This window comes from Gopherus evgoodei, chromosome 1 (assembly GCF_007399415.2).
Source record: "Gopherus evgoodei ecotype Sinaloan lineage chromosome 1, rGopEvg1_v1.p, whole genome shotgun sequence".
Lineage (NCBI taxonomy): Eukaryota > Metazoa > Chordata > Testudines > Testudinidae > Gopherus > Gopherus evgoodei.
In genome coordinates, this window is record NC_044322.1 from 257,071,408 (window position 1) to 257,130,302 (window position 58,895).

The 58,895-nt window shown below is 42.9% G+C and overlaps 2 protein-coding genes across 3 annotated transcripts in view; one reads left to right on the plus strand and one right to left on the minus strand.

Moving 5' to 3' along the window:
• The window catches only part of STMP1 (short transmembrane mitochondrial protein 1), a 15,751-nt gene extending 11,289 nt beyond the window's left edge, over positions 1 to 4,462 (plus strand). The window contains exon 3 of the mRNA XM_030543757.1: positions 379 to 4,462. Within this exon, the coding sequence (XP_030399617.1) occupies positions 379 to 459 (81 nt within the window). The 3' untranslated portion in view covers positions 460 to 4,462. The remainder of the gene's footprint in view (positions 1 to 378) is intronic.
• Positions 4,463 to 16,663: 12,201 nt separating this feature from the next.
• SLC13A4 (solute carrier family 13 member 4) lies at positions 16,664 to 54,560 on the minus strand. 2 transcript variants are annotated; one of them, XM_030543769.1, is made up of 16 exons: positions 53,689 to 54,560; positions 46,134 to 46,262; positions 40,565 to 40,701; positions 39,778 to 39,959; positions 36,991 to 37,045; positions 36,097 to 36,136; positions 35,319 to 35,396; positions 33,436 to 33,626; positions 31,935 to 32,054; positions 27,062 to 27,163; positions 25,898 to 25,999; positions 22,190 to 22,287; positions 20,934 to 21,064; positions 19,457 to 19,618; positions 18,033 to 18,170; positions 16,664 to 16,988 (listed from the first exon to the last, which is right to left on the minus strand). In XM_030543769.1, exons 1-16 carry the CDS (start codon positions 53,785 to 53,787, stop codon positions 16,851 to 16,853), a joined length of 1,902 nt encoding a protein of 633 aa, XP_030399629.1. In that variant the 5' UTR covers positions 53,788 to 54,560; the 3' UTR covers positions 16,664 to 16,850. The 2 variants fall into 2 exon arrangements, with proteins under 2 accessions (XP_030399629.1, XP_030399636.1); XM_030543776.1 differs by lacking the exon at positions 27,062 to 27,163.
• Positions 54,561 to 58,895: the final 4,335 nt, after the last annotated feature.

The window sequence follows — 58,895 nt, forward strand, 5'->3', positions numbered from 1 at the left end:
CGGGCTGATCCTCTAAATGTCCTGTTTACTCCTTTGTGTCCATCTTCCTTTCCCATTTTCCAGCAACAACAAAGATTACCCCAAATTAGGTCTAACTCTCCTTCCATCCAAAAACATCTGGATGAGACTCCATGTGGGGCACATCAGCACCATCACTGAGTTGACTAGAAAGGGTTGCTCAACATGTCTGCAAACCACTTCTTCCTTGCCTCGCCTCGCCTCACGCTACTGAGCATGCTTCTTCTGTCCAGGGTAGTCCTGTGGAGTGGGTCCTAGAAACAAGCTCTTTGTTGTTAGCATTAAACTTTGTATAGTTTTTCTCGCATTCCCTAATCAGTCAACTATACAGCTGATGATATCTAACTTTTTTTTTTAAAGATTCCTGACCTTGCAAAGAAACTTGAAGATTTTAAAAGAGATGTGGAAGCTAAGAAGAAACCTCCCAGTGACAAATCGTAAGCCACTGATGTTGACCGGATCATCTCCACACAAATTTCAAGGATGTAATTCCCCTTCAAGCGACAAGTTCCAAGTAGAATTCAGGCTTTGGGGGATTTCCTCCACTTCCAGTCTCCCAGAACCTGGCTGTCCTTAAGCTGAAGTGCAATCATGAATGTGCAGTGAGACCTAACATCAGGAGTTTCAGGAAACCTGACTCAGAGCTGTTGTGATTAGAAAAGAAAGTTTGGATTTTCTTGCAATTACCTAATATTTATAATCCATTTTTATATGGCTCAACTGAAGATCACTGCAAATCCTACAATTATCCCTACCTGATGCTTTATTATAATTCTTAAAATGCCTCAAAAGAAATTAAAACAAATGTATCCGGAAGTCACTTCTGAAGACTTCTTTTATTCTGATTTATATTACGTCATTGTCCTTTCTGTAATCCTCCTGTGTGGGACTGAATCATGGATAATTTCAGTCCCTGTGCTGGAGATGGAATGAGAGCTTTGAGTGTCCAGTGAATCTACATGAATAGTTGTCTGTTTCCACTGTTTGTGTATTATCTTGTTTTTGGCAGTGTTTTTCTTTGCACAAAGTGAGCAAAAACATGATTGACTCAAAAGGATGTAAAGGGATACCAGTTTCAACCTACATTTTACCTTCACTGGTTTTTCTTTCTCTGCTCTGTTCCATTGCCTCACCCCATTTCATTTTCACTCCTTCCCCTCCCCTTGGTCATTTTGGAACATGTACCTTAAGCTGGGGATGATGAATCAGCAGTTGACTCAAATTCACTTAGTCATCTTCTAAAGATGATTAAATGTTCAGCTCTTCTGCACCCTCTCCTTACTGCCCCAAGCAGCGCTTTTCCCCAGATGAAGCATTAGCATACTGAATGTAGTATTTGACACACCCTACCAGGCCCTCAACCCCTGCTTTTCTTTTTGCAGTTGGACAATAATTTTAGTATGTGTACAAGTTCATCTTACCACCTCACTGAGCATGCTCTGGCACTACTTAGCCTAGCATGTTCCCCTTTACCTTTCTTGGCTACAATATATTAAATGGAAGTACAAACCCTTAAGTATGAGGCATTGATCCATGATGTTACAAGTACTACACTCTTTGGCCTGAACTGTAAACACCCTATCAGACAAAAATAGATGTATGTTTATTAGTTTAGTTTACTGTTCTCCACTAAAAAAGCACCCATCCTTTGCATTTCACACATGTTTTTAGAAGTACATGTATAAAGAAACAGACCCATCAAGTACCCCTGATCAGTAATCCTGCAACAACTTTTATATAACTACACAACACCTGTATAATGTGAGGGGGTGGAATTATCTCCATTTTACAGATGGCAAACTGAGGCAGAGAGAGATTAAAGTATATATTAGACATTCCTACCAGCCATTTAAAATAACACTATTTGTTGGTGATTACCAGTAAGCATCATTGTAGTAGTGGGTCTTGAGAAGGAGAAATAGCATCAAAGATTATGGGAATTCCCTAGGAAAACACAGCTATGCCAAACCACTATTGAGCACAGACTATTCTTTGAGAGAGACTCGCACTGGGTAATCCAAAATCTGTTCAAGTCAGTCTTGCACTCTGTACTCATGCACTTTCCCCTTGAGTACAGAACTGGACTCGTGCTGCCTAATTGGTTTAAAAGCCCCTTTTCCAAATGTGATGAATTTGGTAATAAACAATCTGAGGGAAATTATTTTTCTTCTTTTCTCCAGAACTTTAGAGCCAAAATTTTGGTATACAGTACTTAAAACCACTCAGATTTCTTCAGTTACCACCTACAATTATTTGAACACTTATTGTGAATTTAGTTTTTTTCCCAAGGAGTATATTATGCTCTTCCTGCATATCACATAGAGGTGAGGAGGGAATGAGTGTTTAAAGTTTCTCTATAATATTTGACCATAGAAGCTGCTTTAGCATGAAAGGTGCAATTTATATCTCAAATGTTCATCTGACAATTCACAGCAGATGTCAGGAAATTTTCTATCAGCCTATAAAGCTTTTTCAAATAGAGAGAACCAGGCATATCTGTAGCACTATATAAACAATACAAAAGTATTAATAATAATGGTTTAAGTGTTCCACAAAGTTTGCAACACCTTGCATATTAGCCCAAAATTATTTTTCTTCCACCTGGAAAACTGGAGAGCTCAATTACATTTTAGAGGGCAATAATTCTTGAAAATTTTGCAAGCCCTCTACAATAAACTGTGTTAAACATAAGTTAGCCATGGGCTACACTAGATTATACTGATGTGTAACCCATAGTTACACGTCCAACTAGCAGAAATTCGATCTGGCATAAAGAGTGTATGATGCATAGTGCATGCAATGCCTGCTACAGTAGGATTTGGAATTGTTTTGGCAGCAGAGGTGTTACAGCAAGTCACACACCACTTAGATTAATTGAGAGCATCCTTGAGGCATCATCTGGCAGCAGGTTTCCCATTGCACTCAGGAACCATGGCAATGCGCACAGGAATGATACTGAGGTAAATAGCTAAATTGCCAACCAGCATCTAAAACCGCCCTTCCCTTGCAAAAGCACCTAGGATGAACTGGGGTGCAACTACTAGCTCCACTTTCTAGGGCTGAATCCTTCATGGGGGCACAGCAATGGGAGAGAACGGCACAGCCTGTTTCAAAGTCTGGGGAAGGAAGATATGGAATGCTACCACAGAAAGGCTGCATTCCAGATGTTTAACAAAAATAAAGCCCTTGATCAACAAATACTAAATCGCAGAATGCTTCAAACCAAGAAGCTATCAATGTACCTCAAGTTTAGCATTTCCTCTGACCCACTTCTAACCCAATCACATGCTGCCAGAGTCACCTGGTTGGTTGTCTGTTGACTGTTATAGCTATCCCAGAATACCTTGCTATGGAAAACTGATGCAGGCTTCCACACCCAGTACACAGGTGCTTCTGTTTTACTTCATGGGCCTCATTCAGGTCAGGCAGTGCCAAACTGAGACTCCTGCAGAATCCTTATTTATACAAATGAAGGCAAGAACTCACTATTCTAGTTGTTTCAATATTCTTCTGCTTAGAGTCTCTCATTCCCGCTCCCCTTTCACTTCTCTTCACTAACCCTTTTCTGCCCTGCCCCCAACAGACCTTAATGATGGAGGTCTTCATTCTAGTTAAAGAAGGCTGAACATAGTTCTCTGGGGGCCATCTTAGCACAACTTTGAGCACTGATGAATCTTGATGGGAGGCAATCCCTGCTGGCCTAATAGCAAAGGACCTTTTCCCTGTGTATTAAATGACATCATGTAAAATCCTGGCCCAAAGGAAGTCAGTGATAACACTCTAATTGCTTTCTATGGGGCCTTAGACTTCCCTCTCCTACCACATTGTCAGTCACGTCTCCCAACAGGTTCCTGCTGACCTCTCCACATCTGCCTTTTTTAGGGGGCACTGTGATATATTCTGTGCTGGCCTAGGGGCAGCGTCTTGTATTGATTGTACCAGCTTTGGATCACTATGGCCGAGATTCATAAAGGTACTTAGGCCCCTACCTCCCTTTGTGCTACTGGGCCTATACTGTTCAATGGGCCATGGTACGCACACAGAACAAAGACACAAATCAGTGCCATATGTTCAAGTGATGTGGGATTAATTTCGTTAATATAAATTACATTTTGTAGAAATATGTTTAGGCCTTGCCATTTCTGCATAGAGTAAATATTACTGCTGTGTGATGGCGTTACTTTTGTGTCTTAGAAACTGGTGCTTCATGCAATGAGGTAGGCAGTTAAACAGTGTAGGGACACTTTACCCTGTACTGCTCTTTTTACGTCTTTCTCTGGGGGACTGAAAAAAATAGCTGTTTTGTTAAGTTTGTCAGTGATGTCTGCTAACCTTTATGGATTCCCAAGAGGTGGGTTCTATTTATTGAGTACGTAGCAATATAAGATAACAGATGTTATTCACTACTTCTTTTGAAATATGCATTAAAATTTAAATGATCACCACAAACTGTCTTGTTTGCTTCTTTGAAGAATAGAGAAAGTTGCAGAACTTATCCTCAGAACAGATATTCCATGAAAACAGAGCTAAGGTTTGTCCAACCCGCCCACCACCACCACCACTGATTGCAGAGTATTTGGGGGCCAGAAAAAGAAGTGATGGTGTATCACTGGTTGAAGCCATAAAAGACGGTTACTCACCTTTGTAACTGTTGTTCTTCGAGATGTGTTGCTCATATCCATTTCAATTAGGTGTGCGCGCACCACGTGCACGCTCGTTGGAAGATTTTTACCCTAGCAACACTTGGTGGGTCAGCTGGGCGCCCCCTGGAGTGGTGCCGCTATGGCACTGGATATATACCCCTGCCGACCCAACGGCCCTTCAGTTCCTTCTTGCCGGCTACTCTGACAGAGGGGAAGGAGGGCGAGTTTGGAATGGATATGAGCAACACATCTCAAAGAACAACAGTTACAAAGGTGAGTAACCGTCTTTTCTTCTTCGAGTGCTTGCTCATATCGATTCCAATTAGGTGATTCCCAAGCCTTACCTAGGTGGTGAGGTCGGAGTGAGATGTTGCAGAATGCAAAACTGTGGAGCCAAAGGCTGCATCATCTCTCGACTGTTGAACCAGAGCGTAATGAGAGGCAAAGGTGTGGACCGAGGACCAGGTAGCTGTGCGACACATCTCCTGGATGGGTACATGAGCCAGGAAGGCGGCAGATGAAGACTGAGCTCTGGTAGAATGAGCGGTGAGGTGGCTCAAGGGAACATGCGCCAAGTCATAACAAGTACAGATGCACGCCGTCACCCAAGATGAGATCCTCTGGGAGGAGACAGGTAGGCCCTTCATTCGGTCTGCGACCATGACGAAAAGTTGGGGCGTTTTACGAAAGGGTTTTGTCCGCTCGACATAAAATGCGAGCGCTCTATGGACGTCTAGGGAGTGCAATTGTTGCTCCCATCGTGATGAGTGTGGCTTTGGGAAGAAGACTGGAAGGAAGATATCCTGTTTGAAATGAAAGGCTGAAACCACTTTAGGAAAGAACGCCGGGTGTGGTCACAACTGCACCTTGTCCTTGTGAAACACAGTATACGGTGGATCCACCATCAGAGCCCGAAGCTCGGAGACTCATCTGGCCGATGTAATGGCTACGAGGAAAGCTGTCTTCCAAGACAGGTACAGTAGCGAGCAGGTTGCTAACAGCTCGAATGGGGCAGACGTGAGTCTGGTTAGAACCAGGTTGAGGTCCCAGATTCTTGGGGGGTATAGGCGGCTCCAAGCCCTTGAACCTAGAAACCATAGGGTGCGAGAACACGGAGCGGCCACTCTCCCCTGGGTGGAAGGTAGAGATGGCCGCCAAGTGCACCCTCGATGATACTGCCAGGCCCTGCTGTCTGAGATACCAGAGGTCGTCCAAGATGGTGGGGATCGAGACCTTGGTGGGAGTGACGTTCTATGTTTCGCACCAGCAGGAGAAATGCTCCCACTTGGCCAGATACGTTGACCGAGTGGAAGGTTTCCTGCTACCCAGGAGTACTTGTTGTACTGAGGCAGAGCAACGTAACTCTGACTGGCTTAACCACGCAGCAGCCATGCCATGAGGTGAAGGGACTGCAGGTCTAGGTGGCGAAGTCTGCCGTGGTCCTGAGTTATGAGGTCTGGGTGAAGAGGCAGGGTAACTGGGTTGTCTATCGAAAGGTCGAGCAACATGGTGTACCAGTGCTGCCTGGGCCACGCTGGAGCGATCATGATCAAGCGAGCTCCGTCCCTGCGGAGCTTTAGCAGGACTCTGTGAACCAGCGGGAATGGTGGGAAGGCGTAAAGCAGTTGGCTCATCCACAGCATCAGGAAAGCGTCTGAGATCGAGCCCTGGGAGAGACCTTGGAAGGAGCAGAACATCTGGCATTTTCTGTTCTCGCGGGAGGCGAAGAGGTCTATGTGGGGAAATCCCCACTTCCGGAAAACAGAATAAATAATGTCCGGACGAATCGACCACTCGTGAGACAGGAAGGATCTGCTGAGTCAATCCGCCAGAGTGTTCTGAACCCCTGGGAGAAAGGACGATACCAGGTCTATCGAGTGGGCTATACAAAAGACCCAGAGTTGGATGGCCTCCTGACAAAGGGGGAGGACTGTGCCCCTCCCTGCTTGTTTATGTAATACATGGCCGTTGTGTTGTCTGTGAACACTGAGACACAATGGCCTTGTAAGTGCTGTTGAAATGCCTGGCACGCAAGGCAGACTGCTCTCAGCTCTCGGACGCTGATGTGCAAGGCCAGCTCCTGAGATGACCAAAGGCCTTGAGTGCGAAGATGTCTGAGGTGAGCACCCCAGTTGAGAGATGACGCGTCCGTCATCAGAGACATAGAAGGCTGGGGTGGATGGAACAGCATTCCTGCACACACCAGGGAAGGCGTCAGCCACCAGTCGAGGGAGCCTAGGATGCTCGGGAGAATGATGACTATCATGTCTATGGCGTCTCTACCCGGATGGTATACCGAGTTGAGCCAAGATTGGAGGGGACGGAGGCGTAGCCTGGCGTGTTTGGTCACGAACGTGCAGGCAGCCATGTGACCCAAGAGACCAAGACAAGTGCGAGCCAAAGTCGTTGGGAAGTTCTGTAGGCGTTGGATAATTGTTACCATCGCCTGAAACCGAGTCGGTGGTAAGCAGGCTCTGGTGAGATTGGAGTCCAGGATGGCCCCAATATAGTCTATCCTCTGTGTGGGAACCAGAGTGGATTTCTCTGTATTGATCATCAGGCCTAAACGTGTGAATAGGTCCTTGACAATGCCTACATGATGGTTGACTTGTGTCTCGGAGGTCCCTCGGATGAGCCAATCGTCCAGATACGGAAAGACGTGTATCCAGTGGCGGCGGAGGGAGGCGGTGACTACAGCCATGCAGTTTGTGAATACTATCGGTGCTGTCGAGAGGCCAAACGGTAGGACCGTAAACTGGAAATGCTGACAGTTGGCTACAAACCAGAGGTACCGCCTGTGTGGAGGATAAATGGTGATGTGAAAATACACATCCTTCATGTCGAGGGCGGCATACCAGTCTCCGGGATCCAAGGATGGGATGATGGTCCCCAGGGATACCATGCAGAACTTCAACTTTATCATGAATTTGTTGAGTTCTCGCAGGTCTAGGATAGGTCTGAGACCTCCCTTCGCCTTGAGGATTAGGAAATAGCAGGAGTAGAACCCTTCCCCCTTTCGTCTTCTGGTACTTCCTCTATGGCTCCAATGGTAAGGAGCGTCTGCACCTCTTGTAAGAGGAATTGCTCGTGAGAGGGGTCCCTGAAGAGGGATGAGAGTGGGGGCTTAAAGGGGGGGCGAAATAAATTGGAGGTGGTACCCAAGTTCCACCGTGCGTAGGACCCAACGATCTGAAGTTAGCTGGGACCACGCAGGGAGGAAAAAGGAGAGGCAGTTGGAAAAAGGAGGGAAAGGATCCTGGAAAGGAACTGGTACGCTGTCCTCGAGTGCACCTTCAAAAGTTTGGCTTTGGCCCCGTAGGCGGTTTGGAGGGACCCTGATTCTGGCCCCCTTGGGGTCCAGACCGCCATCTACGATTGCCTCAGCCGCGCCCTCTGCCGAAGTCCTGTCTTGGTCTAGGCAGGGGATAAGGGCGGTGAGGCTGGGGATGGAAGGACCTGCGCTGAGTCACCGGGGTGTGCATCCCGAGGGAGCGCATGATGACCCTGTTGTCCTTAAGGCTCTGCAGCTTGGGGTCAGTCTTTTCAGAGAATAGGCCTTGACCATCAAAGGGCAGGGTCCTGTATGGTGGTTTGTAACTCAGGTGGAAGGCCTGACACCTGAAGCCAGGGTCCTGGCTGTGGAGTCAGCTGAGTCCAGGGAGGCCTGGAGAGAAGTTCTCACCACCTTCTTCCCTTCCTCCAAAAGGGCAGCAAACTCTGGGCGGGAGTCTTGGGGAATGAACTCCTTGAATTTCTCAACCGCCGTCCAGGTGTTATAATTGTACTGGCTGAGCAGGGCTTGCTGGTTTGCCACCCTGAGTTGGAGGCATACCTTGCGGAGAGTATACCTTGCGGCCCGATAAGTCCATGCACCTCACCTCCTTTGATTTTGGAGCAGGAGCTTGCTGGCCATGGCGTTCCATTTCATTGACTGATTGCACGACAAGGGAGCAGGGAGGAGAGTGCATGTACAGGTACTCATATCCCTTAGAAGGTACCGTGTACTTCTGCTCAACTCCCCTGGCTGTGGGCGTAATAGATGCTGGAGATGGCCAGATGGTATCGGCATTTGCTTGTATCATACGGGTAAACAGCAAGGCCACTCTTGTGGGGGTGTCAGCTGACAGGATATCCACCACTGGGTCCTCTATCTCCGGGACCTCCTCCACCTGAAGATTCATATTCAGGGCTACCCGCCTCAGGAGGTCCTGATGTGCCCACAGATCAATTGGAAGAGGGCCTGAGGAGGTGTCCCCGCCACCGCTTCATCTGGACAGGAGGAAGAGGAAAGGCCAGGGACAAGAGGGTCCTGCGTGAGCTCCATTTCTTGAGTAACGTCAGTCTCAGGTGGAACTTGAGACACTGCCAGCTGAATGAGAGCCTCCTCTGTACCAGCGGGAGGGGGGCAGCTGACTGTTGCCTCCGGCACCCAGTGTTCCGATGGTGTGGAGCGGGATGGCATTGGAGGGGCACCTTGGGCTTGGTGGTATGCCCAAGGTGTCCAGAATGACCACTGATGGAGTCCCTGTTCCTGGGTCTGGGTCTCCTGGAAGACATGACCGGGCACATCTGAGTCATGGTCCTATGCATAGGAAGCACTGTCCGCGTGAGATGACGCAGATGTGTGACGAGATGGCCAAGGAAGCACTGAAAAACCCTGGGAAGGGTCTCCATCTCTAAACAATCTCTCCCTGTGTGGCACTGGAAAGCGGTACCGTTTGCCATACTGGTACTGGGAACGAGACCGGGACCTGCGACCGGAGTGGTGCCGGGAGGTCGACCGGCATCTGGAGGCTCAACGTCTGGAGCGGCTGTGAGAGGGGCGGTGCCAGGAACGGTACCAGGAGCTGGATCGGTGCCGAGAGTATTGGGCCGGCGAACGGGACGCTGAGCGGTGCTGCGAGTGCGACTGGTACTGAGATGGAGAACGATGCCAGGACTGCGAGCGGCGTTGGGACCGGGTTTGGCGACGGGACCGAGAGTGCCGGTGGGACCGTGATCGTGACTGGTGCCTCTCGACGGTGCCGACAGAAGGTGGCCTCAGCAGGGCAGGCTTGCCTATTGATTGAATGACCCTCACTGGCGGTGCCGGGGGTTGAGGCAGCGCGGACTCCGTCAGCGCGATCAGCTCCCTTGCCGTAGAAAAGGTCTCCGGCGTGGTGGGAATTGTGAGCTCAACCATGGCGTGCACCGGGGAGCTTTCAGGCACCGGACTCGACGGCCCTTGCGGGACCGGAATCGACGGTGCCGAAGCTGTTGGTGCCGCAGCAGGTGTCAGTGCCGGGCGGTCCGACTTAGGCGGGTGCTCCAACTGTGGTGCAGGTGGCACAGGAGCCGCAGGAGTCTTATGCTTCTTAACCCGCGGAGAGAGGAAACAGTGCCGAGCAGATGACAGTGCCGGCGACGGTTGGTGCCAAGGGGCCTTAGCAGTACTGGCTCGATTCGGTGCCGAAGAGACACTTCTGCTTGATGCGGACTGTCCAGCACTCGGTGCCGAGGGAGGAGGAGTAAGAGCTGCCTCCATCAGGAGCTGCTTCAGACGAAAGTCCCGTTCCTTCTTCGTCCTGGGCTTAAAGGCCTTACAGATCTGGCACTTATCCGAGAGGTGGGATTCCCCGAGGCACTTAAGGCAAGAGTCGTGAGGATCTCCCGTTGGCATCGGCCTGTGGCAGGTCGAGCACGGTTTGAAGCCCGGTGAACTGGGCATGGGGCCCGGTACCGGGTGCGGGGAAGGGGCTAATCCCCAAACCCATCTCAACTATATACACTAACTATAACAAAGAATGAATAAAACTAACTATAACTATAGAGTTTATAACTATATACACGAGAATTAATAAAAGAACTACGAGTAGCTAGGGAGGTGGAGATCAGCTAAGACGCGCTCCACTGTTCCAACGACCAACACGGGCGGTAAGAAGGAACTGAAGGGCCATTGGGTCGGCAGGGGTATATATCCAGCGCCATAGCGGCCACTCCAGGGGGCGCCCAGCCGACCCACCGAGTGTTGCTAGGGTAAAAATCTTCCGATGAGCGTGTACGCGGCGCACACACACCTAATTGGAATTGATATGAGCAAGCACTCGAAGAAGAACCACAGTACAAGCCTTCCCCCCCACACACATCTTGATTCATATTCTAACTTGTTACAGCCTTATCTTCTTTTACTGTGTTTTAAGATTTCAGATGTCAGCATAACAGTCTTGAAGTCTGAAGTCAACTTCAGCTATTAATGCACAGAGCTGCATGGCCAATCATATCCTCACAAGCATGTTTCAAAGCAACTGTACAGACTACCCCTAGAGCTGAGGGGAGTTTTCCAACCATTGGTCTTTTGTAACATTACCCCTAAAGCTACCAACTAACACTGTAGGAAATGTTCAGCAGTTTGCTAGGAATAGGATTGAGGCCCAGATCTTCAAAGGTATTTAGGCTCCTTACTTAGACTGATTTCATTTAGAAGCTAGGAGACTATATATCTTTGAGGATCTAGGGTCTGAGTGCCAAATTCTGCCAGGTTTACTCCCACTGAATCATGCCTTACTCTGAAAAACACGACATAAAGATCTATGGAGCTTCTTGCGGCGTAAGGTCCAGTGTGCAGAAGGACGGAAAAACTGACCCTTTGAAATCCACTCTTAAATTTTATGATTTATAGTTTACGAGCCAGAAAGAAACAAACAGCTGTTGCACAGGTGTTAGCACAATTACAATTGCACAAAGGGATTTCTGCACTGAGAAAGAAAATACCACTCTGTCCATTATAGAGTGAAAATTTGCTCTCAGTGTAATCCAGAGTAACTCAGTTGACCTCAGTGGTATTATTCAGGATTTACATTAATGTAATAAACTATATATTTGTCATTAAAGGGGATTATACTTAACCTTTTACTTGCATATAGGATTATAAGATGGTTTCATAGACAGTATAGTACAGCTATCAGTTAATATGGCAGAGTGATTTTGGAAAGAAAACCCGGCATTTTCTTGTTACATGTCAGACTGATGCAAAACTTTTAGAAGGCTTGACTATTTATATGAAGTGTTCAGAGCATATGGAAATTACTTTTTTTCCTTTCTGAAAAAAAGGCTTAATTTTTGGTTATTGGAAAAGAGAAATCTGAAGTTAAATGACAGTACATTATAAAGATAAATAACTGTTTTAAAAGATTCCCCCCCCTTTGTACATTTAGCAGTTTTAGTTTTACTTTTAGGGTATGTCCATACTGCAATTAGACACTCGTGCTAGTCCATGCCAGCTGACTCAGGCTTGTGGGGCTTGGGCTAAGGGGCTGGTTTAACTGTGGTTTAGATGTTCAAGCTCAGGCTGGATCCTGAGCTCTGGGACCCTCTCATCTCATAGGACCCTAAAGCCCAGGCTCCAGCCAAGCCTGATCAACTATGCCACAATTAAACAGCCCCTTAGCCTGAACCGTGTGAGCCCGAGTCAGCTAGCTCAGGCCAGCCACAGGTTTTTAATTGCAGTGTAGACATGAGCAACATGTCAAAAGAGATGCCACTCGGAGACCATTGTTGGAGAAATATGCCCCATTTGGCATACCAAAGCATAGACTATGGTCCAATTTCTGCCTTCAGATATTTTTTCATGTTTCCCACTGAAACTAATAGCAGCCCTCCACATATATCTAAGGGCAGAATTTAGCCATTTGTATTGCTTATAGTGAAAAAAGTGCTTTCTTCAGCATGCCACATTTCTGTAAGCAGCCCGATGCGCCAAATTAGCAAAATGTGGCATCTTGGCTGCCAACAGCTAAGATCAACGTGCTGTATCCACTGATATGCTGGGAAAGCTTTTTGTGGAGACTCCTTGACTGAGTTCACCCTTCTCTAGATGTCTCTACATTAACCCTGTCAGGAATGAATTTTGAAAATACTTATGAAGAATTAAATTTTTGCTTTTGGAATGCATCAGATTACATCAAATACTTTCCAAACATATGTTATCCTGCTGGAGAGTGTTGGTAGCTGCTTACCAAGGTGTCTGGTCTCTAGGCAGTCACAGATCTCACTGAAGTTGATGGGCATGCTAGCAACATTTCATTCAGGCTAAATGAGGGGGCAATTAAATGCCACTAGGTTTAGTGATGGCTGAAATAATAGAAGCCAGCGGCCAAGGCATGGACCAGCATGGCAAAGCCTAAACAGAAGTCAAACCATGTGGCTCCAGCCTTGGAGGCTGATTACAAACGTTGGGACAGATGTGGTTGCAGCTGACTGTCTGAGTGTGGCAGAAAGGAACAAGAAAGTGAGCAGACAGTGAGAGAAGCAGTGTGAGCATGGCTCTGTGAGAAAGCCGAGAGAGAGCTGCTTTGGGGCATAGTACTGGCTGGAAAGGCAGATTTGGATTTCTGAGCAAGGAAACTGTCTTCTGTTGTGTGTTTCCACTGCATTCAGGGAAACAGCTCTGCACCATTTTTATAAATAAACAATATTTCACCAAAGACCAGACATAATCATCAATCTTGCCTCCTAACAGTAACCACCAGCCAAGAGGCAATAACATCCTGAGGATCTGGACCCCTTTAAAAAGTCTGAGCTCCCATCCACCCACATTTAAATGCATGCAGGTTGGCCATTGTGCTGCTGTAGCCCCCTGCATGGATCAGCAGATGAATCTGAATTCAAGATCTCCAGCGCAACCCTTCACCACTTGAGCCAAAGGACTAAGACCATCATCGGGGGAAGAAGCTGGCAGCTACCCTCTTTGTAACAGTTAAAGAGAGGGGATGTATAGCACATATGAAACAGTGGGTTACACTATACTATTGCTATATAGGGCTCATTATATTTTTCAGGAACAAATTTCCACCAAGTGGTGTTGCCTCTTTCTTTTGTCATGATTATAAAGGAGTGTTTTTTGTTAAATAGAAAGGCAAATGGAGAGAGTCCTCCTCCTTCAACACCCTTATTTGTAAATACATATGCCCCTTCTTATTAGGTCCCTACCAAATTCACAGTCGTGAAAAATGCACCACGGACCTTGCAATCTGGTCTTTTGTGTACTTTTACCCTATACTATACAGCTTTCACAGGGGAGACCAGAGTTTCTCAAACTGGGGGTCCTGACTCAAAAGGAGTTTGCGGGGGGTTGCAAGGTTATTGTAGGGGGCCATGGCATTACCACCCTTCTACGCTGCCTTCAGAGCTGGGTGGCCAGAAAGTCGCGTCTGCTGGCCAGGCGCCCAGCTCTGATGGCAGCACCACCAGCAGCAGCGCCAAAGTGAGTGTGGCAATGGGTGGCAGGAGAGTGGTGGCTTCTGCTGGCTGAGGGCCCAGCTCTGAGGGCAGTAGCACAAATGTAAGGATAGCAAAACCGTACCAGGCCATCCTTACTTCTGTGCTGCTGCCGGCAGTGGCTCTGCCTTCAGAGCTAGGCTCCTGGCTAGAAGCTGCTCCTCTCTGTCCAGCCAGCTCATAAGGCAGCACCACTGCCAGCAGCAGCGCAGAAGTAAGGGTGGCAATACTGTGATCCCCCCCATAATAACCTTGTAATTCCCCCATTATATCCTTTTGGGCCAGGACCACTAGAATTACAACACTGTGAAATTTCAGATTTAAATATCTAAAATCATAAAACGCATGAGTTTTAAAATCCTGTGACCGTGAAATTGACCAAAATGGACCATGAATTTGGTAGGGCCTTCCTTATTATATCAATTACATTACAGGAAACCGCTTGTTAAAATGTAAGCACTACACCAATGTTAACATCTACTTGGAACTGTGCCACCGTGAGCAGCAGTGACTTGGGTCGCTGAGAGAAATGTAGCCCTGAGTCTCATTTATAGTCTTACAGAGCATTAGAACATGACACAGTGAATAATTTTTTTTATTGACATCTTATTGATGCACTGTAGAAAATTCACACTAACTGTGAGAGATGCTCGTTTCAAAGTGGGGTAGCCTATTGAACGCGCTCTAGAAAAACTGATTAAAGTACATAGATAGTGATTATGTGAGAGCCAATTTTCCTAATACACAGATCAAAGATTGACAGGAAATCAGTAATTAAAAATACATTGCATAAGGGAAGCCTACCATGGATCATTGGAATCCAGTCAGTAATGCAGATCATCCACCTTTAGAAAGGTGAGAGAAACTGGCCCCTTGGAGTATAGTTACAATGCAATGTAAGCCCAGGGATATAGAACTCTAGTTATTTCGAGCATCTACACTCATGTGTAACCCCAGATTAGGAATTATTGAACCCTGGGTCTCAACCTGGGGCTCCAGGGTCTACACTGCATTATGTGGCCCCTGAGTCCAACCATCCATATCCCAGACTTCCTAGCACTCTCTCAAAATGTGGCTGCTCTAGGGTTGGAAAACATGACCCTCCACCAAACTTGCCTGTCCGGAGGACAAAGAAAGTCAACCCATAAAATTGTGTAATACCTTTGGCTGACTCCCAGTGCACAAGTCCCATAGGGCTGTGACTACTCTGCAAAGAAATAGGGCTTAAACCCTGTGTCCTTACTTGACTCAGACTTGGAACCTACATCCATGTGGGGTCCTGGGCCTCTAGGTCAGTGCAATTTGTGTGTAGATGGAAGGAGGGGTTAGGCTTGAGACTGAGTCCAAACCCTGGGCTTATATTACAGTGCAGACATATTCTTGGTATGCCTCTTAGTTACTGTATCTTGAAGCTAACTTAGTTTGGAGCTCCCGGTCTCTGGGCTGCTAGAAAGCAGGTGAGTGGAGTCTTGGAGTGAATGTGGTGATGTTGAGATTATGCCAATGACTCTCCTCTTCAGCCCTCTCCCTTCTTACTCACGGAGCAGTATTGATTGTGATCTTGGATGAGACTGTCCTTTCTCCATTTAGAGAACATGTGGCCTGGCCACATAAGGGTTTGCCGGGAACTGCTTCCACTATAGAGCTGCTAGAGAAAGCTCTCACCACAGCAGTAAAATAAAAAGGAATGCAAGGCCTGACAAATACTTTTCAACTGAGATCTGGAGGAGATTCTGAAGTTCCCTTTTCCAAAAGAGAGACAAGTACTGCAGTAATGAATTTTCATGCTAGAACTGTATCAGAGGGGTAGCCGTGTTAGTCTGGATCTGTAAAAGCCGCAAAGAATCCTGTGGCACCTTATAGACTAACAGACGTTTTGGAGCATGAGCTTTCGTGGGCGAATACTCACTTCGTCAAATGCATGAAGTGGAAATTTCCAGGGGCAGGTATATATATGCAAGCAAGCTAGAGATAATGAGGTTAGTTCAATCAGGGAGGATGAGGCCCTGTTCTAGCAGTTGAGGTGTGAAAACCAAGAGTGGAGAAACTGGTTTTGTAGTTGGCAAGCCATTCATAGTCTTTGTTTAATCCTGAGCTGATGGCGTCAAATTTGCAGATGAACTGAAGCTCAGCAGTTTCTCTTTGAAGTCTGGTCCTGAAGTTTTTTTTGCTGCAGGATGGCCACCTTAAGGTCTGCTATAGCATGGCCAGGGAGGTTGAAGTGTTCTCTTACAGGTTTTTGTATATTGCCATTCCTAATATCTGATTTGTGTCCATTTATCCACCAAGCAGTCTCAAAACTACAATGCCCACACAAAGAAATAAGGAAACAGATCAACAGAGCCAGACATGTACCCAGAAGCCTCCTACTGCAAGACAAACCCAAGAAAGGAACCAACAGGACTCCACTGGCCATCACATACTGTCCCCAGCTAAAACCCTTCCAACGCATCATCAAGGATCTACAACCCATCCTGGACAATGATCCCACACTTTCGCAGGCCTTGGGAGGCAGACCAGTCCTTGCCCACAGACAATCTGCCAACCTGAAACATATTCTCACCAGTAACTGCACACCGCACCATAGTAACTCTAGCTCAGGGACCAATCCATGCAACAAACCTCGATGCCAACTCTGCCCACATATCTACACCAGCGACACCATCACAGGACCTAACCAGATCAGCCACACCATCACTGGTTCATTCACCTGCACGTCCACCAATGTAATATATGCCATCATATGCCAGCAATGCCCCTCTGCTATGTACATCGGCCAAACTGGACAGTCTCTACGGAAAAGGATAAATGGACACAAATAAGATATTAGGGCTACTGAATCTATATACACTCAAGTTTCTTCCTTATTTGTGCAATTTAAACTAAATATTTTGCCCCAATCAGCTTTGGTTCTACAAGTTTCGTCACTGATGGTTATGGCTGACCAGTTACATTGCTGACCATTGCCCAATCTGGAAATGTATCCAGTTGGAAGAGGCTAATTCCCCAAGTGTTGATTGCCACCATGACAACCACTAGACCAATCAGATTTACACCCAAGCCAGCTTTCACCTGTGGAAAAAACAAACAAACCAGAGAACAGTCAATGTCAAACAGTTTAGAAAGCATTAATTAATAAACACAGAAGATGGAAGGATGCGGGATGGAGAACAGTCAATTCTCTAACTTTCCCTGTTGCATAAAGAACAAAGTAAATTTGCTGACTGCTCTCACAGAAAAAGCCTAATGAATAGTTGTGTGTGAGAGTGTGTGTATTAATGGGGAAAATGCAGGAGACGTTGTCAAAGGTGCATGATAAATGCAATTCATCACATGACTACAATTTGTCACATGGACATCTCCATATATTTATACCACATATGCCAGGTGATAGCTGTAGATTAATTGTAGGTATATGATAAATCTAATTTGTCATATCCCTCTAACTTTTGCACTTGCACTCTGCTCACGAAGGTTATGTCTACACTAGACCTGAATGGTGTGAATTCCAGCTCAAGAATACATGTTAGCATGCTGAAGATAGAGTGTGGCCATGACAGCACAAGTGGCAGAAGGGTCTAACTGCCTCAAACACATACCTAAGGTTTCAGACATGTACAAACTAGAGGTAGCTAGCCTCTGCCTCTGCCTGTGCCATTGAAGTTATATCCTATATTTAGTGTATTAGCTCAATCACTGCTAGCTCAGGTATGACTCCTGTACCTGGAATGTACATAGAATCATAAGACTGGAAAGGAACTCAAGAGGTCATCTAGTCCAGTCCCCTGCACTCCATCTCCAATTGTAGACATATCTTAATCTCCCTTCTCCAGGACTGCTATTGTAGTTGCACTGCAGGATAACGGGGGGGATCTTGTACTGTCACTCTCTGATACATTTCACAAGCATTATATTCATTTTAAAAAACAGAGCGCACACACATGCACACTCCTGCCTCCGATGTTCTTAAAATGAGAGTTATTGTGAAATTGTTGCAGCGCTGACCAATGTGACTTTACATTAACTTGGATCCTGTGATTATTTTCAGATCCCATATATGATGATGAGTTCAGTTTGCATTAAGCTTGGAACAATGTGACTATTCTCAAGACTTACCATGTCTTTGATCTGGCAGTGCCCATAATTGAAGACAATGGCATTTGGGGGGTTGCCCACTGGCAGCATCACCGCAAAGGAAATACACATCGTTACAGGAATCAGGGTGTATAAAGGGTTGATATGCAAGGTTTCCGACTGTAAAGAGAGAGGTTGGGTGAGAAAGAGAAGTTCCATGTTGCTGGCTACAATTACAGATAAAAGACGCCTGTCTGCTTCCCCCCACCTCAAGATCTAGAATTATTAGCATACCCTCCATTCCCTAAATTCTAAGGTCTATCTTACTTCCCCCCTCTATTACCCTTGGGCATGCAGGAGGGCTGTACTCCATGTTGCTCCTTCCAGAGGAGGCCACTATAGCCTGACAGGATGAGCTCCTTTCCCCCAGCAGTCAAGCATGTTGCATCCATAAAACCCTTAGCACTCTTGGTTTAGGGAACATGGTACCAGGCTTTTGGTCTCAATTCACATGACTAGGGTGACCAGATAGCAAGTGTAAAAATCAGGACAGGGGGTGGGAGTAACAGGCACCTTTGAAAGACAAAGCCCTGAATATCAGGACTGTCCCTATGAAATCAGGCTGTCTGGTCACCGTACACATTACCCCCATGGCATTTCACTGTGTAGATCACTAAGACAAATCCCTAAAATGGTTTTATGGAGAAAGTCGTGAAAATATCTAGCATTCACTTTTCACAGTGTATGTCCCTTGTGAAAAGAACTTCTCATTACATAAAAAGCAACGACCGAGGAAGATTTCTATAATTTCTGTGAAAATAATAGTTTATATATATATACACACTAATATAGGATATAATTAGTATCTGCTGTCCCCGTCCCCTGCCAGAGACACAAGCCTCCATACCCACAATGTCTTCCTCTCTCACAAATGTCTCTGTTCATTTTTCCGTGCTGTCCTTATGCTTGGCCTGCCAACCTGTTCACCAAGCTGTCTCCCACCCTTTAGTTAAATCCCCTATGAAACAATTCTGATGTTTCTGCTACAAAACCCAAAGAGGTGGACTGTTAACTACTGGACTATAAATACAAAATAGAATTAAAAAAAGCATCAAGACGTGTTCATGGTTTGTGATCTTATTATTGTCAGTCTTGTCTTTCCTTTCTCATCTCCCTTCCCCCTTTTCTGTTACAATTAAACTGTATGCCCCTCAGGGCAGGGACTATGTTTTTACTTGTTTTGAGAAGTGCTGAGCATATTTCTGGGTGTTCAGAAATTTATTGCACTCAGGCCTGTTGGCTGACCATGCTTATTAATTTTTCTATAAAAGAAAGAGCATAGCGATGGCACTCAAAATGAAGCAGAGTTCTACCCTGGCTCACAGCACTAATCGCCTAAAATCTCAAGATATTCCATGAAGTTAACAGGGAAAAACCCAGCATAAAATCCTATTGCTTTTACTCACCATGCTGCATAGAATAGGCAGAAAGATAGTTATGGTTGCTGGGTTACTAACGAACTCTGTTACCATGGACACCAAGATGCAAGCCAGAAGAGTGACAGCCCAGTAGGGAAGGCTGCTCAAGGACAACATCTGACGCCCAATCCATGTTGAAAGGCCAGAGGTCTGGCAGAAACATACAATAATAAGAGAATGGCAGGATACAAGTTATGTTTCCAAACCAAATCCTTGTATCTGAGAGAGTTTGCAATGGAGTATCCCACTGGCAAAAAAATTTAGCTCAGTAAACTGGGCAGTCCTCTATCTAGTAGCTTATGTTCAATAAATTGATGCTTTCAGTCCAGTTCTTAGTAGAGTAGAACCTCAGAGTTATGAACACCTTAGGAATGGAGGTTATTTGTAACTCTGAAATATTCATAACTCTGAACAAAAGGTCATGGCTGCTCTTCCAAAATTTTACAACTGAGCATTGGTGTAATTACAGCTTTGAAACTTCACTGTGTAGAAGAAAATGCTGCTTTTAACCATCTTAATTTAAGTGAAACTAGCACAGAAACAGTTTCCTTATCTTGTCAAATCTTTTCTTAAACTTTCTCTTCATTTTTCAGCAGTTTACATTTAACATAGTACTCTACTGTTCCCCATCACTGTATGTGTGTGTGTGTCTGTCTGTGTCTGCTGCTGCCTGATTGCATACATCCAGTTTCAAATGAGGTGTGTGGTTGACTGGTCAGTTCATAACTCTGGTGTTCATAACCCTAAGATTCTACAGTAGGGTCCATAACATAAAACTACGTCATTTGGCACTAAATGGCACTACTAGTTGTTTAGCAGTGAGACCAAAACTGAATGGGCAGAAAGACTGTACTTCCCCCTAACTTGTAAAGATTGTTCTTCCAGATCAGAACTGAGGCACACTGAATGAGTGGGGGAAACTTATAGGGACCGTGTCTAAATATAGATTTTTACAACACTTAGTACAATGGTACCCCAAACCAGACTGGGGCCTGTGGGTGCTACTACAAAAGTAATGGTAATGTCATTTCATGTGCTGTAGTTCTGCAAATCAAGGACCTCAATTCCTAGGGTTGCTAATCTAATTTGATTCACTCATACTCATTTCATTTTAATCCCTGCCATCACCAAAACCAGTCCATACTTGCATTCGAGTATGAAGACTGAAGCAGTGTTTCCAGTGGTAACCCTGTAACACAGTAGTTGACTTGTTTTTGTGACTTTTGTTTGCTACTTTCCAGTCATTATGAAAGAGACTGCACACCAAGTTCCTGAATTGTGTTAGATGACCAACTTTCAGAAGAGCATCCCGGAGATTTAAGTGACATACCCTTTTGAAAGTGTCGCAGGAATTTCGTTATCAGAATTCTCAGAACACCACAGGTTAAAACAAAGGTGCAGGCTTGTAAGTGTTTTAGATATTCAAGTTCTCAGTGAGAGAAGAATGGAAAATCTAACTCAGTACCTTGCATCCAGCTGCTAGAGCATAACCTCCTCCAACCAGCACTACAATCTCCCAGGGCATGGTCTTCTGAAAGTCGGTCCACGTAATTATTGGCTCCACTGAGTTAATATCTGTAGAACTTTCACTATCTCCTATGTCAAAGCAAAATAAAGATAATGTCTAATGCTAAACTGGCCATTTCCTTAAGATATGGAGCATTTTGCACTGACCTCTGACTTTGTGACTTCTAGATTGGATCACTGTAATGCACACTCTATAGGGCTACCTTTTGAAGATCATCTATAGAATAAAGCTAGTGGAGAATGCAGCTACCAACCTCCTTGGTGGTCTCAGCCTCAGGAAGCATAGTACCTACATTTTCTGAAGGCTGAATTGACTTGCTATTGGCTTCTGGGGTTGACATTGATGGTTATATAGCCCTATGGTTTAGGTAATGGTTATTTGAGAAGTGTGGGCATGTGTGTATTTCAGACATGTCTGTGTAGTCCTACACTTGAATGTCTGAGGTTTGGTGCTTGGGCATTCTCAGAAGAGGGTCTTCACTTGTAGAATTCATTTTTCCTGGCCCAATAGAGCCCAAGTATGTTTAATATCAGGACAATCTACAAGGTCCATCTATTTGCTCAATCTTTTCCTGAGGGTAGTATTAGCTTTTAGAGGTCTGAGTCTTTAGTTGAATTGGACTTACTATTAATTCATTTTTTTCCTAAATGCTGTATATATCTTTAGGGCAATCTGCCATGTAAGAGTACACACTTACATACGATTTCTAATAAATATATGGAAGCAAATGTCAAGGGACCATGTTTTTATATGTTTGTACGATGCTTAGCACAACAGGGGCCTCATCCTGACTGAGGCCTCTGGGTGTTACTAAAATGTAAACATTAAATAATAATAATCACTATCCAGAAGACTATGTTAACAGTAATGGTAACATAAAATAGATCAGTCTCTAGCTATATTATCAGATAGCAGTGGTAGTACATCGGAGACTTTTTTTTTTTTGTGCCAAGCAGTTCCCCAATTCTTCTAATTCTGAAATATGGCAAGGACTGAGTTTTTTACAAGTTCTAATTTCCATGCACTATTGCAACGCTCAACTGCAATAATAAAGACTGTCATTCTCAACCTTTGCCACACCATGATCCTATGTTATAAGTTTTGGGACCTTAATGTAGCCATAAAATAAGGGGATGGGGATCACAACCTCCCAGAAAAAAGTGCGTCAAGTCTCTTTCTAGCTGACTCCTTACCTTTATCCCTCTTTCCAAAGCGTGGTTTCTTTGCTGGAATCAGGAACATGAGAAAACCAAGGAAGACAGAGACAGTAGCATCAGTCCGGTAGCCTTTCCTAGGAAAGAAACGTTGTGATTATAGCAATGCTATACTAAAAGTGTGCTGTAGTGAAGTGTATGTGCAACACCCCATGTTCTCAACAGCATGCATGGGGAGCTGAGGGAGCTGAGCATACTACTTAAGCCTTTTCTTTTCTTTGCTTTGCTTTTCTTTTTGTTATTGGGTTTGGTGTACCTTTCCTCCACACATCATGCCATACATTTATTCTATATATTATAGAGGGAAATACTTTAAGCATAAAATCATTTCAGCTCCTTCCAGCACCAACACAAATACAAGAATGTGATGTACTTATATTGCCCTATAACAGTGCCATCCAAACGTTGTTTAAATGACAACCACTTTAACATTTTGTCAGTAACATAAGGGCTACACTGGGTGGGAACCTCAGCTGATGTAAATCAATGTAACTCACTGAAGTGAATAATCTATGACGATTTAGGGTACGTCTACACTACAGGATTATTCCGATTTTACATAAACCGGTTTTATAAAACAAATTGTATAAAGTCGAAAGCACGCGGCCACACTAAGCACATTAATTCGGCGGTGTGAGTCCATGGTCTGAGGCTAGCGTCGATTTCCGGAGCGTTGCACTGTGGGTAGCTATTAGGTAGCTATCTCATAGTTCCTGCAGTCTCTCCCGCCCCTTAGAATTCTGGGTTGAGATCCCAGTGGCTGATGGGGCAAAAATCATTGTCGCGGGTGGTTCTGGGTAAATGTCGTCAGTCATTCCTTCCTCCGGGAAAGCAACGGCAGACAATCATTTCGCGCCCTTTTTCCCTGGATTGCCCTGGCAGACGCCGTGGAATGGCAACCATGGAGCCCGTTCAGCTTTTTTTTTTTTACAGTCACCGTATGTGTACTGGATGCCGCGGACAGAGGCAATACCCCAGCACTACACAGCAGCATTCATTTGCTTTTGCATGATAGCAGAGACGGTTACCAGTTGTTCTGTACCGTCTGCTGCCGGTGTAAATTGGCAATGAGATGACAGTTATCTGTCCTTCTGTACTGTCTGCTGCTATCATAGGTGCCCCTGGCTGAGATCGGCCAGGGGCGCAAAGGCAAAACTGGGAATGACTCCCCGAGTCAATCCCTCCTTTATGGTTTCTAAAAATAGAGTCAGTCCTGCCTAGAATATGGGGCAAGTGTACTAGAGAAGTAGTGTATCAGAGAGTACAGCTGCTCTGTTCAGATCTCGCAGAAATGATGAGCTACATGCCATTCACGGGGGGTGCCTCTGCAACAACCCCACCTGTTGCTTCCCTTCTCCCCCAATCTTCCTGGGCTAACATGGCAGTGTCCCCCCCATTTGTGTCATGAAGTTATAAAGAATGCAGGAATAACAAACAGTGACTTGTTAGTGGGATAAAATGGGGGGAGGCAGCCTCCCGGTGCTATGACAATCCAGGCAGGACATTAAGCGGTGCGGGGGAGAGGAGCCCAGCATCCCGCTGCTGTGATAGTCCAGGCAGTACAGAATCTTTTCTTTACACCAGAAAGGGAGGGGGTTGGTGGAGCTCAGCCCCCAGTTGCTATGATGAAGATGGTTACCAGCCGTTCTGTACCATCTACTGGGAATGACCGGGAGTCATTCCTATTTTCACCTAGGCGCCCCCGGCCGGCCTCACCTGAAGCCAGCCAGGAGCACTCACGGGTTGATAACAAGAACAGTTACCAGTCCTACTGCACCATCTGCCACCGGGCAGGGGAGAGGAGTGGATACTGCTCATCACTGCTGCAGCATCGCGTCTACCAGCAGCATTCAGTAGACATAGGGTGACATTGAAAGAAGTCAAGAAACGATTTCTTTCCCTTTTCTTTCACATGGGGGGGAGGAGTAAATTGACGAGCTATTCCCTTAACCACGCCGGAAAATGTGTTTGAACCTACAGGCATTGGGAGCTCAGCCAAGAATGCAAATACTTTTCAGAGACTGCTGGGGACTGTGGGATGCTGGAGTCCTCAGTACCCCCTCCCTCCCTCCATGAGCGTCCATTTGAGTCTCTGGCTTCCCGTTACGCTTGTCACACAGCACTGTGTAGCATGTAGATTTTTTTTTCAAACGCTTTGGCATTTCGTCTTCTGTAACGGAGCTCTGATAGAACAGATTTGTTTCCCCATACAGCAATCAGATCCAGTATCTCCTGTACGATCCATGCTGGAGCTCTTTTTGGATTTGGGACTGCATCGCCACCTGTGCTGATCAGAGCTCCACGCTGGGCAAACAGGAAATGAACATCAAAATTTCGCGGGGCTTTTCCTGTTTACCTGGCCACTACATCCAAGCTGAGATTGCTGTCCAGAGTGGTCACAGTGGTGCACTGTGGGATACCGCTCGGAGGCCAATACTGTCGATTTGCGGCCACACTAATCCTATTCCGATATGGTAATACTGATTTCAGCGCTACTCCTCTCGTCGGGGAGGAGTACAGAAACCGATTTAAAGATCCCTTTATATCAATATAAAGGGCCTCGTAGTGTGGACGGGTACAGTGTTAAATCGATTTAACACTGCAAAAATCGGTTTAAACCCGTAGTGTATCCCAAGCCTTAGATGTAAGTCTGTGGGAAGTTGTTAGAGATTTACAGTCACAAGCCCATGTACTTGCACTTTTCATGTGTGGAAACATATCAGTGCACATGCATAGAGCCCTGCAAATCCATGGATATCCACTTTATATCTGCAGATATGCAGATCCACTGATGCAGATGTCTGTGGATCATTTTTGTGGATTGGATGTGGATATGAATTTTGTATCCACGCAATTTTGCAAAGCTGAAAACTTAGTAGATTGCCTTTAGAAAATTTGCCCCAAAATGTGAAGGGAATAAATTAATGTTTTCCTTTGATTTGTGTCTCAGTGTGCTAGCTCAATGTAGTCATTATCAAGAATAATTAATATTCTAATGACTAATAATGGTCCCTTCAGGTTTTAAAGTCTCTGAATCTACTCAATAGAACTGTTCAGGATTTAAATGCTGAACCCTCTATAGTATTCCTTGTAAAACTGACGGTAGCAGAAAGAACTATGTTTACTAGAACCAAGTGTTAGTAAACAAATTCTGGGAGAAAATCCAATTATTTCATTGCATGGATGAACTAGAGAATGATGATGACTTTAAAAACAATCTGCAGGTTATCTGATGTTCCCTGTGCTAATATCCAAAACCAAGCCCCAAACACCAGAAATGTGAACTATAACAACAATCAAACCTAGCAGCAAACATGCTTTTTGGGACTTCTTTGTAGTAAAATTGGTTTTTTAAAAGATATGTTTGCTTTTGACTTCAGAATTTGGGCTCTTCCATTTTTTCTACTAGGAACAAATTTCTCGTGTTGTTTCTCATAGTCTAATGGGGTCACCCTGCTACCTGGAGAAACAGGGACACTGTTTTGGTTGTGTGAACAGGTACATTTAAAATAGTGAGCATCCTCAGTTTAGGATTAAGATTCTATATGGTCCAGCCTTTATCAAAATGGCTACTGGCATCGTGAGATTCTATGGCCAAAAACCAATCAACCAAATTGTTTTAGAAAACCAGGAAAATCAGAACTTCATTTCTCTGCAAATGATTAGGAGGCAACCTTACTCACTTACTTCTCAAAGAAAGATGACCAGCCTGGAACAAAGCCAGGCTCCCGTGTAAACCAAAGCAAGGTCATCAAGATGAAGAAAAACCCAGTCACCATCTCAGGATAGCTTGGGAGGAGAGGTGGGGAGAAAAAGCAAAAATAGAACCTAAAATTAATGCCAAAATCCAGGAGCAAATTCCACAGAGAAAGGAATTAGAGATTCGTTTCAACATACAAGGAAAAAATCTACAGGGAGAATAAAATAAAATACAGGGAGATCAGTTTGAACTAGGGTTTTACATTTGAGTCCCAGCTGTAACGTAAATAAAGTTAGAAAAAAAATAAAACTGAGTATCTCATTATCTGTATTTATACTTTCATTTGTCATGAGATATTTATGAGCCCAAACAAATACAAAATTTTTATTCTTATAGTATTTCTGTGATCCAGGAACTGAAATATGACAACAAAATAAATTTTTCCTTATTTCTGCATTGTAAATGTCTTTTTATGTGATTTTTAAAAGCATATGAGAAATATAATTACAGATACCAAAATAAACAAGCATTGCTACTTTAAACACAAACAAATACAGAGATGGGCTGAGGAATTGCTATTCTGATCTGGATTTTATTCAGGGTTCAGATTCACGGTTCAGAGGCTGAATAAGGGCTAGGATTTAGATTCAAATTTGATCATGCTAAAATCTTGCAAGTTGATCTCATGAACTTTCCAGTGAACAATGAGAAATCTTTGAAGAAGAGCTGATCTCATGAGATAGCTCCCATCCTGAAAGGCGGGCATCTTGCAAAATTTAGCTTCTCTTTGCCACGTCTGACATGAAATTGCCAAAATAGGTCCCTATCTGCTTTGCAACCTTAACTGTAGGGGCAAATCAAGATCTATGGGTTTGAGTCTGAAGCCAATGCCCTCTTCCTACCTCCCCTAAAAAAAATGATAGGTGTTTTTATTTAAGTCTCTGATTTTGACATATCTTTATAGTGGACCCCACACTTACCCTGAAAAGAAAGAGAAACAAGTTCCAAAACATAGGGACTGATTCAATAGGGAGAAAGAATTGAGAGATCAAGTCCAACATATATAAGACAAATTCAACTTGGAGGACAAAACAAAAGATGGATTCCAACATAAGAAAGGCAAATTCCACAGGAATATATGCTCCTTTTACCTAGTATCCCCCAGTTTCTCATATTGCTCTTGAATTTTCCTCTCTGACATCTCTTCTCGTTTGGTCTTCTTCTTCTTGCTCACAGAACATGTTTCTTTAAAACTGAGAAGGATAATTTGGCACAGGAATATGAGAGAAGGGAATCAGATTTCAGAATGAAGGTACCACAGTATGCAAATTATGCAGCAGATGAGATAGCTGAGGACTCAATCCCTGTGGCTGGCCGAGCTGTGCTTGGTGCAGTACATGAGAGCTAAAGTGGGGAAGGTTGCTGTATACCCCTTTTGCACTTATCCAATTCCCAGAGGTGCTAAGATCCAATTCAACCCCCAGCATGAGCAGCTTCGGGCTGTTCTAAATAATACCAGCTAGTTATAACACACAAGGGGTCAATATGCCAGATCATAATCACTGGAGCACATTAGTGTTCTGGCCATGTTACCTCCTCGACGCCATGCCCCATCACATTTCCCTAACTAACCAGTTTCACCAGACCTGCAACACCCAGGTGGTCCCTATGCCAGGCAAGCCTTAGAAACATAAGAATGGCCATACTCAGTCAGACCAATGGTCCATTGAACCCAGTATCCTGTGTTCTGATAGTGCCTGTTTAGGGCAGCTTACAACCACTTTACACTACATCATAGGTAGGTTGTGGCCCAAAACATATAGAGATTTTGTTCTAAAATGGGACTAGTTTTTCTATATAGTGGATCTATGTGTTGTCCCCTTCCAGGAACAGCATTCTGAATAGCACACACAAAAGTAGTTCTGGCTGCCTAATCCCATTTGACTTGGTGAAGAGAGTATGATTCTTGAAAGCTCAAGGTGCAACCTTCTCTGCTTTAGGTAGTCTGGTAAAGGTGTGATGCTGCATGGAATCTGGGAAACACTTGAGGATATTATGAATATCAATATTGTAAAATTGTAATGAGTTAGGCCAGATATATCATGTAAGGTATCTGCAGAAATGTTATAATTTGCCAGCTATGATAATCTTGTTTATATGTTTGTGTCACCTTTGTATTACGGATTGTAGATATGTATGTCTGTATTTCAAAATTTGTGCTATGCTTCTGGGTGACACCTCCAGACAGCACTGTCTAGCCTGCTTGAAGGCCCATTGAGGACCATCAGCTATATAGTTGACCCAATGAAAGAAGGCAGATAAACGTTGTGACTCAGAAAGGCATGCAGGGACATGTCTATAGAGAGAACTTTAAGGCTTTCAAGCCATGTGCTAGGCAGCTTGTGTTTGAAACAAAGGAAGCACAGACCGCATGGCAAAAGACTATAAAAGGCAGCTGCATCTTCTCCATTTTGTCTTCATTCCTGCTTCTTACCTCTGGAGGAACTTTGCTACAAACTGAAGCTCTGACAAAGGACTGAATGACCCATCGTACACTGGGAATCCCCACAACTACAGTGTCTGCTGTCCATGAGACTGACATGACTGCCTTTGATATTTCTAGCACTGTTTAAACCAGGATTACTCTTGCAAGGTTCCACTCTTTCTGTAACTGAAGGGTAAAGTCAAAGCTGATGATCCTACTGTTCTGCCAATGAACAATTTCTATACTTCTATCAAGGAGATACAAATACAAGCACATTTTATGGCTGAGTGCATTTAAACTGCCTACAAATTTATATGCAAATTAGGTTCAGCCCTCAGGCTCATGTAAAATTGCATTTGCGTGTCACAGAGTCTGTACTCGTTTATTTAAATTGAGATGCTTATAAGCTTTTTTCTACCCTCTTCTCAAGTACTGTAGCAACATTTTGCTTTTCTGTTCCAATGGGAAATTGACACCTAACCTGCTTAGATACTTTTGTAAATTGCATTGGGGTCTACCTGCAATTTTAGGCACCAAAATACCTTTGTAAAACTGATGCTTAGATATTTGCAGCAATACTTACTTTGTGCAGCACTAGCTGAAGCGAAAAGCTGTGTCTCTGTGAATTACCGTTTCCCCTGTCCCAAGGAGGGGTCACAATATTTTTTCCCCTGATTTTCAGATAGGAAGAACTTTATAGGCCTGTTTCCCTCCCTCTTTGACTTACGAAGAGGCTAGATCCTGCATTCTGATCCAAGAACTTGAGTTTCTAGGCTAGAAAGAAAATCTGGAAAGCTGTTCCAGTCATTGCACTAGCTAGGGGCAAGAGATTGACAGTGGGTGCCCTGTTAGAAAGGATTCGTAGCATGAACATTTCCAGGAATTCCATAGATGTCCATCAGCAACCATTAGACTAAACATTGCTTCACCACGTTATCCGTATCACTTGCCAAGTCTTAGAAGGATTTTCAGGCAGAGCATTATAGACAAACTCCTAACCTAACATCTTCTCTAATGAACCACAGAGAACAGGAGTTGGAGATTAAAGAGGCTTGGAACCAACCAACACTTCACAAAAGGTCAATAATGCTTCAGTTCATTGGTGTTCTTTAGAATAACATTAATCAGGGAGAATTCTTGGATGCAATGTGGAATTTCAATGCTGTTTATTAAAAAATAAAGGATTTGAGAGTCATGTTAGGGCCTGTTTCCTCTCAGGATTAAAAAAGAAATAATTTATTATAGCCTTTTACATCAAAAGTAGAAGACTCAGGGGACTAATTGAGAAAAGGACACAGTGCTATTTACCTCTTCAAATGCACTCAAGATCAATAGCATCAGAAGTCACTATCATTTAACAGCTATTCCTTGTCCTATGTGAAATATGTTAATGATGTCAGCCAAACTCCCTCTTGCCCTCACAATTGGCTTTATTTGTCCCTTGGAGAGGCCATCATCTAAAGTAGGGATGGCCAAACCATGACTTGTGAGCCACATGCAGCTTTATCACAGTTAAAGAGTGGCTTACAGAACCCCCACACCTCCCCCCCCCATTCTCCGCCTACCAGACTGTTTGGGGGAACTCAGAGCTTCTTCCCTGTGGTGGGGTGGTGGGGCTAGGAGCTTCTGCCCAGGAGGGAGGGAGGTCTCGAGGCTTCAGTCCCACCTGAGGTGCCTGCTGAGCTGATGGAGTGGGGCTGAGGCCCCGAGCCCTGGTAGGTGTGCCCCGCCAGGCATGTTTCCTTCAGGAACTTCTGAAGATTGTTGTACGCGGCTCGGAGGGTCAGTAAGTTTGGCCATCCCTGGTCTAAAGTGATCATAGAGACTGAGCTCTCTCTCTTGCCTTCAGCCTGGGAGTGAGGGAAAGCTTTAACTCTCACTGCCCACCTATTCTGTTGATAAACATAGGATTTTTGTCTCTAGCACTGTGATTATGGCACTTTATACCAGTACAAGTACAGATATATTGAGCCTTATTCCCCTGTCATTTACATTGGTTTGACACCAAAGTAAGTCCACTGACCAGGTCATTAATGATCTGGAGGATGGCATGGACTGCACTCTCAGCAAGCTTGCAAATGACTCTAAACTGGGAGGAGCAATAGATATGCTGGAGGGTAGGGATAGGATACAGAGGGACCTAGACAAATTAGATTGGGCCAAAAGAAATCTGATGAGTTTCAACAAGAGGAAGTGCAGAGTCCTGCACTTAGGATGGAAGAATCCCACGCACTGCTACAAACTAGGGACCGAGTGGCTAGGCAGCACTTCTGCAGAAAAGGACCTAGAGGTTACAGTGGACAAGAAGCTGGATATGAGTCAACAGTGTGCCCTTGTTGCCATGAAGACTAATGGCGTTAGGGGCTCTATAAGTAGGGGCATTGCCAGCAGATCGAGGGACGTGATCGTTCCCCTCTATTCAACATTGGTGAAGCCTCATCTGGACTACTGTGTCCAGTTTTGGGCCCCACACTACAAGAAGGATGTGGAGAAATTGGAAAGAGTCCAGCGGAGGGCGACAAACATGATTAGGGGGCTGGAGCACATGACTTATAAGAAGAAGCTGAGGGAACTGGGATTGTTTAGCCTGCATAAGAGAAGAATGAGGGGGATTTGATAGCTGCTTTCAACTACCTAAAAGGGGGTTCCAAAGAGGATGGATCTAGACTGTTCTCAGTGGTAGCAGATGATAGAACAAGGAGTAATCATCACAAGTTGCAGTGGGGGAGGTTTAAGTTGGATATTAGGAAAAAATATTTTCACTAGGAGGGTGATGAAGCACTAGAATGGGTTACCTAGGGAGGTGGTGGAATCTCCTTTCTTAGAGGTTTTTAAGGCCCAGTTTGACAAAGCCCTGGCTAGGATGAATTAATTGGGGATTTGTCCAGCTTTGAGCACAGGATTGGACTAGATGACCTCCTGAGGTCCCTTCCAGCCCTGATATTCTGTGATTCTATGACCTCAGTGGCATCTCTCCTGATTTACAGCAGTGTGAAAGGAGAATTGGGCATGTTTTTACTAACTGGCTTTTTCTTTTGTTTTTTTCAGTTGCACCTTCTGATTAGAAGGCTGGTTAATGGCCCTCGTCAAAGCAGGGCAGTGTTAAAACTGTTCCCGTCAAAAATAAACATGGTGTGTAGCAGATTTTCATCAGCCCTATTCAGCCACTGGACTCAATAAAGTACATTGTTGCACATCCAGTACTACTAGGAAAGGAGACTCTCTCTAGGGAGTGGACAAGACCCACTGCCCTGGTAAGAGGAAGCGATAGTGATTCAGCATTTGCCCCTTGTGATTGTTAGTGCCTTTGTGAACTCTAAAATGGTGGCGCTAGGCATAACCGGACTAAACAATTACTTAGGGCCCTGAGCAGCACAAAGGGGGCCCCCTATTAATTATTAGTATGTGTTATGGGGTGGGCCCAAAATATTCCTGCTTAGGACCCCCAGTGGGCTAGCATCAGCACTGGGAGGAAGCTGTGGCATTCCCTACTGTTTTAGCCCTGGGATTCCCACACAGCTCTAGCAGCCTGCACTCACTTGCATCCCAAGAACAGCCAGTGCATCCAGAACCAAGTCAAGACCAGCATGATGAGGCATATGGGGAAGCTGAACAAGAACCAAGTTCCAAAATTCACCACCTCAGCATGTGGATAGTGGCTGTAAAGAAAAAGACCGTATAAGAGATAAGAAGGCCACAGGATATATGGTCAGACTCTCACAACATGCATCTATGCCTATGTATATGGCTGTGTGGTATGGCATAAGGGTTGTATTAGCATGAGTTTGTGATAACTGCATTACACATGCATAGCAAAGCCACTCCCAAATGATTTCCAAATTAGCCTTTATATCAACACCATACCAAATACCAGCATGTGTTCAGTTTACCACAGACATTTTAGAAATGTTTTTATGGCACATATTTTTATTGCTACTACAGGAGGAATTAATTTGGCCCAGTGTAATATAGATTCAAAACACGTCACGAATGTATGTAGTAACCTCAGTCAAGAAGCTCACAGATCAATACATCTTGATGCTCATCTCAACAGAAATCAACATCTGCATAAAATATCTCTTTGCTCCAAGGAGTTTGTGATGGAAACAAATTGATTCATATTTGGGGTAGTCTGGATGATATGTAAAAACAACCATGGCTATGGAAATAACAGGTTAGTCTGAGGATGGAATTCATTGGTAAATTTAAATGGATGTTATAATGCAATACAACTGTTTTTACATTGTGTCTTGCATCCTAGTTGTATCACAAACTGCTTCAATACAGCAAATTGTTCTTTAAAAAAATGATAACATATGTACAGATAATTTCAGAGGTACAGGCAAGCACAAGGGATGAAATCCTGGCTCTGTTGAAACTCTATTGACTTCAATAGCAGCAGGACTTCACTCATGGTTTCTGTGTATTTGTGGTCTTGGGACACAAAATATAAAAAAATTAATACAGCAGACTGGACTCTGGCAAAGTTGTTTAACAGTGCATCTCATAACAACCCAAAAGTGCTGGAAGTGTCATAATGGCAAGGCACACTAATATGTCTTCTTTGAGGGTGCTTGAAAACCCAAACCTTCCATCAAGAGTTCACCTGTAGAGTCAGTTTTACAAAAACCATGTGTGTCATTTCAAAAGTTATTCTGCGAAATTATCTCTGACCCTCAAAGTAGTTTTGCATTTTTTCTAATAAAAAAAGCAAACAAACATTCCATCTGTGTACATGCATGTGCCCACTATAACATAGGGCCTGATCTTTTCAAAAGAGGTCAACTCCCATTTGGAAATGAGCACATAAGAAATAAAGATCCCGCTTTCAGTTAAATACCTTTAGTAATAAAGCCCTAGGAGAGAAAGTATATACAAAGAAAATGTACAAGATAGAAGAAAAATGATCTCTAAACAGAATATCTTCCAGGGTTTCCACTAGACATCAGTAACCCTTTGATAGAGTCATCATGATGACGGTAGTTACTCCAGCACAGCTCCCCAATGTAATATCAGAAACTGTGCAATATCATCACTTACTTGTTGAAGTACTCTAAGAAGATGAGGCTAGTGGAGGTCCCTATGATGGTAGTCAGTCCCCCAATGGTTGCAGCATATGAGATGCTCAAGGACAGGCACTTGCAGATCATGTGATCGTGTCTGGACTGGTACTGGTATTTAGTGCTCAGGTCCAGATCTCTGGGGTTAGGAGGCAGGACAAGTATCTGAGTCTGTAAGAAGAAAGACATGCCATAAGGCACTATTATTAGACACTACCAACAGCCTGGCCTGGCCCAGAGGGAAACTTTGAGTGACAAGATGTCTACAGGTTACAAAGAAATAACCTGCCTGTGAAAGAGCAGGCAGCTTATTCTCCATGGGAATTAACTGGGCTCAGAACTAGAGACCTGTCCAGTAACCCCAAACTGCTTGATCTGCAACCAAAATGCAGCATAAACAGTAATCAGACTTCTGATCAGAGTCTGGCCCTGTTCCAGTCCTCAATGGGATCTCAACTGGATACCATGAAACCTTTATGAGCTGGGAGGAGGAGATTCTATTATTTCAGTTTTAAGAACATATAATCCTTGAGGCATGTTAGAAGCTTCCAGGCAATGTTTGGCAGACTTTCCATCCTCACACTGACTCATGAATCATAACCTCTAATTAGCAATCTAATATTAGGAGGGGGAAGGTACAAGATAATTAGCTGTAATACCTAGTGCTTAGCTGCTAGGATATGTCCCAGAGAGAAGTGGTAAATGAAAACATGGCTGCAAAAGGTAGCGTGGCACAAAGAAGGTTCCATAGCGGTGGCTGTCAGTGCATGGTTCTGGGAAATTAAGGTATTATATTGAAAATAATAAGGTGCCACTCCTAGAGACCTATCACTTGTAGCGCAGGGAAAAGAGAAAGAAAAAAGGCTGTACTGTAGGCTCAGGAAAAAGGCCCCAGCAGCAGAGAAGCTGGATTCATTTGCCATAATATAATTCTGTTGGTTTGTAATGGACTTATTTTCCATGAGGAATCTGGTGCTGTTATGAATTTATCAATCCTTCTGCAGTCTCTCTCATGAAAATCCTGGTTCAAATCTGTATTAGGTCAAAACTGAAATGAATTTGGTGGTTACAAAATAACCCTTGAATGTGAGTATGAGATGGGAGGATGCTCAGTGGCAAGGGTAGTGCAGTAGCTTTTCTGAAGATCTGGGTATATATTGCCTTTGAGCCATATATGCAAACAAATGTGTTGACTGGAGTCTCACCTCTGCTGGACATCTGTTTGTACATAAAAACAGTGCATACATGTAATTGAAGTCCTGACTCAGGCATGCCCAGGACTGGAAGAAGGAAATGCAGATCAGGATTGAGGTATATTGGCAGAAGTGTCTCTGTGAGTGTGTGCTGCATGTGTGGTGGGTTGCCAAAGGACAGGAAGTGCAGGAATATTGGAAGTGAGGGCTGATAGAGCTGTCCATAAGGTGCTGGAACAGTTTCTGTCTACCTTATGTTTGGCTCTAGCCAGTGATCTGTGCCAAAAATTGATGTTTATGTAGAGCTACCTCCAGAGGGACATTTGGGGAAACAAAGTGGAACAGCAAAACAGAAATGGAAACTGTCTAGCCATAGCATGGAATATATGATATTGAATTCATGTGAGAACAGCCTGTGAGGTGCACCTCTATGAAAAGGGCTCCGCTCACCTTTTGACTACATCAAAGAAACCCAAAAAGATGTAACAGGGCTGTGAAGGGGGGGAACTAAAAAAGTGGAAACCATCTGAGGAACCAGCACAGGTGTAATTGTTAAATGTTCTGAGACTACAGAGGCAAATATTTCATGGAAAGCTACTTACAAGGTAAGAACCTGAAGCCAGGAAGAATGTGTGATACTTGTCTCCCACAGAAGATTACCACCTCTTACCTGAGGTAGATTCTGCCCCTTGTTTGGGGGATTCACAGTTCCAATTGGGTTGGCTATCATGTGCACACCATTCATATTCTATAAGAAGGTAAATGTCCTTTGATTAGACAATACTCTCTACCTAATTCCAGAAGGCGCTTAGAATTAAATTCAAGGGTGCTTTGGAATATTTCAGGCAAAGAATCTTCCAATAAGTCAACTACAATTTGTCTGAAACCTTATTCTATGAAATAAGGCAGATTAAATAAAAGTAAGTCTTTTTATCTTTAAAAAAATCTTTAAAATTAAATGGTCCGTTTAGCTCATCTCCTTCTGTCATCAAGGCAGCTTTGTGATGGTAGAATCCAACATAAACCATGCCAGAAGCACCTGAGCCTTGATTTTATAAGCTGTAGCATGGTCAACCACTACAGTGCTCTAGTTGACTGAACAACCCTGACTGCAGAAGTGCCCAAATCTGGCAGAACAAAAGGCCACATTTGCTACTTGCTAGGAGCCCATGGACTACATTTACTCACTAATCAATTGAGATGATCACAGCCTCGCATGTAAGATGGAGATGCGGACCATAGAAATTACAGAACCAGTGTTCCATCTTGATCTCAGGAGCTAGGCTGATAGGATCCAGCAAAAGCATGGCATGCTATAATATATGGACTCCACTAGAACTACCTCCCATTAAAGATACAGGAGTGTGCTTTTGATCATTCCTGCTGTACTGCTTTATAATGCAGAGCTGAGTGTTGGTCACATGGTGTAGTACTACCTATCACAATACCTTAGTATGTACCACGGAGCTGAAGTCAGTCATCGTAGCACTAAAAACAAAGAAAAGAAAATTTATTTTTAAAGGCATGTTTCCCAGCTATCTCAAAAGGCACATGTTCAGGGCGGGTAGTGGAGCACCTAAACAAGAATTAAAATCTGCTGAGTTGGGAAAAGTTCCATTTATTCTGACATCTCAGTGACATCTCAGCTAAATACATGGGAAGAATCACTTTGTTCCAAGGTTCTATCTCTAGCTCTATGATGTTGGGGTTCCAGTTCCATGAAACCAACAGTGTTTGTGGCCAAACCTTTAATATCACTATCACAGTGGAGTGAATCACTGGAAAACCCAACACTATTAATCTATTCTATTCTGTGTAGAGTCTTATACCTCCCTCATTGCCATAACATCTGAGCACCTTCCAGTAGCAACGTGACTAACATTAAAGCAACATGACTAACATCTATCTTGTGTGGCTTGTGGATCATAACATAGTGAGATCCAGATCATTACATTAATCCCACTTAAGGTGACCAGATAGCAAGTAGGTTTGCCAATTTTGGTTAGACGTAATATTTAATTAAAGATTAATCTTTCATTCCTGGAGATTCCAGGACAATCCTGGAGGGCTGGCAACCCTAACAAGTGTTTAAAAATCAGGCCTTGGCATGGCATTAGTAGGCACCTATATAGCAAAAGCCTCAAATATCAGGACTGTCCTTATAAAATAGGGACATCTGTTACCCTAACCCCACTCCTTGCATAATCTTTTCCCTTCAAGCACATCTAAAATGTTCATTTGCAAGCTTCTGTTTGCCCTTCCTTTTGCCATTCTTGTGTTCATCTCATTGCAACCTGTGTAGGTTCATATCTCCAGTAGTGATGCACAGGATTCGTTCTTACTCCTCATTGATGAAAATGACCTCCACTGAGGCTTGGCCATGTTTTTCGCTGAGACCTATAGTAATGGGTAGAGGGATGGAGGGGGAAGAGAGAGAGAGAGAGACTGTCAAAGATGGGAATTCAGCTGATTTTCTTGGCTTCAATTCAGAATTGTGTCCATGAATATGCAGGAGCAAATGTAAAATGAATCCAGAAAAAATCTTCGATAAACACTTCCTTCTATTCGGGGACCTAATTCAGCATCTTATTACTCCATATTTTCTTGCTTATTTACCTTTTGCCAATAAAGACCTAACAGTAACACATTCTACGTGACTATAGCTGTATATCCTCAGTCATAGATCTGAGAGGCTAAGCAAGGTTGGATCTGGTCAGTACTAAGATGGAACACCTCCAAATTTTTTTTTTAAAAAGGAGGGCTTTTCCTGCAGTGGCACATGGGGCAAAAAGTGCCCCTTAGCTGACAGGTGGCAAATTCTTCTAGCACAAGTACTGAACTGGACAGCTGTAGGATGCCCTGTGCAGGCCTTTTCTCACAACCCCCAGCATAAGGGTCATGCTGGGGCTGTAACATAGCATTATGGAGGTTCTGCATAGCTACCCATAGGCCACAAGGACTGGGTTGCTGTACCTTAGATCTGCTCCCTGAGCTATCAACTTTTATGGCAGTGATGGTGGTGTGGAGGAAGGAGGGTTGTTTCAGACCCTGACCAGCTTAAGTACACTTTTGCTTCCATGCCTCTGGGCTGTGCCTCTGTGTCCTGGAAGCATTTCAATGATGAATGAAGACATTCCATTATTAATTCCCAGACAAAACATTACATCAAAATGGAGTTAAGGTTGAGAGTATGTTTCAGCAAGTTAAGGGTAAAAAACACTGCAGTGATGTTGTAAATTAGCTCAGTGACAGATGGTATTCAGAGTTAGAGTTACACTTAAAGAAATCCAAACATGTTAATGTTTAGAAATACAGTTAAGGGACCCAAACAACCCTAACTATGCCCTGTAGTGACAGAGAGCTCTATGCCCTGTCTAGTATTCCCTCCTCCACTACCATGAATGAAACAAGTGTGAGATAATCAGCTAGCTTCCTTCTGATACAGATGGTCCAGAACTTTAAGTAATGTATTATGGTGGCATAGATAATTAAGTCTTGCACTTAAAGCAAGAACTTACCCTCTTTGTTCCTTATTTAAAATATAGTGTATTCTCTTCCAAATAATAGCACTGAGTATAGAACCAATGATCTGAGAATGTAGAAGTAAATTTCTTATCTTAGGAATTAAACTTAATTAAAAGTGGGACCTTAAAAACGTTAGCACCCAATCTTAGATTTTTTTGTCCCTAATTATTTCAGTAACAGAACAATCCACTTTTTGAACTCACTGAAATCTTGTGCATGAGCTACAATTGATTATGATTTTTTAATTATTGTATTTTATTATTTATTTAATGTTTTAAGATTAGTGGTCATTTCCCTTCTTATTCTTCATAACTGGACGTTTCTCCTTCAGCAAAAGCTGAAAGACACAATGGTCAGCTAGGAAATAAGACCTGCCCTCTTTCAAAACATCTTCCATCTGCCATTGTTCTAGGCAGTACTGAAGAGACAGACGCCCTCAGTTGGTGGCCATTTTGAAAAAGCCATCTTCTCTCTCTTTCATTGATCTCAGTGGTACTGAGTGCCTCTGCCTCTGGGAAGCATACGTGGCCACTGTCTTCTCTGAGAGAAGTTGTGGTTTAAGGTCCATCGACAGCAATGAGAGATGATGGCCATTTTGGAAAGGGGGGATTTCTTTGTAAGAGATAAACTTTCAGTTATGAAAACTAATGGCACAAAATGACCATTAAGCCTAAATATTTAAAAATATCCATGGCACCAGATCTACTCAATAAGTAGACTAGGAGGGTGGAGAAACTAAATTGAATATATATATGTGTCTTCATGCAGGGAATATAGAGGAGTGCAGGCAACTGATGTGTGTGTAGGGAGGTGGAAAAGGCAGTAAGAATCTGAAGGAAAAGAGGGAGGGGGAAAACTGAAGGTGTTTTGTACAGCTCCAATTAAACAAAGCGGTTTTAAACCCAGGTTAACTGGCCTGTATGCTCTGGATGTTTTGTGCTGTTTTCAAGTTGGGTAAAACAGCCAGAGTGTAGCAGAGAATATGACCCCCCTCCCCAAAAGTCAAAACTAAATAAACTAGTTAAGATGGATACTTCACATATTTAAATCAATAGAGATATCACATGAGAACATTCTCTTGAACATTTTCATTTAAAACAAAGCAAAAAAACCAAGGGAATTTCTAGACAAAAATTATGTTGAGAGTACACATCAGTAATTTACGGTAAACTGCATTATAGGAATGTTATAAACATCTGAAAACTAAGCATGAGCAACCCTGGAAATTCACTGTTTAAACATAAAATAATTCCAAACATATCAGTTAGGGCACCCAGACAACCTTACCTCTGTCCTGTCACAGACCCTTCAAACTTTCCATATAGCTAGAACTCACTGAAATCTTGTGCATAAGCTACAACTTAAATCTGTCCTATAGTGATGCCTTCACTTCAGCTTCTTTCAGCCTACTCAGGCTCCTAACTCCACTTCTCCTGCCAGGCACCCCTGAGGCTATAAAATAAACATCGCGTATAAAATAAATGAAAATAGATCATATGGGCCAAATCCTCAGCTGGTGTAAATCACATAGCTCCACTAACTTCCATGGATCTATGCCCATTTACAGGAGCTGGATTCGGCCTTAAATTGATATCATCCTATACCTTTTGGCTCCCTCTCTTCAGAAATGGTGTTGCCTGCAGTACCGATGACTTCATGCTCCTCCTCAGCATTCACTAATTCTTGTAGTACTGCCTCCACAATTGGCATCACCATTGCTGTGGTGGAGGTATTGGAAAGCCACATGGATAAAATCGTTGTACAGCACATAAAGCAGAGAAGTAACCTAGAATACAGGAGAGAACAGCCCTCTTGGGGCACTTGTACAACTTTTCGTGTGACCCCTTTTCTAATATTTTAATTAATTCATTGTTATTTATTTATTATTTATTCTCTTTGCTTACAAATATATTAGATTGCATCAAGTTGAAATTCACCCCAGTGCAGGGGACCAGCACAATACAATGCATCATTTAAGTCCGATCTATGTCCTGACTACAAATTCATTATAACATGAAAACAAGAAATTCTACATTTCGTCATGAGTATTTTGTACATATTAAACAATAGGCAAAGAGAGAACAAACACAGGAGACAAAAACCAAAGAAGTGTGAGAGCACAATAAACAGAGAGTACTGGTGAAGGCATAAAAAGCAAAAAGAAGAGGCAGAGAATGAGAAATGACAGGAAAATTCATAAACTTTCAGCTCATGAAAAGATCATCAAAGATTGACCTAGGACACCTGATTGTAAAAGTACAGTGCATTATGGGTAATGACATCATTTGCTTTTGAAAAGTATACAGGGCAAGATTTAATTAATATTTGCTCATTTATTTTTAAATTTGATGCCTGTATCCTTTAATGCTCTAAGGCAGAGGATTCACTCACATGCCTGGCTTTGCACCAGCCATCATGACCATACGCAAGGCAATCCGTTTATGTAGGTTCCACTTTTCAACAGAAGCTGCCACACAAATCACCCCCATTAGGAGCAAAGTTGTGTTCTTGAAATACTCTGCAGCCACCTGCAGGAAAGGCAAGCAGGAGATAAGCAATCACAGAGTAAAAGTTACTTGCAGAGACCATGCTGGGAAGGTGAAGACACTTATATTACTTGTTTCCAAGCAGGGAGCATGCTGGCAAGGTGGAGGAACTGGAGAACCTATGAGTCAAAATACCATATCTTAATTATCAGAGGGGTAGCCGTGTTAGTCTGGATCTGTAAAAGCAGCAAAGAATCCTGTGGCACCTTATAGACTAACAGACGTTTTGGAGCATGAGCTTTCGTGGGTGAATACCCACTTCGTCAGATGCAGATATCTTAATTTTCTTTCTTCTGGTGTTTATAAATTAAAAGATGTCTCATGCCTCCTGTCACTAGGTTTCTCAGATTTGGAGAGACTGAAAGAAGTTGAGAGAAGTCATGTGATTCTCTCTTACGTCCGTGAACAGGATTTGCTTTGTAATGTATTAAATGTTCTGATTAGACCCAAACTGAAACATCTCCTACTGATTCCCACAATAGGTATAAAGGTGGCAGCTTCTGAAGTGTTCACTCAACCTGGGGATTTTACTGCCTACCCACTTAACTCTGTTTAATAGTAAGGAAAGCCAGGGCTAAAAAGCAACCACAGAAAAACCCCTAGAGACATGTTGACTCTACCCAACCAGGTAAAGATTGAAATGTCAGTGTGTAATGGCCACTGATCATGCACGTGTGAGCATATGCGTGTGACAGAGAGAAAGCACAAAAATCAGCAACTATTTTACTAAAAAAAATTACACAGAAAATGCCATTGCTTTTTGAAGAATTTTCTGGAAATTTTGAGACAAATTTCCATCACCAAAGTGTAAAACAGAACAGGATTTAATCACAATCTCATAGCAAATCTCCATACAAATGTAACTATGGAGTCACTACCAATGTCTATATTATAAACTTCAACTCACTGCTCTGACATAGACTCTCTTAGTGACCCTGGGTAAGATATTTAGAGCCAAATTGTGGCCTCATTTCTCCCTGAAAAGTCACAAAGGAAGCCTGTGGCAGGAAACTGAACCTAGGTCTCCAGAGCGCTAAACTAGTACCCTAACCACTGGACCATCTTGCCTCTCCATAATTAAAAAAAAAAAGAAAGAAAGAAAGTAAGGATGCCTAGGCGCTATTCCTGACTCAGCCACAGATTTGCTGTGTTAAGTCCCTAAAGCCTAAATTTTCAAAATTAGTTACCTGTAGTCAGGCATCTAAATTCATATTTTAGCATGTAAATAGATGGGTCTGGTTTTCAGATGTGCTGTGCAACTGCAGCTTCTGCTGCCATAGGCGCCTACTTCCTCACTGCTCCATGGGTGCTCGACCACCGACCACCACCCCTGGCCCCGCCCTGCACCACCCTCACCCTGCCCCAATTCCTCCCCCTTCCCCCAAGTCCCCACTCTTGCCCTGCTTCTTTACTGCCTCCTCCCATGAGCGCGCTGTTTCTCCACTCTTCCCCCTCCCTCCTGGAAAGTCCTAAGTGCCACCAAACAGCTGTTAGGCAGCAGGTGGGAAGCACCGGGAGAGGGAGGAGCGGGGACCCGGCATGCTAGGGGAGGAGGAGGTGAGGAGGGGGTGGAAGGAGCTTGGCTGCTGGTGAGTGCAGAACACTCGCTAATTTTCCCTGTGGTGCCCAGCCCCGCAGAACCCATGGAGTTGGCACCTCTGCCTGCTGCTAATTCAAAAAAGTCAAAGGACTCTTCCACAGTTGAACAAAGGGTGTATTTTTAAAATGTGATCGCTAATACAGATAGAGCAAGCTGTAGTTTTAATATGTTAGCTTGTTGAGGTGAAGGATTCACAGGAAAGGGTTTACAAGGACCAGCTAACAGTTAATACTACAACTTTTCCTGACTACACTGGGATTTTAAAATGCTTTAGCAATCACGTATCAGCTACCACGCTTTAAAATCACTCTTATTTTCCTTGTGGAGATGATCCCAAAGAAGTAATATTTAAAAGAGTAGGCAAACATTTAACCCAACACCCAACTATGTATTTAACTAAATGTAGGGTTAGGGTTTGAAAACACCTGGGTTAAATCCTGGCCCCACTGAAATCAATAGGAGCCTAGCCATTGACTTCAATGGGGTCAAGATTTCTCTCTTTGTCCTTAATCTCTCTACACCTCATCTGTCATTATCTCATTATAATGATACTCACTCTCTTTTGTAGAGCTTTGCTCATGAAAAGTGCTATCATACGTTATTAAAAGTTATTTATTTTTATTTAACAAATTCCCATGGTGAGAAAAAGGATTTGGCCACCATGGTTAAGTGTTTGCCAGAAACTGTTAAATATCACCTCTTTGGCTTTCTTTCACTACTTTCTGCCTCATTAACTTTTTTTTTCCCTAGACTCTGTCCAGCATTTTTTTAATAAAAAAGTTCTTAGACTGAATGAAAGGAATCTATAAAGCTAGCAGCACAAAGATTTAATTGTTTCCCTTTATCCCTTTTACACTATTTCTGAGAAAGAAATGAATATAACACACCCACGCACAGCCCTGTGAACAAGATTTGATGTAAAGTGTGTGGCAAGACCTTTGTTTTGTGTCACTCCAGTGCAGCAGACTGGAAATTTTGCCACAGCTTCAGCTTAGGTTTTTGGGTTTTTTTTAATTTAAGTTCCCATTTTATTTTTGATAAATGAATAAAGCAGTCTGTTGAGTATTCCTGTGGTTATTTAAATTAAATATTACATTCAATTTGTAGCACACTGCTACATCTTTAAATCTTCAGCCTGAAAATGTACTTTGTACTGAAAATGTGTAGCTGTTTAGAAGTCAGGGGAAAGTGAAGGGCCTTGCAGTTGCGTAGGGCATAGTTGGGGTTTTGGCACTTGGGAACAAGTAAGAGGTAGGCTGAGCTTGTGTAACAAGTGCAAAACATAACCTTGTAATCTAATTATGTAATTTTCCATGTCAACACAGTTAATCATTTCACTGCTGATCTCCAGGGCACTTCACACCTTGCAGAGCAGTTTCAGGCTGTCTGTACACTTCACTGTACCGGTTTACATTCAGGCCTGGTATTACATTTAGATTAAATCTACGCTATGAGTGAGGAATATGACTTCCTGGCTTCTATACACATTGTTCATGTAGATAAGCCCTCTGCTTCCTGCTCTAATAAGCTGACTATGACCATACTGAGAACAATAACAAAAGAAAACCCCTATAAAGAATGTAGATAGCATGAATGGAAGTCCCCAGTCCCATAATACAAGATAACTAATGAAAATTAAAGGAAGAACATTCAAAACTGATCTAAGGGAATACTTTTTTTCTTGCAACACGCACTTAGTTTGTGGAACTCTTTGGCACAAGATATCAATCACTGAGGTCGAGTTTAGCTGGATTTGTGAAACAGATCAGACATTTATATAGATAAGAATAGCTAGTTATAATAGTAAATATTAATATCAGTCATGCATATCCTCCTGCTTCAGGGATCAGACAGCCTCTAAGTATTAGGGTTCAGGAGGAAATTTTGCTTGGGAAAGAGTTATTCCATAGTTACCTATTGCAAGGTTTCTTCCACCTTTCTCTGAAACTGCTGATACTGAGAATTGTTGGTGATAGAACACTGGACTAGATGGACCAATCATCTGATTTAGTGTGGCCATTCCTATATTTCTATGTGATGGAATGCACCTCTGTATTCACATCCTATACACCAGAGATGGACAAACTTATTGACCCTCTGAGCTGCATATAACAATCTTCAGAAGTTCAAGAGTTGGGGCATGTCTGCTGGAGCTTGAGGCTTTAACCCTGTGATGGGGTGGTAGGGCTAGCGGCTTCTGCCCTACGGAGTTAGAGGGTCTTGGGGATTCATCCCTGCAGGGCATGCCTGCCAGGGATTGAGGTCTCAGTCCACTCCAGCTGAAGCCCTGAGCCCTGGCAGGTGCCTCCCGTGGAGCTGAAGCCCTGACACCCGCCTCCCTACTGGGCAGAAGCCCCTAGTTCCACCACCCTCCCACAGGGCAGAAGCCCCAAGTTCCCCCAAACAGTCTGGAAATTGGAGAATGGTGGGAGGGGCTCCGTGGGCCACACATTAACTGTAAAAGAGTTGCATGTGGCTGACAAGCTGCAGGTTGGCCACCCCTGCTATACGCTATTGTAATAATATTTGTGTAAAATATGCCTTGCAATCTATCATTTGAAAATTAATAACTTGCTGGTCAATAATTTCATGATCAGATGTAGGTAACAACGTTATATGCACAGTTATGAACATAAGCGAAATCATGACTGAAGTGTGTTTATCAGTCAAGTCTGGAAAGTTGGTAAACCTGTTCCTCAAAGACGAAGGACAATTTGATGCCACAGCCAGGTGTCATCAAAGCTGATGAGCCATAATCTATCAAGTCGCCATTCTTTGGCAAGGAAAAGGGGCCAAAAAAAATAGGTCTGCATCTTAGCAAACAGCAGCAAAAAGCCTCCCCCCCACCAGACTCTATGTCTCCTTGCTCTCAGCTGGAAAGAACTTTATCTAGGGGTCACTCTTAGGAAAATGCATTTCAAAGGGTGATTGAATTATACAAGTGAGAGGGGAAAGCACCCCAAGTTCTCTCTCCCTATCCATCTCTCTTTGCCACCTAAAATGACAAAAGAAACAACCTATGGACTTTGGGAACAGATTCTGGCCTAAGAGTGTAGTCAGCAAAGTACGGAAAACATGTAAGAATTTCACCTTGGACCAAGTTTATTTTCTTAAGTTTAGAAAACATTTTATCTTTATTTTTCTTGTAACCATTTTTAACTTTAATGCATTATTACTTCTTGTACTCACTTAAAATCCATTTTTATAGTTAAATAAACGTGTTTTATTCTTTAATTAAAACTAAACCAGTGTTGTGAATTATTTGGGTAACTTCATTTAAGGTAACAAACTGTTGTGTATGGATTTCCTTTGAGGGGCAACAGACCTAATATATTTGGACTGTCCAGGAGAGGGCTGGACAGTGCAGAAGACATGTTTTGGGGGAAAATTCAGGACTGGGAGTATATTGGGGTCACCCTGAAAATAGTAACCCAGGCTGGTGGAAGCCAGGGTGTGGCTGGTCTCTGCTGACAGGCTGCTGGGGTCAAAGCTGATGGACCAGGGCTGTGGATATACAAAGACACTCTGTGTGTGACCTGCATGCTGGCAAGCTAATTGTGAGTGATCCAAGCTGGAAGCTACAGCAGCTCTGTGAGACACCCAAGGTTGCAGGGCAGGGGTGACATAACCCCACATCCGTCTAGATTGCACCCCAGAATGTCATACTACGTTCCTTCTATAAGCTGATGGTTGTCCTACTTTTTACATGTTTAGGACACTTAGCACTCTGTTATCCCTGTTGCTCTCCTAAATTGTTTGTTGCAAACGATTAGCAGAGAAAGAAGAAGTGATTCAAAATTACACTTTGAGCTACCTCACTGGACTTCATGACTCCAAAGAGTGGATACAGGAAAGCAGGAACTAGGGCTGCAGCTCCAAGCGGTACAGCTTCTGAGACCCAGTACACAGCTGTCACTATCAGCACATAGGCACATGAGGCTTCCTGTGGGGACAAATCACTGAGGTTAGACATCGCTGAAATCACCTCTGCTGCACAGCCTTTGCAAGTGTGTCCACAGAAAGGACCCAACAACAGGTGATTAGATTACAGCACATTCCATGGGGACCATATTATGGGGACTTCCCAAAGAGCCAGTTAACTGGGACTAAATTGTAGGCTACCACTAGAGGACTGAAGAAATTCCAAATGAGAGCAGGATGCTACTCAGAGTTTAAGGATTATTCCAGTGACAAATTAGAAATGGATTAGGAAAACAATTGAGGTAAAAAGAAGAGCACAAAGAGTGACTATTAAAGAGGTTACACCGTTTCTTAAGTTACTTCAATTTTAAAAATACAATTCTGAAGCTAAATCAAGAATTTATTTTTATTGAACGGTCACTTCAAATTGCTACCAATTAAACCACAATCCTTGGCGTCTCAAGACTTCCCATTTCCCAAATACATGCTTCATAATCCAGAAATATTAAAATCAGTCTTTGATCTCATCCACTCTAACCTAGACTAGTCTAGACACTCCAATTGCTTTTTCTTGCCTATAGTGACATTGTAACTGTGATAAATTCTTGTACAAGAATGAGAAAAAATGTCTCTCCTAATTCAACCAGATCTCAGACTATGGAATAGTGAAACCTTATGATGGAAAGTTTAACATATGATCCAGTGTTGTATTAAGGTTCAGAACCAAACAAAATATACATGTGTGTTATGGAATTGTAATAGTTCCAGAATTTCCAATGAAATTATATAGCTGGAGCACAGCAATCTGGATCTGTATTTCTCTAATGGCAGCTTGAGTACTCCTAGTTTATATTATTTAATTCAATTATTGTTTTTACTATTTATATTTCAGTTACTGTAATGCTCTTTGTTATTTGAATTGTGACTGTTTAATGTCATTTTCAGAAATAAGGGTTAAAGCCAGGTCAACGACAACTAATTTAAACCTAGGCTGGCTGAAGTTTTTAAACAAATAGATGCAATGACAGATACTAATCTGCATAAACATTTTCTTTGGGTTGAGTTCTGGATGGTATTATATGCTGAACTACAGAAAAGAAACATTTGAGGGGGGATCATAACTAGAGCCCAAGTAGTACTGTCAACAGATATTCACAAACATTGATTTGAATAAAAACTAATTAATTTAAAGGGTATTCAAGTCCCCTGTGATTTGCTCTCTGTTTCTTTTTCTGCAGTAATTTTTGTACACAATAATTCACTGGAGGAAAAGATAAGTGTTAGAAATACCTGTCAATTGGCACAAGAAGAGTTCATGTGGCTTCCTGAAAACTCTTTGTTGTTTTGGGAATCATCTAGTCCAGGAGCAGGAACAAATCACGCAGCTCAAACAGGAAATTATGAGTAGTGAACACTCAAAGCAACAGTCTGTGATTATTAAGTAAGAAATCCATAGGATGACATATTTTCATACAAACCATCCAGTGGATAATTTTCAATAATGAACAATGGCAAGATTCTTAGCTGGTATAAATGATCATAGCTCCTTTAATCTCCATAGAGCTATCAATTTATACCAGCTAAGGATCTGGCCCCTAATTTGTGAAAATTGACATCTGCTTGAAGATAATTCATGAACAGTAAAAGAGGCTAAATTTGTTTAGTTGTTAGCAGTAAATATTCCCAGAACTCTAAACATAACTCACTGAGACGCAGGCGAGCTCTGCTGAATGTCATAGAGAGCGAAGTGACACATGTCTGTTTGAAAAATAAGCTGGAAGACTGCAGTAAATTATCCAGGTTGCCTAGAAAAGGTACTTGCATGGTTTCACACCAGCTATCTCCATTGCTAGAAATGTACACTTATCAAATTGTTGCCAATTCTGTCGACACCAGAACTTTGGAGAGCAATGAATTCTGTAAGATTAAGGAATGTTTTTTCCTTTTCCTTTATATCTCTACACATCACAAATTTCTGTTTTAATTTTTGAGTGCGAGTTTGTAGATCATGAGAGTGATAGTTTCAGCTAAAGCTAGTCATCATACAGGTCCCCAAACATTGATTTGACCACCCCCTTTTGCCACAAGTTCACTGATCTCAAAATCTGACACAAAGACACACACACATACATTGGAATTACAGAAAAACAGGGAGTGATCTCAGAAGCTCTCTCTCTCTCTCTCTGCCTCCCCACACATGGATCTCAAACTCTTGGAATGAGGTCACAAAGTAAGTTACAGAAAGTGGCATCCTTAACTTTACTTTTCTTGGTGATTGTAGGTTTACGCTGAACCATTTGTTACTTTTGTTTCTTCAAATTCTGAAGGGCAGGATAGCAGCAGGAAACCTAGAATTAACTTTAGAAAAAAGAATGAAGATGCAGAGGTGGGAGTGGGGATATCTGGGAGTGAAGGAAGGGTAACATACAGTTTATGACATTCGTAACAGATTCTTTAAAATAATATAGTGAAAAGTCTAGAGATTGGAGCTAGCCTGAAATTTTCTCTTTTAGACTGTGCCAAAGTCAGACAAAATTCCATTGAAGTTAATGAAGTATGCACCTGGGATGTGGCTTACTGCAATTATTTGCTATTTAGACAGATGGACAGTATCCTAATTCACATGGCAATTATCTTGCTTGTTTCTCTTTTCAAAACTAAAAAATAAATAATGAGGTCCAAATCTACAAATCACATGGAAGCATACATTTGAATTATTTGATGTATATGTTTATGAATTTGAAGTGCTCACACAATAAAAATAAATGCTTGATTGGTTTCAAAATCTTATGTTTAAAAAGCTGTGTAACCTCTTAATCCTACACAAAATGAAGAGTAAACTGAAAGAGCACAGGTTATGTGGTGCAAAGAATTAATCTACTTTCTGTAATCTATGGAGACAAGTTAAACGTAGTCTAGGCCAGAGTCACATGGTTAATCAAGTTAATGACATTAACTTAGGAGTCAATGGCTTGTCAGCCACATCACCAATTACTTTTAGACTTCATAGTCAATTTTCAAGAGAGACCCAGGAGTATGGCTTGGCTCTATCCCTGCAGCATGCCCCATCCTGGAACAACATGGTGCTGCAGGCATGCCACCTTGGGTTGCTACCATAGGTGCTGGAACTAGTGGTTCTGGGGGTGCTGCTGCACCCCCTGGCTTGAAGTGGTTTCCATCATATACAGGCTTTACAGTTTGGTTCAATGGCTGTCAGCATCCCCGCTATACAAATTGTTCCAGCACCCTTGGTTGCCCCCTGTCCAGGTTTTCCCAGGATCATCCTTTTCTTGAGTTAGGTGTCCTGAGAAAGCTGTATGGTGCTCAGTACACTCTGCCAGCTGTCCAATTTCATGGGATTGGGCTCATCCTAGACGTCCCCTTTTTTTTTTAACCTCAGAAGTGGCAACCCTAATGTCACCCTCAGCTTCTTCTTGCTTCTCCCAACTAACTTGTTCACATCCTAAAGTCATATTTCCCTTCCTGGTGTCCAGTTTATTGAGTCTTTATAAATATACAGTTTCCTTTGGTCTCTCAGGTTCAAACCCTTCTCCCTGGTTAAAGGATTCTACAGACCTCCTTTGTGGAGCTATGCAGTATTCTCCCTTCGTAAGGGACTTCATAGCCCTCCTGCAATGGTTCAAGTCATCTTCACCAGCCCACAAGCAGGCAGGTTCTAGCATTGCTCCTCAGTGCCTCAATTCTCCTGGCTCTTCAGTGGCTTCTGTTTTTATCACCATCACACCAGGCATGATTTTAGCCGCATGACCTGCCTGTCATTGAACTGCTGATTTTCTCCACCTAGGGAAGTGAGTTAAGTGTGTCATAGTTGGGGCTAGACCCAGCATCCCTTAAAAGACCAGTCACCCTTTGACACAGTCTCATTGAAAAGCTCACAAAAGCCTGGATGAAAAGACCTTTAGTGACTTCAATGTGCTTTAGATCAGGCTTATAGATTTAGTGGGGGCAGAATTGCAGCCTTGGAAAAACTATCATAAATCAAGTCAAGTCATAAATCAAGTGTCTGGGCTGTTCTGCATGTTGCTACCGATTCCCACCTTTGACATGGCAGTGACAGGAGTCCAAATGTTGGGCAAAGATACAAAAGGATGATGACAAGGAAAAAGTAGTATGAGATACTTAAATTAAACACTAAGCTGATTAGTATAGGTTTCTTTATTTTTCTTTCTGTTGCTTATAATTCCATTTAGAAGCCTGAAAAAAAATTCTGCCAAGAACTTTCTCCCTTCCCATTTAACATATATTGGATCTTTCCATATGTTTGTCATGGGACATGAAATAAACACAACTCTATTTGTTTACTCCCTAGTTAGTGCAGCCTCATCATTGACAACAAAAGCAATATAGACTTATATATGATACAGTGTATGAACCTGCCCTCAGAGCCCCCGGGAGCCATTTAACATATTTCTGGAATGTTTATTAGTTAACTTCTGCTGCAGAACAAAAGCACTGAGTTTGTGTAGGTCCTACATGAGAAACAGGGACCATTTAAAAATAAACCTTGGTGGAACTAAGAGTATTTTATTTTGCTTATGGTAAATATGTAAAATTTTAAAGATATTCTTTGCCAAAAATAATTTTAATCGGATAATATGTTGATCCTAAACTACTTTCCCTTTCAAAAGTATGTGATATAATTTTTTAACACATAAATAAAGAAGAGCTCTGTGTGGCTTGAAAGGTTGCCTCTCTCACCAACAAAAGTTGGTCCAATAAAAGACGTTACCTCAGCCACCTTGTCTCTCTGCTATCCTGGGACAAAGACAGCTACAACTACATTGCATACGTTCACCAACCCTTTTGTTGTGATGTAAATAACGTACAATAGTAAAAATGGGGCAGCACACAGTTTACATGGGATGGAGGAAAAGTTGAATCTGTTACAATTGATGCTTTTTTTCTTCCTAAGAACAAGTGCGTCCTCAATTTCCAAACAAAAAAAAACAAAGTCCATTTTGAAAAGACAGAAAACTGAGCAGTAAGTGCTTGGGGAGAAAAGTGTCCACAATAACTGCTGTATCATAATCTCTGCTAAAGACTTAATCAGCTTCTGTAGCAGCTTGGGCTATTTATTCTGCAAGTACTTTAAGAGGGCTTGTTTCTATGAGAAACCATGCTAATCTCTTCTATTTCACCTTTATTTATTTATTTATTCATTGGTAACCAGAGTAACTAAGTACTGAAGTGGGGTTGTGTCTAGTGAAGCATTAGCTGTTCTACCCCATCCCTTTTCCTCCCACAGCCCCAAGAGGGTGCAAAATCCACAGCTACAGAGTGTCCTGAAACAGGGAGTAGGAAAGCAGAATGCAGTGGAGAGGGATGTATATAGAAAGGCTGTGGTGCAATGACTCGGCTTCCACCAATGCCATCTCAATTAGCCCCTGTGGCAGAAAAAGGTGGGACTGTAGACAGTCATGTTACAATCCCTGATTAAAGATGATGATTAAATTTTTCATTATTGAAGAATCTTCCATTTTAGGCTCTCAAAGCATGAATGAAGTCACCTCCCACCAGCCCAATGAGGTAGGAAGGCATTTACCGGTTATGTAGATGGCGAAAATGAAGCAAGATTTTTTAAAGGGACAGGTAAATTGGGAGGGCAGGTTTTTTGAGTGCCCAACTTGAAAGAGCTTGAAAAGGCCTGATTGTCAGAGGGTGGGGACTCAGCACTTACTGAAAGCCAGGTCCCTTTCAAGTTGGGTACCCAAACTCAAGAGACTCTTGAAAACTTACCCAAGATCATACAGTGATTTAGTGGCAGGAATGAAAACCAGATCCCAATCCTCATTCCTGTGCTTTTTCCATCACCTTATATGTTTCCTCTCTTTAATTCAAATAAGACTAATATGAACCAAAGTACATAATCTTTGGCCATGTTCTTTGAATCCTAGTCTGTCCCCCTGGCACACTGTTTATTTACTGCACCCAGCACCTCCTGCTCTTCTTGGAGAGGAAGGGCTATGTGTGAGTGAATGGATTCAGTGGGGCAGTGGGTCCGGCAGCATGAGGTAAGGGGATGTAATTCATATAACCAAATGTTATTCCCAGTGTTGGACTGGCAGCTGGTAAAAACATAAATTCTGTGTTAACTTCAATTTCCATGAGAAAGACAGAAAAGTAGTATTGATTAATTTTGTCCTGTTCCATTGATTAATGGAACAGGACAAAATCAGTTAAGGGCCAATTTAATCTTCGAGCTTTGAGGAGGAATTACAATCAGAGAGAGCAAGAAATAAAAACTACATTAAAATGCTTGAGTAGTATCCTGTCAGCTAAGTTTATTAGTATTCTACCATGAAGTCTGGAGCAATAAAAGTTACTGCAAAGTCCAACACAAAGCTCTCTGGTGTTGGAACAGTCCTATTCTGTGAATCTTGATCTTCTTCCCTATCAAACCCTATGGCTATATTCCAAAAAGGGATGGATAATTTTATGGCTATTAATAATATTTCTATTTATGCTTATGGTAATAATATCCTCACAGAAGTAGGAGAGTTTGAGTTGGTCATTAGCAGGAATCAGGAAGGAATTTTGCTCTCAAGGTAAGGTACCGCACCACTGGCCAGATGTATATTTATTTATAGGCATCTCTATGGGGATCATCACCATAGATTTTTTAATACCTCACAAACATTAACAAATTAAACGTCAACATCCTTATGAGGTAGAGAAGCACTATTATCCTCCATTTTACAAATGGGGAAACACAGGCACAGAGAGATAAAATGACTACCTTAAGGACAGGAAGTCCAGGGCAGTGCCAGGAATAAAAACCAGATTCCTCAGCCCCCAAGCACAATTCCTCCATTTTGTGCTGTTGTGCCTTTCTCTGAGACTTCAACACTTAGCCACTGCCAGAAGTGTAATACTGGACTAGAGAAACCAAGGTCTGATATGCAACAACAAATGCTGTGGATGTTCCTACATTTCTATTACTGAATCCTGGCTCCATTCTTTACAGCTGTTTTATAAAAACTCAGTCTAATTTGAAAGTCCCCGGACAACCTGTTGTCATTACGAGCCTCATGACACCTGGTATAATTTTTAAAAGAATGCTTGTTAAAGATAATGCTGTGTATCTGCCATATATAGTCCTTATTTTTGTCACACTTAAAAAAATGTATTTGATGCATTTGCCTGAAAACAGGAGCTTTTTCAGCTTCAGTGCTGATTTCTCACCTCTGCTTGTGACATCATATTTGGTTGCTATGGAGACTACTACTTTTGCTTCTAAATAAATCGTATTTCTAAGTTCTACAAAGGGGCATCATTGCTCTGTAAGAATAATTGCTCTGTAAGTCTCTCCCCGGCCCTCCATTTTCTGCAGCACCTCTGTCTAGGAGGGTTATCCTGCAACTCACTATCACTCTCTTTGCCCATCTGCTCCACAAGCTTTAATAAAAAGGAAACAATAATGTACTTACACTACTGGGGTATAGAAGTGGCAGAGGAAGCAGCAGAAGTGGAATGAGCACAACCAGCAGAAGGTTTCTGGCCCTGAGGAGCTCCTTCACCAGTGCCATAATACTCCACTTCCTGGTTACTCTTCTTCTTGGATTTGTCCTTGTTTTCCTCAGATGCTTCTACTTCAGCTCCAGGTCCTTCTTCAGCTTTGCCCTGATGTCTCCGAACAGGTTCTGACTGCACTGTGTCAACTCCTTTCCCCACCTTCCCGCCCCTGAAATATCTTTGTTATAAGATTTATTCTTTTTCTGTTATATATTAAAGAAACACTATCAAATTTGCTAACCTTTTTATCAGGTTTATGTAGGGCTTACTAGCATGTCCTTATGATTGTCACACCATAACCTACAGAGGTTTGCAAGCTGGAGCATAGTGGTCTTTTTGGTATTGGTGTTTTTATTCAGAATCAGAGAAGTTGCTGCATTGCCTTCTCATCCCTGTTTTATAAAGCTTCTGTTCCTTCCATCATCTGGTTTTCAGTGATGTAAGTCTTGCTTTTGATAAACGAAATCTAATACCAGCATAACCAGCCCCGGTATGCTCTATAGTCTCTCTTACTAATACTATAGCCTGAGTTTTCCAATACTGGATTTCTTTTCTTCCTGGGAAATTGTTAGTAGCAACAGTTTACAGTTTAAATCACTGAAGGAAAGATGTAGTATTCTTTTTTAAAGTCTTCCTGCTTTTGATGATGTGCTTTGTTCAGATTTCTTCCTTATAATTTTCTTTTCGACTTTGAGTTTACCTTTCCCCTACTTTTTCTTCAGCCTGGAATTCGCAGGGCGGCAGTACTTGCAAAGATTATCCTCAGTCTCAAGATAAAAAAACTTGTTAAAAAGGCTCGTCCAACTATAATTTGACAGTAAGGAGGATGGAAAATGGTAGAACCTCCGCCCACCATCCAAAAGCCAATCAGGATGCTTGAGAAGACAAACAACCTCCCCTCACAAAGAAAGGCTGTTTTAGTTGCTGAACAGTGTGATTAGTTCAAGGCCTAGGAGCTGCTGATAAATAAACAAACATTGTTTTCTATAGAACATACTTTCTCTTTCATGATCACTGTTGCTTCATTCATGGGGGCTATTAATTTAGAAGGGGTGTGCTGCAATCTGTGCCTATGTACACACTAACATCAGCCAGACTCCATGGAAATCAGACGCAAATTCAGGACCTAATGCTCCCCAACCATGGGGTTCCAATGGCTTAGCTCATCCATAGGCTGCAGGGATCCATGAGGATGTACATCTCAAGCATCCAGAATTTCCTGGGGAACCACACAGTAGATACACTTTTTGGGGGGTCATGTTCCAAAATAGGTTCAAATTGTGCAACATCTGCTCCATCTACCCTGGACACCAATCAGTCCTGCTGGCAGCCTGGGAAAATACTTTGCTGTACAGGCTGAGCCCAGACAGCTGTATGTGAACCTTGACTGATGGCTGCAGCAGGGCTGGCTGGGTGTGAGCTCCTGCTGGCAGGCCAAAGGGTTGGCTCAGCCCAACCAATAGCAATGACAAATTATTTCTCCTCCTGTGCCTTCCCATTACCACCCATAGGCATGGAATTACTCAGGTTCCCACAGCTGCTGCCCCCTACCACTGATGTCTGAATAAGGGAATTGGAGCTGAAGGACACAGATGAGAAAAGTGGCAGCAATGAAGAGAGATGGGCTTGTGAAGGGAGACTGGAGGGAAGAAAGGATATTTGAATATAAGAGAAAAAATGAAGTCTCTCCCTTTGCCCCTCTTTGAGGTCATTATTATCCCTATTTCCCCCACATTGGAGAACTGGAAATCTGAGAAGTAGGCACAGTCTGGTCAAGAATTAAAAATATAGAGTCATGTTCTCCACTGCCTTGCACCTGTGTTGTCAACCACACCTGTGCAAAGTGGATGCAAAAAGCCACTATTCTGACATGGCAGAAGGTAAGTGACTACACAAAATGCAGAGAAGTGGAGAATATGGTCCACAGGAGCAGCCTTCGGGGGTGGGGGGAGGGGAATAAATCCAGAATTATAAGTGATGCTGCAGTGAAATATTCACATCTTGCTGCTGTGGCCCATATGCTAAGGAGAACACATCTGAAGGTGCCATAAGTGTCTTTAACTCCATTGGATCATGAAGCTACCACAAGGGAGCAGTGTTTCTTTCACTCCATGACAGTTTGTTCATGTATGACTGAGGGTATGGCACAAAACTCTCTTAAGGACAATGGGTCTTTGTCACACTAGAGAACCAGTGTGTAAGTCACTGTCTGTGGATATGAGACCAAGGTAGGAAGAGCCAAAAAATTCCTGACTTTAAACAAGTTATGCTAGAAAGAGCTCAGGAATAAAGATGACTATAGTGCTTACTTCTCTCCCCAGAAGATCAGACAATCTGTGCACGTGTCAGAGTGAGTCTAGGAGAGATACTGTGCCAGGATGGCTCTCCTGAGTCAGAGTGCTCCATTGCACTGAACTCCATGCTTCACCCTCTCTCCTAGCTGAAGGAAAAGAAGGGAACTCTACTTCTTACCTCTTACCTCCTTTCCAAAACAAGGGACCATATGCCCTTCTCTGTTCTACCCTGGCTCCTATGCACAACTCTGTATCCTCTGCCTGGGGGAAAGATAGATACCCCATGGGGCTATTGATCCATTTGCTCGGTGCTTTCCACTTTGGCAGAGTGGGGAGTGCCTCTGCACAGCCAGAGAACTGTGAGCACCAAATGTCTTGCAATGAACATTGGGGTCTTTTACTCCAACAGGCCACAAGCATCCATTTTTGGTAAAACGTTGTGGGCTGCTGAAAACTTGTGTGGCCAATCACATGGCTATTCTTATTGTAGGGGGAAAGAGATCCAGACACTAGAATTATCCTGATGGCCTGGCAGTGTGGTTATCGAAGCTGGTGGAAACATTTTCCACAGAGTAATTTTCCATCAGAAAATGCAGTTTGATTGAAATCAAAACATTTGGTCAAAACGTGTTGATTTCAACAACATTTTTGATGGAAGAACATGGAGATGATTCATTTCATTTTGGTAATGTTGAAATATTTAGTTTCAATAAGGCAAAAAACAGTCCTGTTTCATTTTTTGCTATTATATTAATTTTAATATTTTACATCTGTATATTATATTTAATATTTTATATTACAACGTTGCAACATAAAAATAAAATTTGTTTACCGTTTTGAAACAATTAAAAATGAAAATGAGTTTCTACGTGTTGGAGTTTCCCATTGAACAGAAATTCCGCTTCCTGCCCATCTCTAATGGTTATGCTTTGTGGGGATGGAGCTCCACAGATTGAAAGGTATCCAGCGACTGAGAACATGCTGCAGGGTAGTTAAATAGCAAATCAGCTCCTAAAATAAGGGCATGTTACATCTGCAAGTTACCACATATCCTCAGTGGAGTTACTTCCTTTAACAAATACACCAAACAGTCAAGTAATTGTCAATTATAGTTTTATTATTTCATTAATGATTCTGTATTAAATAAACTTGGGCAATGTGAGTGACACAATAGTATTTCTCTTTTGTTACATTATCCACAGAAATTGGGACAGAAGGGAGGGGATAACAAGCCTGAAAAGACTTAATTTAACAGTGAAGAAATAAAGATAATTTGTAAAGTGCAGTAATCCACGAGGAATGGTAGGATGTTCTGAGCAATGTTTGTACTGATCATTTTCTGAGGGGCTTATGATGCTCACTGGCAAATGAACCTTGTATGCAGTACAGTACCACCTGCTGTGAGAGAGACCTCTCTGTGTAGCCAATTCTACTTCAAACTTACTGCCTCAGTCCTGCTTGTTGTCACAGTAAGGAAGAACATAGGACCACTGGCCTGTGGCGGTAGCGCCTGAATGCTCTGGTTCCAGTCTCTCCCAGCAGATATCACTCTAGGGAATGGAATAGGAGCACAGAGTAAAAGCAGGATGAACACTCATGGTAATTACCCTCTGTGAGCAAATTAATTATACGACAGGGTAATTTTAAAAAGGAAAAAACAGACGGTTTGTGTTTGCTTTTAAGAAATAAGACACAAATGGGTGCTCCCCTCTACTCGCATTCCACACCACTCTGGAAAAAGAAAGTAATCCGCAAGATTGTGAAATATGGGAGGGTGGTTTCCCAGAACGGCGCAGAAGAGACATTATACATGGGACATCTGCTGGTCTGCTTATGGTGGTGGGAGTTTGGGAAAGGGCATTCTGGAAGACTGATGTCCTTTTCGGGGAAGTGTTAATTAATAAAGGTTGTATCATATGGTAGTTTGGCTAGCAATGAGTTGCGTTGTTCCAGGCACAGGAGTGGAAGGTATGTATTGCTTTTCATTTGGAACGTTTCTGTTAGATGTGTTAAGTGTAGGCCAGTTTTAAAGGATGCACAACGTGGTGTTTTGGGTAGGAATACTCTTCCACACATGAACACAATTAGCTACACCTGTTGTTAAAGACACCTCAGACTTGCCATTATAAAACCCTATTTTCAGTTGTGTATAACTTTGCAAAACTCTAAAGAGCATGAGCAGGCAATGGTCATACACCAGCTGAGGTGCTCTGATAACTCCCCCTGCTTGCCCTTGACTGTCCCTAACACCCTGTCTGCAGTGTAGGAAGTAGCTCTGCCAGCTCCACATTTACTGGGAAATCACCCACCTAGTGGAATATCCCTAAGGGACTTGCAGGCAATTTCTGCACAGCCTGAGTGATGCAAAAGGAGCAACCTGGGGCTCAGAGTCTGGCCCTTCAAAACCAAACTATTTGCCTGGCTGGTTTTGGTTTGGGCCCGTCTCTATTTATAAACTTTAGACAGTGAAGTAAAGTGGATGATTAAAGAGAGAAAGACTGAGTGTAGTGTGTGAGAGTCAATGAGAGAGAGCACAGGTGCAAATATTAAGGGGGTAACAGCTTTTCAGAAGTGCTCAGATACTACTGTGAGACATGCTAGAAATATCGGACGTAGGTAGACAAACAGCATTAGTATAACCTGTTTTAAATCTTAGGACATTGTCACCAGGGCTGGGGCAACCATTTAGGCAGACTAGGCCCGCCTAGGGCGCCTAGCAGTTGGGGATGCCTAAGAGCCCCCTCAGGCGAGGAAGTGGAGGTGAGCTGGGTGGGGGGGTGCCCGCAATAACGGAGGGGGGGCGCACAGAGGAACCGCTCCCTGCCCCA

What these genes read in the sequence shown, in the direction of transcription:
- SLC13A4 (XM_030543769.1), bottom strand. Translation starts at nt 53,787, where the DNA reads ATGGCACTGGTGAAGGAGCTCCTCAGGGCCAGAAACCTTCTGCTGGTT. An exon ending in GCTCCGTGGTACATACTAAG is followed by an intron (nt 35,397 to 36,096) that starts GTATTGTGATAG and finishes ACCTTCTTATAG; the next exon opens with AATATGAATGGTGTGCACAT. An exon ending in TTCTTAGAGTACTTCAACAA is followed by an intron (nt 32,055 to 33,435) that starts GTAAGTGATGAT and finishes TTTTCTTTACAG; the next exon opens with CCACTATCCACATGCTGAGG.